The sequence below is a fragment of the Alligator mississippiensis genome, chromosome 14 (genome assembly GCF_030867095.1).
Source record: "Alligator mississippiensis isolate rAllMis1 chromosome 14, rAllMis1, whole genome shotgun sequence".
NCBI lineage: Eukaryota > Metazoa > Chordata > Crocodylia > Alligatoridae > Alligator > Alligator mississippiensis.
Window position 1 is genome coordinate 19,540,369 of NC_081837.1, and position 71,559 is coordinate 19,611,927.

The 71,559-nt window shown below is 52.0% G+C and overlaps 1 non-coding gene across 1 annotated transcript; it reads right to left on the reverse strand.

Moving 5' to 3' along the window:
- Positions 1-27,284: 27,284 nt before the first annotated feature.
- On the reverse strand, positions 27,285-27,372 carry TRNAY-GUA (transfer RNA tyrosine (anticodon GUA)). The gene is given in 2 exon segments: positions 27,285-27,320; positions 27,336-27,372. It is a non-coding gene; the product is annotated as a tRNA-Tyr (tRNA).
- Between the last annotated feature and the right edge of the window lie 44,187 nt (positions 27,373-71,559).

Here is a 71,559-nt window from a genome sequence, read left to right on the forward strand (position 1 = left end):
CCCCCGGGGGCCGTTGCCATCCTTTGAGGGGAGCTGTGCAGGACCCCAGGCCTTACCGAGGGGGCGGTCCTAGAGATCTCAGCAGCAAACTCATTGGGCTGCACTGGTTTGCTCTCCTGAGCCCTACTTCAACACGACCAGTGCTTCACAGCGCAGACGGTACCAGCTCCCTCCCGCCCTGCACTTGGTGCCACAGGCCAGCGGCAGTGACGTGTGGCTGAGCAGCCTGGGCTGTGCCAGGTGTCAAAAGCACTTCTGACATGCAGGTGACACTTCTCTGCTGTGTTAGAGCTACCATAGCTGTGAGGAAAGACTGAGGGGCTAAGCCCTGCAAGGTGCTGGGTGAAGAGGCTGTGCTTCCCCAGTGTTGTCCCATGCGTCGGGTAGTGGGCCAAGCTGGCTCAACTGGCTGGATCCCAGGGAGGATGGAGCCTCCTCTGACCACAGCAAACGGTCTTGCTCTGTCCGGTGGGACAGCTGAGCCCTCTGCTTGTACTGCTGAGAGCCAAGGTTGAAACCCCACGGAGGAGTCGTAACCGGGGCTGCTGAGCAGCACTTGGTGCACAGGCAGCTCCACTGTTTCCTGCCGCACTTGAGCAGCAAAATAGGAAATCCCTGGCTGAGGTGTTACATGGTGTGACTCTGAAATGCTGAGGAGATCAGACTAGCCCGGAGAGAGGGCCCCACACAGCTCACGGGGCAGGAACTTTGTTCTGAGCTACGAGCAGACATGGGACACTTTTTACATATGTTTGTGCTGCAGCGCCAGGCACTTTTAAAAGCACCTGGTGCTGCATTACATACATTTGTATAAACAGTGAAATGCATGTCAGCGCTGAGAAAACAGTGGTGGTGCACTTTCGAAGTAAAACACATCAAAAACGTTTTAATTCAAAACCACACCGCTGCCATTTTCTCAGCACTGATGCACATTTCACTGTTTATATGAATGCAGGCGACGCAGCACCGGACACATCAGCTCGTGTACGGAGAAGAGTCGATTAATTGAGTCTGCTCCAACACACGGGATCTCTGGCCCATTACAGCAGACAAATATATGTGGATAAATGCCCAAGGTGCCTAAGGAGGCGCACAGCATCGCAGTGGTTAAAGGAAGAGATGGTACAGAAGGGCTAATGCACCACACATCGCACAAGGTAGCCCCACATCACCTGCAATGGGAGCAGGAACCTCCTGGCTTGAACTCAGCCCCCTGATTTAGTCAGTTCAGTTCTCAGGTCCAGAAATGCAAACATTTGAAATATCCATATTTAAAACTGCAGGTGGCCACGTACATCTCATTAGGGGATCTGTGTGTGGGGTGATCCCATATCTTGTCTGTCCTGCCTGACCGGTCTGTAAACACAGCCGCCCACCCAGCAGTGGCTGCATCTGTGTGCTGGGAGGGACGTGACTGTGGGAAGAGGCGCACTGTGTCTCCTGTTGGAGCTTGTGCAGTACCGGGGCCAGGTGCCGCAAACCTCCCCCCAAAAGAACGTGTCTCCTCAGCAGCCTGGTGTCTCCCTGCTACCCCTGCACACACGGAGCTGCCAGCAGCTCCTGGCTCTTATTTGACTGAGAAAGTCACAGACCAGGGGAGCAAAAGCCCTTCTGTGAAAACTCAGCACATCACCTCATCCACCACTGTGCTAAACCCCTCCTGCCTCTCCAGCCAGGCACAGCTCTTGTGTCACTCGGCCCTGCTTCCTTTCTTGATGCTGAGAGCAGAACAGACCGCGTCTCTGCGTCCCAGCTCCTGGGGACTCACTGGAAGGAAAAGCCAGGTTTCACTTCGGCCTTGACTACCCCAAAAGCTAAGCACCTCCTGCTCCCCTCACGCTGCAGTCCCCCTGGGCAGCCCAGGCACAGCCCCAGGCAGCAGGGCTGAGCACTGATCCAGTCAGATGACAGGATCCCAGAGCAGTGGGGCTGGGAGGGACCTCCAGAGCTCACATCTAACCCCTGCCTGAGGCAGGACCAGCCCTGGCCAACCCATGCCAGGCACATCCACTGACTGGCCTCTTAGCAACACTACAGTCAACCCTGACACTACACTGGACGTAACACGCAAACCGGCCACAACTAAAGCAGAGGGGTTACCCCAATACCTTGGACTGGGGACCCATGGAGTCTTTGGGAAAAAGAAAGCTCGAGAGACAGGAGTTTCCACTCCACTCACGTAGGTTTTCTCAGCACTCACTGCAGGGGAGCAGCAATCAGCCAGGAAAGAAGCCCTCTCCCAGGCCAGCTCCACAGAGCAGCAGGGAGAGCTGTATGACCTGGCTTTGCTATGCTATGGGGCTCAGCCCCGGTGCTGAGAGATAAGAGGGAGCCAGGGGAGAGAGACAACAGTATGGCGGGTGCTGCAGGGTTAGGAGAGGAGCCTGGCCTCTCGTTGCTGCAGACACTCTCGGGTCTTCCAGGGGGTGCCGTTGTGTGGTCACATAGCTCACAGGCTGGTGGCACTGGTTCCCTGCTGCCCAGATGCCTTGGTCTTCTGAAACTGGGCAGGAATTGAGATCAGACCATGCCAGGGTAGTACCCACTGGGGGCTTTTTTAGGTCTACAAAGCAGGAAAGCAGGGCAGCGTCCTCCCCTGCATGACCATGCACAGGCTGTGCCTCTGGTCTGCTTGTTCCCAGTGTATTTCCCCTCCTGCCTTCCAGAATGTGCCCAGGCCTGAAGGAGCTGTGCACCAGCACTGAGGTGGGACAGGGAATCAAGGCTGGTCCAGTGTAGCTACATGCACTGCACAGCCCAACACAGAGGGAGCAGGATGGAACAACTGCTGCTTTGCACCCAGTTGTCCCAGATGGATGTCAGCACAGTTGCATGTTATGGGCAGGCTACAACAAACAGCTGCTTCTGTCTAAAGAAGCACAGAGGCACATAAATAACCAGCATCTAATATATACTACAAGGCAGTTCACCACAATACCATATAATAGGAAATAAAACAATATAATATAACTTAACCTAGCCTAACCTAACATAATATATAGGGGGAAAGGAGAGGCAGGGAGGGTGGTGAGGGCTGGAGAGGGAAGGGGTAGAACAGAGGGAGTAGCTTTCTGGTGCTGATTTTCTGCCCTACATCGTACAGCCCCCAAATCCACTCCTTCATGCCTCATGTCCTGCAGACCAGGTCCTGAAATACAAAAAGGCAACAGAGAAACTTTCAGCAACTTCCCAGGTGGCAGAGGAGGGAGAAAAAACAAAGGGTGATGTATAGGGGTGTGCAGAGACCACCACACAGCTAGAATCACTTGTCAAGACCCTTAGCAAATACTCTGAGCACAGCCTTGCTGTTCCACAGGGCACCAGCCCATCAGAGCTGTCTTCACCCATCCATCCTGCCCAGCTGCCTAGAAGTTCGTCCTGACTAACATCAGCTGAGTCACAAGAGTAGAAACTTCTACCAAGGAGACAGGGTGGACCCCACAGTGTGCTGGGGTTCCCACAGCACTGACACCTGCTGCCTGCGTGGGACATATGTTGGAAATCCAGTCTCTAGCAGTGGGAACTGTCCCCAGGGGTAGGGCAAACAATGCCCCCATGCAGTGAGGAAGCTTGCCCAAGGTGCCAAGAAGAGGCAGGCACCAAACCCTAGGCTCTCTCCCCACTGAGCTCTACCCAGCAGCCACTGGGGCTCTACTGTTCTCGCATCTTACCAGGAGGGAGCTGGGGGCCGCGGGTCACAGTCCGTGTTCCCAGAGAGGCGTGGGAACTGCCATAGTACAGCCGTAGAATCATCTTTAGTGGCTGCGGTGAAAGGCATCGTGACATGGCATCAGTGAGAGAGAAGAAAACTCATGGGATTAAAACCAATACAAAGCCATGGCCACACCCTGATCCCAACGGGGCGGCACCCCCGGCAATGCCCATGGCTGTGCCTGGGTGAGTGCACTGCTGCCAGTGAAAGCTGCTGTCTGTTGCTAACCCTCACTTCCATCCAGCTATTCGTTCCCGGTCCCTATTCCAGGGTTAGACCCCCTAAACCTCTCACTGCTGCTTTCAATTCCTGCCCAGGGCCCCTTCCCTAGAAGATGTGTCCTAGAAGACTTCCTCGGAGTCCCAGCTGTGGGGCTCCTAGGTGTCAAGAGATATCTCTGGTGAGTAACACAAGACATGTCTGAGGGGAGAGGTGATGGAGCTGCCTCCAAAACTCAGCCATCTTGTGTGAGTGCAGCCACTTCTGCTTTACACAAAGTTCCCATCACTGTAAATAATTTCAGGGCTTGGAAGCCCCCAATGCATGTGCTTCTGGAGATAATCTCTGTACAGGCCAGAGGCTGCACAAAGCAGTTGCTGTAAGGGGATACTGGGAAACTTAAGAGGAGACCAACCATAGAAAGCAGATTTCGGATGCTGCACCAAGCTGCACAGTTCTTGCCTGGAATCTGGAAATAAAATACAAATTATTTCCGATGGACTACCAGTTCTCAAAAGTAAAAAGAAACATTCACTAATAACTTCACGTGAACAACTTAAAACATAAAATCATAGAGAAGTGGGGCTGGAAGAAGGGACCAGCAGAGGTCACAGCCAGTCCAGCCCCTGCCTGAGAGAGGAACATCCCTATCCAAACCATCCCATACAATCCATCATCTAAACTCTACATCAGACTGCCCTCAACCCTGGCATGACGCAAGACGTAACACCCTCACCTGCCACAGGTGAAGCAGGAGAACCATGGCAGCCAACGTCCTGCTTCTATGAAATGTTATCAATATACACTTGAGAGATCTTGCATACAAGTCACACTCCCCACTACAGAGGAAGGAACCCCGCTCCCCGACAGACCATACCAATCTCACCACGGGGTCAAATTCTTTCCTGACCCATAATGTGGCGTTGGTCTGATCCTAGGCAGATGGGTAAGACCCTCTAGCCAGGAGCCTCTGGCTTTGGTCCCAGCAGGAGCATTGGCACAGCACAGTCAAGGTCCCCAGCCATAACACCCTCAAGGCACATATGTCCCAAAACATAACACCTTCACCTGCCTGTCTCCCCTGACTTCATAAAGAGGAAGAACAATCTGAGTGGCCTCAAGCTAATTCAATTCCCTTGCTTGAAGGGGTTTCTCACTTGAAGCTTGGATTCTCACTTGGATTCTCACTTGAAGCTGAGATGACATGTAAACATATTCCAGCCCAGCACATGAAAGGGCAATTTCAGATACATCCTTACCACACGGGCCATTGCTGGAGTGCAGAACTGGAAAATCTGTTACCACTAACAGACATGATACCTTTTGCAATGACTCCAAGACATGCTGGATCCTCCCCTTCCCAGTGGGTCGAAGCTGACCAGGACTCCAAGTTTTTCCTGTCTGGAAAGTTTAACATGATGTTACTGGCAGAACTGTGAAGTCCAAGAGGTGCCCAGGAGGCCCGCTGTGTTAGGACTCGGGCAAGAGAAGACTGTGCACCAACCCAGCACTTCCACTCCCAAGGGATGCAGTTGGGAAAGGTGGAAAAATACAGGAGCTACTGCATGAAGAACATCTCCACAGGAGCTTTAGGATTTCTGTTCCAATTGTATGATAAACAGCTGACAAAAGCCTCCCAGTTGCTCGGCAGTCTCACCTACCCATTAAGGCTGCCATGCTCTGCCACCTGATCTTGCAGGTTCCAGGCTTGGAGACATTGGCCAATAGCTCCTAGGCAGAATGGGGTTTTCTACATGTCTGTACAAAACATGAATTATCTCAGTGGGAACCTCTGAGAAAGGCAAAAGCTGCAAAGGGACATTCATGGACAAAGGTTCCTGCATCATGAGTCTAGAGGAGGCCGGGGCACAAACCTCTGCTTCCAGCAGTACCAAACGTCTGATCTTGCATCACAAGGTTGGCTTCCCTGGCAGTGGGGCCAGGGTGAGTGATAGCACTGGCATGGTGTCATATGGGAATTGGAGGGCACATTGTATTTCCATCACCTTCTCTCTCTGTCCATCCTGTCCATTTGGCTAGAAGTTGATACTTGGGATACTGTAAGCATCCCAAGAATCAGAAACTCCTGTTAGGGAGACAGGATGGGTCCCATGGGTTTCCGTTCCCACAGCACTGATAGGTGCTGCCTGCTAGGGACACTTGTTGGAAATCTAGCTTCAAGCAGTGTGAAGTGTCCCCATGAGTAGTGGCCTGAAGGGATCCTAGCCTGGGTTCAAAGGCACAAGTGGACAGCTGGGAGAAAAACTCACCTCTGCCTGCCCTGGCTTCTTCCCAGACATGGCATCATCCTTGGTTCATGCCCTCTGAAAAGATCAAGGCCATAAACAAAAGGTACTTTCCACCAGCTAAGGTGGTTGCTGATCAAACAAGGGGTCCCTCCACCTCCAGGCCTTCAGCTTTTCCCTGAGGAAAACCCCTTGAGTTTGCAGATTCTGCCCAGGGCCAAGTGATCTTCTGGTTCTGCCTTGGTCTGCACTTGAGCTCAGCCCTGGTCCTCAGCACGGCAGGGGAGCCCCAGCCCTGCCTCTCTCAGCACAAGAGAGGGCTCGCGCACACATGGTGTCTGGGGGGAAACTGGGTGCTCAGGCAGCAGCTGTCCCAGCAGCAGAACAGCAGCACATCTGTGCAAAGGGTTCATTTGCTGGAAGCAGTGCGGCTTCTAAGTACCAAGAGATCTGGCTGGGGAGCAACACAGGCCTAGTCTGAGGGCAGACGCTAGGACCACACCAGCCCTTTCAGGTTGGGGTGGGGGATGAAAAGAACTAACCAGTGCTGGTGTCTCCCGCTGCCACAGCTGCTCACTTTTGAAGGGTGCCAAAGCACCTGTTCCACCCTGCCACCCTCCCCTGCAGCAGGTTGGCCCTGCTGGACGCTGCCAGATGCACCTTGAACATCATATTACTAATTGGACCTTGAGACATTGCAATCTCAAAGTACTGAGACAGAAAGGTATCCAACGTGACAGCAAAGATTTCCCAAGATGCAAAAAGGAGGCACACACCAAGCCCCTAGGTCCTCTCGAACCTGGGCTCTGCCACTAAGCAGCTGTTGATGTTCTACTGTTATTGTGTCTTACCGGGAGGGCACCAGGAGGTCGTCTGTCCAAAATCCTTTTCCTGGGAGGGCTTGGGTACTGCCATGGTACAGCCCCCAGAAGCATCTTAAGTATCTGCAGTGAAAGACATGGTGACATGATGTCAGTGACGGAGAAGATGAAGCATTTGATTAAAACCAATGCAATGCCCAAGCCACAACCCCACTCCCAGTGACAGGCACCCCTAGCAATGCCCCTGGATGTGCCTGGGTGAGCACTGAGACAGCTCTCAAGTAAAACGTAGTCAAAGTTGCTGACTGTTGCTAATGAGCATTTCCATCCAGTCCTTCACTTCCTGGTCCTCCTAAACCTCATGCACCTGCTATCAGTACCTCAAGTACGTCTCCCACCACCTCAAGGTTACTGATGCTCCTGATCCAGGCCACAGCCACCCCAGGCAGGAAGAGCCCTGTGCCCTTTCACTGGGAATAGCTCTGAGGGGATCTTACAAGTCAGATTCAGCAGAGCCCTTGGACAAGGACAACTCCTAACTCCAAAGTGTTTTCCTACCTGCTAGCTGGATGCCGTGGGATGTATTCATGGCACCTTTCCAGCCTGAAGTGGGGGTACTTAGCCTGCAGGGTGCTCAATTGCTGCATTTTGTAACTTCACAAACAAAGCATTTCTGTTTAGACCCTGCAATCCTTGCCACAGGGCTGCGTCCCACTCACCTGAGGAAAAACCATAGATTGGGCCTTGTCACTAACCTGATGCATGGGATTAAAGGAGTAGGACAGAGGGTATTTCAAACCAGTTATGTCTTGTGTGGATTGATAGTATTGCAGAAGGCTGCCCCTGAGACCCAGAGTAAGCCTCAGTCCTCAGCTGTCTAGTGCTCCATGCGCCCAACTGCTACCAGTCTTGTCCTTAGCCACTATATCTCCTGAGAGGCATAAGTGGCTCCATCTGTCCCTGTAGCCATACCCATGCCTTGCAGGTGGTACTTCATATCACTTCAGGGGGTCCCTGGCTCCATCACAACACTTGGACCGCTCAGGCCTCAAATCTTTGTTGGGGCTTCAGCCTTCCTGGCTTTGGTCCCTTTTCTCTGGCTGTGCTCCCTCAGCCAAGGTCCATGGCCTTAGACTTCAGGTTCTGGACTTCAATCCCGTCTTGCCCTTCTCAGCCCCCTTAGGCCCCTGACCCTGGTCTTGCCCATCTTGGGCTACTTGGGCCCCTGGCCCTGCTCTCAACCATCTTGAGCTGCTTGGTCCCCTGGCCCTAGCCCTGGCAAAGCTGCTGCCTTGCATCCCCACCCCCAGGGTCCCTGACCCAGGCTGGGCTGCTCTCATGCTGCTCAGGCCCTTTAAGGTCTCTCCCCTCAGCACAGCTCTATGCTGGGTGCCTCGCAGGTGCCCCCGTGACTTCCATACCACCCCCATAGCCACAACCCAGTCCTCCAGTCTTAGACTTCAGTGTAACACAAGTATAAGCAAGCAGCTTCCCAAGCTAAAATTTATCCTCACTCTGGGTCAATGCCCCACCACAAGGCATACCTCCCTTTAGCTAGGCTGACCATAACAAGATCATGGACATCCGGGACATTGCCCCAAACCTCTCCTCCCGCACTCTCACAAGCTGGCAGGGGGCTGGGTCGCCTTTAGGTGGGCAGCCGTTCCTGGCTGCTGCCTGCTAGCTGCGTTGTGCCACTCAGTGCCGTTCTGACTCCCTACCCTGCACCCCTGCATTTCCGAGGCACCCATTATAATTCTTCTCAACCATCCAGGCTGACCTCTTTAATCTGGGACTGTCTCGGCAAACCAGGCCAGGTGGTCACCCTTCCTTTAGCTGCTCTGTCTAGCACCCCTGGGTAGCTCGGGTGTCCATGGCACTGTTCCATGAGGCCTCTCTCTTCCAGGAGCTCCTTCCCCCCAGCATGCAGGGCAAGACTGTCCCTTTTGCCGCAGGCCCTGGGCTTATATACCTCTAAGCCGCACCGCTTCTGGTCATGTGGCTCACCAGCCACACACAGGGGTTTCCCCTTTTCCCCATGGCCAGCACGTGCTCTCCTGCTGCAGCTGCACACAGCCCACTTGGCCCGCTGCACCCTCATTAAAGTGACAGGAGCCTCTGGCTTCCTGCCACGCCATTGATCCACACAGGAAACGGGTGCCGAGGGCGTTCCCTCTGACCTGATGATTTATTCTCTGACCAGGAAGATGAGCTGGAGAAAGATCCAGTCTGACAATGGAGGAGCAAAATGTTGGGAACACAGAGGAGAGGAGAGGAGAGGAGAGGAGAGGAGAGGAGAGGAGGGCTGGCTGCCTCTCAGCAGAGGGTCACACAGCCCTGGGGTCCAGCACTGCCAGCGATGGGCCCTTCTTATTCCCATACCCAAGCCGAGGAGGTCTCCACTACTACCACGTGAATTCAGCTGCACTCTGCGAAGCAACTGTTTTGCCAGTGGTGGTCTCTCTTCTGTGAATCGTACTGACCAGAAGCCCAGGGGTCCTGGACACGGCTGCCTGGGGCCCCATGGAAAACAGTCCCAGCCGTCCACCTCTAAGGAGAGGCAGCGAAGGTAGGAAAAGCCCCACATTTCTCTCACTGCTCTCTCTGGAAAAATGTAATGTGGTATTTTCCCTAAACATTTCTCTTACCTCAGCAGATGTTTTGGGGGACTCAGCCAGGCTCCCTCTCAGGGCTGATCCAAAACGCCCACAAGGTAGCAAACAAATTGCTCTCCGAGCTCGTCTCCTGTGCCACTGGCAGGCCCTGAGTGGAGAGAGGGGGTTAGCTGTGTGAGACTGGACTCCGGCAGAAGGCAGCGCAGGGGTCTGTATTTCAGACTACTAGAGTTGCAAGTCAATGCTTTCACATGGAGATGGAGTTAATTGTCACGTGCATGTGAAATCAAGGCTGTTACAGGCACGATGGCATGACTGATTTCTTGGCACTAAGCTTTGTTGCCAAACAGTGCCTATTAGGGCTAAGCAAAGCAGTTTGCGATGGCATTTCGAAATCCTCCACTTGCATGGCCTAAGAAACTGGGGAAAAGGAAAAAACAGAAGTAAAGCCTCCCTTTGGTATTTTTGAAGTGAGATGGTTCACACTATACCTGCAAACTATATTTCTGCTTCAGTCTTTACCTGAATGTATTTGTTTTGAAATGCATCTCCCCAAATTCAAATGAAATGCTTCAAGTACACACCAACTGCTGAAACTTCCTTAGCCTGACGAAGGGTTTTTGAACTCGAAAGCTTGCTTAATAACTATTCTCCAACTATTTGGGTTGGTCTAATAAAAGATATCAAATTCACTCAAGGAACCTTGTCTGCCTCCTTCAAGCAAAACATTCGTTGCCTTCTTAGCTTGGCTTGGCTACTGCCTGAAAAACCAAATCCTCAGACACTTGCCATGGTCACAGGGGTGAGATTTCACTTCACAGCTGAACAGAAATGGGATTATTTCCCTCAGAAGAAGTAGCATCTCCTCTAGTTCAAGATCTCCATATCCCCAGACACCTGCTGCTCAGCTTCCTTTCCAGGCAACTTTCCCAGAAGACCAGTCGAAATGCTAAGGAAGAGAACAGTCCAGGTAGGGGCTAAAAATCAGATGATGCCCACAAATAAGGGACTGTGCATCGCACCCTGAAAGGAGGAGGGGCATAATTAAAAAGGGAGCTCGCCACACTATGGATTCTCCTTACGCCTGGAGACAAGGAGTCCCCACGGGCAGAAAGAGATTCTGCCGACTAAGTGAGAGCAGCAGGCAGCTGTCGCCTGAAAGGGCGGCCGGGATACCTGGGAAGGAGTTGATGGAGTGGCCTGGCCATCTTTGGAAGCAGGCTCTTGTTTTGCCAGAGTCTGAAAAAAGGAAACCCAGGTAGTCAGACAGTCTTCCAAGGGTTTTGTGGCTCCAGCAAAACTCAGCATCAGTCAAACACAGAACACAAGTAAATCACACATAATAAACTGAAGCAAAGCCAGAGACAGTCGGTTCTGTTTGCTCTGTAAGGAGAGAAGGAGTAAGCCAGTAGTAAAGAGCGGGCACAGCCAGATGTCAGTCCTTCCTAGGCAACGCCTTTGTGGGCACAACACATTCCCCAGGCTGTTTCCCTCAGGGGGGTTGTAACTGGTCAAGCAGTTTCCAAAACCTGCTCCCACAGGAATGGCTCCATCTCTGCTCCATCAACTCAGGTGAGATTGTGCCATTAAACCAAGGGGATTCACTAGAAACAATTCCAGCCACCGCTACAGCTTTACCCAGCCGACAAAAGCCTCCTCGCTGTTTGGGAGTGTCACCCACTGGGTGCCTATGCACCTGCTCTGACCCGCTCTATTTAGAACCCAGCTCAGTGACTCTGGCCAAGTCCTGGAGTGCCGACCGCCTTGGATCGGCATTAACGGTGGTGCAATGAAGCTGCTTTCTGGCTGGGGCCCTGGATAAGGTCAGAAAAGTTATTTAAAGTTGCGGCCACTTGGCCTGATCTCTCTTCTTGTTCCTGGGGTGCTGAAGTCTGAATGCTGATTTGGGAGCCAGGAAAGCCTGATACCCATGGGTGGGGGGTGGCAGGGGGGGCACCCCTGCTCTTCACTGATGAAGCAAACTGAAACAATGTGCAGGACAAGCCTCAGGGACAGCGAGAGAAAATCTGTCTCAGGGCTTGAGACCTCTGTTCTCTCCCTCTGCTTTCTGGGGTTTTGAGTGGGATGAAGCTGTGTGAGGGACATCAATCCCTGCAGCAAACTGGCCAAGGTTGAAACCTGGCGTGAATCCAAAACACCATAAAACCAGTGGGACGTGTTCTTTTATTAGTATGATGAGATGTCCAAAAGGCGAACAAAATCTCAAACTGAAAGTCTAAAAGACTCTCAAAAAAAATTAAAACAGCAGTTAAAAGCTGTTCGGGAAAAATTGGCTGCTCCCCCAAATTACACACCGGCCACCGCAACAATGTATCCAGCATTGCCCGGGGTGCCCCCACTGCCAAAGCCAGCAAAGAATATCCTTAACTTTTGTTCGAACCCTGCTCTCCTGAAACTCCCACATCAGCAACAACCGGTTCAACATCAGGCTGCAGCCCAGGCTAGTAACCCATTAGCTGAAGCTCCTTTGGTAAACTCATCTACGGAGCTTAATAGTCCGAACTCATCCACCATACCTGCCACTCAATCATCACCAGTGTGGCAATTTACTCCTGGGTCACAACCCACCACAGGTGTATTTAGAAGAATGGGAATAGGCATGCAAAGATCTGCCATTAATCTTAGATCACAGGATGTACAAATTCTCCCCCTAAGACAAATGCCAGGCATTGGCACCAATGGACAAAATATAGTAACCGTGCATGCACCCTGGACTCCAGGTGATCTCTACAATTTAACTCAAAAATTCCCCAAAATCAGGGAAGACCCAGAAAAATTTCAGGAAGAATTGCAGACTGTTATAAATTGTTATAATCCAACATGGGCTGACATTAATCAGCTCATGCGATCCATTTTGCCCAAGGAAACTATGCTGAGTCTGTACGCTGCCAGTACTTGGCCAGATCAAAACCCAGGGATTGGCCAAGACTTTATTGACAAGAGAAATGCTTTGGTTCGGGCAGTTCTCACAATTTGCCCAAAAAAGGCAGACTGAACCAAAATAAATACCTGTAAACAAAACAAAAATGAACACCCCAGTGACTATTTGGAACTCCTCAAACAGGCATTTGAACGATATTCAGGAATGGATGACCCGGTCGAAAATGCTAAACAAGCAATAGTGGCAGCATTCGTCCAGGGACTTAACCCTAAAATTGCTGAGAAAATTCAAACAGTAATTATTGGCTGGGAAACTAAAGATTTGACTGAAGTCCTTGCTGCAGCTAACCATTTTCATAACAAATTGGAACGGTTCAAAGACAATGCTGAGTTTAAGTTAATGGCCTTACAGATTTCTCAGTTGCAGGGTCCAGGTAGAGGAAGGGGACGAGGACAGGGAAGGAGAGGCCCCAGTAGATTCAGGGGAAGAGATAGATCCTCGAGCCCACAAAACCCAGGCTATGGGAACCAATGTCATTATTGCAAGCAAGAAGGACATTGGAAATCAGAATGCCCCAACCGCCCCGGCCAAGGACCCAGCCCCCAGCCCCCACCTCCTCTTCCTGTCAGTTTTCCCAGTGTTGAATAGGACAGCCTGAGGGACAGTGACATCATCGCTCCTTTGCTTGCTACTGACCAATCTGGTCCCTTTGTTGAATGCCTTATTTCTGGTAAACCTGTCTCCTGTCTTGTTGATACTGAAGCTTCCCGCTCCATGCTAAAGGCTACTGAATTTCCTTTCCTACCTCATTCCCCTGAAACTGTAAATGCTGTCGGTATAGGCAGACAGCCTATCCCACATCTCGTCTCTGAACCTGTCTCCATCTCTATTGGCCCTTTGTCTGAAAATCATGCCTTCCTTCTTAGCCCTTGTGCACCTGTCAACCTTCTTGGAAAGGATTTGCTGTGTAAACTGGGATGCGTGATTTATTGTAGCCCAGATGGTGTTTACCTTGAGGTACCGGAACACAGGGAAACCGAGCTTGTGGCTTTGCTAACCCAGGAGTACTCTGATCCTGACACTTCCTACTTGCAAGAGGAACTGTTGGCACGAGTACCTCCACAGCTGTGGTCCACCCATGCGAATGAAGTGGGGCACATGCTAAGTGCTGAACCAGTGCGTATCACCCTGAACCCTACCAAGCCACTTCCTCGTGTCCCACAGTACCTCATCTCAAAGGAAGCTGAGGAAGGGATCAAGCCTGTCGTTTCCTCACTCCTTGAGCAAGGGATTATTGTCCCAACATGCTCCCCTTGTAACACACCTATCCTACCTGTCAAGAAACCTGGTAAAGATACTTATCGCTGTGCGGGCCGGCTGTGATCCGGGCCCTTTTCATGCTGCACGCGGGCTGTGGCCACCAGCCCGGGCACGCCGGGTTGGAGAGGACGGGCGACGAGCTAGAATTAGGCACAGACACGTAATGGTAGATTTGAAGATTGTTTACTTACACCGGAGATGGTCGCGGTGCAGGCTGGAAAACTTGCTTGAGTTGCGGTTACAGACAACACGACACGAAAAATCACGTGGAGTTTGCTAGGCTCCATGTAAACAGAGCTCCGGATGCCTTGAACAAGTGCGCCACCGAAATGGAAACTCGTAGATACGTCTTATAAAATTTTATCGTTCGAAGACGGGAAGAGGTGGGCAGTGGATCAGGCCGCCAGATTCCTCTGAATCTCACACAAGGTTTCTATTGCCCTGCCGTGTACCCAGAGTCCCCACGAGATCGGTGTGGAGTCCTCCTCGGCTTGGGCGGAAACCGCTCAAGCCTCTTATACGGCTAGCGGGCCAATCGCTAGCCGCCACGTGGGAATAATTTTAGAACTAGCCAATAGCGGGGAACAAACTTGCATACGGGTGGCGGGAACTCCTTTGCACCGTGCATTTCTGTTGCAACTTGAGAAATGCACCCCGCAAATAGAGCTGCAAATTGGCGGGAACTTTTCTCTTGCACGTGGGTTCTCTATGCAGCAAAACTCTACCGCGCAATGAAGCTGTAATTTAACGGGGATAATTCTAGTGCCGAAGCACACACAAAATCATACCTTTGGGTTATGACAATCACTTTGTGCAAGACCATCGAGCTGTAAATGCTGCTGTTTTACCCGCTTTCCCCGTGGTCCCTAACCCCACCACTTTTCTTTCCTGTATCCCTTCAGATGCTACATATTTCACAGTAGTGGACCTTTGTTCTCTTTTTTTCTCTATCCCCGTTCATGAGGATAGCCAGTATCTGTTTGCATTTACTTATCAGGAATTTCAATATACCTGGACAAGACTCCCTCAGGGATATGCAGAGTCCCCCACTCTGTTTTCCCAGATCCTGAAGAAGGATTTGGATCCTATCATGTTCAAAGGTGGGGTCCACCCTTGTTCAGTATAATGATGATCTGTTGTTAGCCTCACCCACTTTAGAGGCCTGTAAGCAAGATACTTTGACACTCCTCACAGCCTTAGCTCAAAAAAAAAAAAAAATAAAAAGCCACAAGGCCTCAAAATCTAAACTGCAGCTCTGTAATTCTAAAGTACACTATTTAGGGAAAAACTCAGCACATTTCCAATTCCCGTCTTACTAAATATGAAAACTTCTACTGTCAGCTACAAATGTAACCTTAAATCGCTGTTCAATTCTGAATCCTGCCTCACTTCTGCCAATCGCCTATGATGGTGAGCCTCATGATTGCCTGTCTGTCACAACTCAATTGTTAACCCCTCGAACTGACCTCAAGGACATGCCTATCCCAAACTCTGACCTTGTTTTGTTTGTTGATGGTTCTGGTCTTAAAAATTATGCAGGCAAATTAGTTGCGGGATATGCAGTATGCAATGAGTATGCTGTTTTAGAAGCCTATTCTTTACCCCAAGCTCGTTCTGCTCAAGTTGCTGAACTCATTGCTTTAACACGTACTTGCATTCTTGCAAAAAATCAAACCACAACCATTTATACTGACTCTAAGTATGCTTTTGGTGTTGTTCATGATTTTGGACAAATCTGGAAACAAAGAGGGTTACTCACTTCATCAGGGACCCAAATCAGTCATGGTTGTTATGTAAAAGCGCTCTTAGAAGCTGTTCAACTGCCTTCTGCTATTGCTCTTGTTAAATGTAAAGCTCATGAGAAACTGTTTGATGATGTCACATGAGGAAATGATCTGGCAGACCGTTCTGCCAGAAACGCGGCCCTTTCTGGCCCACAGGCTCCTAACTCTGGTCTTGTTTGTTTTTCAGCAGACCAGTCTCCTTTGGCTAGCCTTTCAAGTCTGGCCCTTCTTCAAAAACAGGCCCTAAAAAAAGGAAAGGATGACTGGCTGCGTGCAGGATGTTCACTGCACCCCGACTCTCTCTGGTGCTCCCCGGACGGCCGCCTGGTGGCGCCTAGAGAGCTTTTGCCACATCTTGCTCGTTTAACCCACTCTGTGGCCCATACGAGCAAAGGGGGAATGATTGCTACAGTACAAAGAGATTGGTTTGCCCCAAATTTTCCTTCCATGGCACAACAGTACTGTAGCTCCTGTCCCATCTGTCTAGCTCCCAACATTGGGCAACGGGTAAAAACAACACCCGCAGCCCATCCCCCTCCATGGGGAACATTTGTAAATCTGCAAATTGATTTTGTGCAGCTACTTAAGTGCTGTTCTTATGAGTACATTCTTGTTGTTATTGATGTGTTCTCTGGATGGGTAGAAGCCTATCCATGCGTACATGCTGATTCCATCACTGTAGCAAAGAAATTGCTCAAAGAATTAATCCCTAGATTTAGATTGCCCCTCACAATAGATAGCGATCGAGGCACCCATTTCACAGGACAGATAGTAAAAAACATCTGCCAAGCACTCAACATACAGCAACACCTACACTGTAGTTATCATCCACAATCAAGTGGTGCTGTAGAACATAAAAACTCTGATTTAAAAATGCGCATTTCGAAAATTTGTGCTGAAACAGGCCTCAAATGGCCTGATGCCCTGCCCATTGCTCTTATGGACATTAGAAACACTTTTAACAGAAAACTTGGCCTAACCCCTTATGAAATACTCATGGCACGACCCATGAGGATGCCAGCCACACCACCTGTTGCCCCACATCAAACAGACCTACAATTAACTGATGAAACTGTACTAAATTATTGCAAGGCATTAATGAAGTATGCCAGGTCAGTTCATTCACAGGTCCAAAAAGCCTTACCTCAACCACCAGATGTTCCCTGTCAGAAGCTCGAACCAGGAGATTGGGTCTATCTAAAGGTCCATCAACGGAAAAACGCACTTCAACCCAGATGGAAGGGACCTTTCCAGGTACTTCTGACAACTAATACTGCTGTTCGTTGCCAAGGTCACCACACGTGGACTCACGCCTCGCACTGCAAGAAGGTATCACCTTCATTGGACCCCAAAGCAGCTGAATTCCAACCAAGGTTGGGGCCTTTCCCTGAGGCCAAGGACAAAGACCCTCAGGACCTCGCTCAGGCAAGTGAGGAGCATCAGGGTACAAGTGCTAGTAACCTCTCCCCTGAACCCAACACCTCAGCCCAGCCGGATTCATCAGTTAAAAAACAAAGATATCATCTCCGGCCTCAGAGAAAGTAAATGCTCCCATTCGGAAGATCACCACCTCGATCAAGACCCAGAGCCAACGTTCTCAGTCCTTTAGGTAACCTGAGCCCAGAGGACGAAGAAAGACTTTGGCTGCCATCCTGAGTTTGGCTGGATAGCAGCCGAACGTGGTCCGTCCTATACAATGCATGTCAACCAAAAGTGTTGACATGCATTGTATAGGTGTTAAAACAAGGAGATGAGACACAGAATCCAAACGCCAGCATGGATCCTATGGGCCTGCTCTCCAGCTTTGAGTGTGGGTCATAGTCGGTGACTTAGCTGGCATTCTGAAAGCGATCCCTCCCATGGAGAAGCACCGTCCTTTGGACGGCTGGGTAAGAATTGTAAACCTCTATCCCTTGGGAGTCTCAAAGCTGCTCAGCTGAGCATGGGGTTAGAGCTGAGTTACCAGGGGAAGACTCAGATATTTGTTATTTTCTTCTAAGACCAGGAAAATAATCCCCAGCATGTAATTCATTTACAGTATTTGGAGCCTTCTGACCATAATGCTCTGTGAGTAGTTCAAAATTACCCTGAGATCTGGCCACTTCAATTTACAAGGGATGGGGAGAAATGAGAGATGGGCTAAAGGTGAGCAACACAAATGATAAAAGGAAGGCAACTTAGATGAGGAGAAGTTGAAAGAAATGGGCATATTTTTCTTGCAGAAAAAGATGAGTAAGGTGGGGGTATGATAACAGTCTTCAAATATTTGAAGTGCTACCCTAAAGAGGAGGGAGAAGAACTTTCTCCCACAGTGCAGAGAGTAGGGAAGGTAGCCATGACTTTAAAGTGCAGCAAATTAGGTTTAGAGTGTGTATCAGGAAAATACTTCCTAGTGGAATAGACTGCCTAGTGATGTTGTGGAATCTCCTTCTTAGGGAGCAGGTTGGGCATTCAGAGCCAGGGCCAGGGCCATAGGATGGTGACAGCCTGGGCCCGGGGTCCAGGTCCCGGGAAAGACCCATGATCCATTCTCTGCACGTGTCTGCAACAGATACCATCTCTTGGGAGGTTGGATCTGGTCCATGGGCCATATTTTGCCCACTCCTGAGTTTGGATGTGTGATATATTGGGGGGGCAGGGGGGGTAGTTGCAGTCTGCAGGTTGCAATGCAGAATGAACTTGTTTGGTTTTCTCATGTTTCTGGCTGCCACATGGAGTTAAGAAGGATTTTTTTTCTTGTCCGGCTACAGGTGTCAGTTTCTTAATTTTTTATGTCACTTTCCTCAGAAGCAATGGGTGTTGTCTACAACCTGGGTTGTGGGTTTTGACTTGGTTGTGCTGATGCTTCTTCTGGAGCTGAAGTTGATGCTCTGAGACTCTTGCTACTGTACTCAGGGTCAGACCAATCATCACAATTAGGATCAGAAAGGACTTCTAGCCCTTGGTCATATTGAATGGAATATGGGGGTTTGGCCTTCTTCTATATCGGGGGAATGATCCTCTTCCTTGGATAACTTAAACATGGTTTAAGAAACTACTTTCTGTCCTCGTAGTAACAAGACACTTACAATACCCTTGCCCTCTGCTTTCCCTAGGATAGGTGAAAGAATGATTATGCCCGACAGTTGTGTGTGAGGGTTGTTTCTTAAGTCTTCAAGAATAGTTTAGGAAAAGACTTACCTAAAATGGCTTAGATAGGGATGATCCTGGTTCAAGCAAGGGGTTGAACTACACGTTCTCTACTTTTCTATGTTTATAAGAACCTGGGAACCCTGCTGTACTGCCTCTGAAGTTTACTATACCAGTTAACAGAGCCATCCCGGGGGGGTGGGGGGTGGGAGGGGGAATCAGGGCAACCATCCCAGGCCCTGCACTTCGGGGGACCCCACAGAGCCGGGTGCAGTGGCCACAGCCCCTCCTAGCCCCACTCTGCGCCGCCACCGCACACCATTTCCCCGCACTGCCAGCTTCGCATCCAGCCACTCAACCCCCTCCCATGCTAAAGATTGTGTGCTGTCCAGGACATGCAGGGCAGTGCTACAGCACTGGATTTACCCCAGGCCCTGCACCCCGCTAGGGTCAGCTCTGCCAGTAAACATCTCCTTTTTAAAGCTGTTGGGGTTATGGTGTTGTATGAAAGAAGCAGAACATCAAGTGCCTGCCATGGAGAAATCTCAAACTGTTACCTCCACAAGGCTTCAGCTCCTAGTCAATAAGGTCTCTGTCATTAAGAAAGGACCCAAGGCTGAGCAGGGAAAGCATTGTCCTGGGAAAAACCTAGGGCATGAACAAACGTAGCATCTGACGTGGTCCAGATTATCCTGGTATTTGTCCTGGATCAAATAAGTTGTGGCACCATTGTGTACACACATCACTCTTCCAAGCATCGTCCCACAGCATTGCTGCTTCTCCATTAGTAGGTAGACAGTGAGAGCACAAATTCCAGCATGCCTCATTCAGGGATCCTGGTTTTCTCAAACTGTTTCAAATTTGCAAATTCTCTGATGAAACTCCCCCAGATCTGTGTTTTTCCATGATTTCAATGAAACACCACTATATATGTAGGTTTCAGTTGAACATAATGTTTTATAGACATAATTACAATTTTAAATATACCTCTGACAACATTCAGGAAAAGATCAACGCCAAAAAGTCCAAAAAAACATCAGATTGGACACCTCACAGTGGACGAAACCCTAACCTTGACCGCTACATTGACTGCTTCAGGGAAAGAATGAACAATGAAATAATCGGCAACACACGCCACCACAACAACCTCTCTCTATCAGAGAAAAAGGCCATAGCAGACTTTCTACGGAAGCTTAAAAACATAGGCTACCTTCCCAGCAACACACTCCTAGCCACCATGGACGTTACCAGCCTATATACCAACATCCCACACCAGGATGGCATCCAAGCCTGCCTTATATATCTACAGGAACAAGATTACAACTCAGAATACAGACCCAAAGATATTACTGACCTTATACACTTCATCCTCATACACAACAATTTCACTTTTAATAATCAACACTTCCTCCAGATGATGGGAACAGCTAAGGGGCACTAAAATGGCCCCACAGTATGCCAACCTTTTTATGAGCCACCTGGAAGAAGACTTCCTCAAAAACTGCCCCATCAAACCCTTGCTATACTTAAGATATATTGATGACATCATCATTTGGACTGAAAACCTGCAATCTCTGATTGAGTTCCATCAGAAATTCAACAATCACCATCCCTCCATCCAACTTTCTCTAGAATACTCCAACACCAGCATCTCCTTTTTAGACACGATGATCAGTATCCAGAATGATAAAATACAGACTTTGGAAGCCTACCAGTGCCTCAACCACTATAAGGAAATAGATTCTAAGTACCTTTACATTTTGGCACTGAATTTCATAGATTTCATAGACATTAGGGCTGGAAGGGACCTTGGAAGATCATCAAGTCCAGCCCCCTGCCCAAAGGGCAGGAAGTCAGCTGGGATCATAGGATCCCAGCAAGATAAGCATCCAGTTTGCTCTTCAAGGTGTTCAATGTAGGCGCCTGAACCACCTCTGGTGGCAGGCTGTTCCAGACCTTGGGGGCTCAGACAGTAAAGAAATTCTTCCTTATGTCCAGCCTGAAACAGTCTTGTAGTAGTTTATGACCGTTTGACCTAGTCGTCATCGCTTGGGGAGCTCTGGTGAACAAACGTTCCCCCAAATACTGGTGGTCACCCCTGATAAACTTTTAGGTGGCCATCAGATCACCCCTGAGCCTGCGCTTTTCCAGGCTAAAGAGCCCCATGGCTCTCAGCCTGTCATCGTAGGGTCTGCTTCCCTGACCTCTGATCATGTGCGTGGCTCTTCTCTGGACTCTCTCAAGCTTTTCCACATCCTTTTTGAGTTGTGGAGCCCAAAACTGGACACAGTGCTCCAGCTGCTGCCTCACCAAGGCCGAGTACAAGGGGAGAATGACGTCCCAGGATTTGCTTGAGAAGCATCTATGGATGCAAGGCAGCATTTTGGTCGTTTGAGGGGTTTTACCATGGAAAAATCAGAGCTCACCCTGTCCCCTTTGCTCACTCGGACATGGGTCCAGCTGTGGCTGTCCCCCCGACCCTTTGTGGTGCTGAGCAGCCCTGCCATTCTGGTGCCCCACCCTGCTGCCTTCCCCCGGGGGCCTCTGTGGTACAGCGGGGAAGACCCAGCATGGGAGGGTAGAGTGGGCTGGGTAGGGAGGCTTAGTGCCACCGTCTGGAGCCCGACGCCTCCTGCTTGCCCCGCAGCAGCGGCGGGCACAACTCCATGCTGCCACCCCACTGCTGCTGGGCAGACTGGGGCACCTTGCTATGGCAGTGCAGAAGTCCCAGTGGAAGCAGAACCTCACTGCCCCACTCTGCCTTGCCACCATGCTGGGTCCCACCTTCTCTCCCATGGAGGCCCCCTGGCGGGGCAGCCCTGAGCCCACAGCAGGCAACTCATATCTACTCCATGCAAAAATATGGGGAGCATGTGCCCCCCATGCCTTCCCTTGGGGGCGTGTGCAGCGGTGAGGGAGTCAGGCTGCCACCTGCAACTCTGTCCCACTTCCTGCCCAGGGTCCTGGGGTTCTGCATTTCCACCCCAAGGCCCAGGCCCCATGTAAACCAACCCGGTTGGGCAGCACCTCCAGGACTGCCCAAATCCCTCCCTCCCTCATGGCAAGGGCATTAATCCTTCCACACCCAAACCTACCTGTGGGGAGCTGTGGGAACTGCTCTCCATGCTGGCTGGCTGCCATGTGCATGTGAGCATGAGCACATACATGTAGCACCCCTTGCTTAATCACATTCCTCCTGCTATTTCCTGTTTTGCACCTTTAAAGAAGAAAATGCACATGTTTCTCCTCAAAATGAGAAAATAGGTGTTTTTCCAGATTTTTCCATGGCAAATAGAAAACTGAATCCCTATTTATAATGGTCCAGTGTCTGGGAATTCCCAGGGATTCCCCATCATGGCAGAAAGCACTGACTGGGTGGTCAGCTGGGTGGGAGTGACTAGGAGTGAATGCCCATCAGTTCCATTGTTACCATAACTTCCTGTTCCTACCACTACTAGTCTGCTCCTACTGCCAAGACTGCAAAACAGACTTGTATGTGATCTCTCTCACCCCGCTCTTATTTAGTTAGTCTGTAGTGATGCATGTTAGTGCTGTGCAGAACAGCAGCGTTCTGCTTCAACTTCCATTTCTATGGAACAGTGTTTTGTTTCGAGTTTCATTTCATTTCAGAAGGACTGTTCCATTCTGTTTCCTTGCAATGGTTTCACTGTTTTGACATTTTGCCATAGGCTATAATGAGGAAGCACAAAACGGCCTATAACTTTGTAATTTCTTGCCTGATTCTGATGAAACTTGCAGGGATGGTAGCCCCTTCTGAGGGCATGAAGCTTGCCAAGCTTCAAGGACATAGGTGCAGGGGTTTCTAGGGAACTGCACCTCAAGCTGCTGACAAGCAGGAGCAGCATCCTGTGATCCAGCAGGCAGATTGGGGGCCTGCACTCTTGGGAGGAGTCTGGCAGAGGCCCCGCAGCCCTCCCGGGGGTGCAGGTGGGCCCCCAATTTGCCTGCTGGATCACAGGAGGCTGCTTCTGCTGCTTGGGACCCAGTGCTGGGGAACCGAGCCCGGCTGGGGGAAGCGCTTCCCACTGCTGGGCACAGTTCCCAGCACTGGGATGCTGACTAGTGGCATCTGGGATGTTACTTTCTGGGGATGGTTGCTGTCCATGTCCAGGAGAGGCAAGGAGTCTTCAACTTGGACGAGCTCCAGCTTGGTCCATTTCTTGGGTCTGTGTGGGGGTGAGTTGGGATAGCTGTGTACAGCCAAACAAGAACCAGTGCCATTAAAGTGGATGATGCAGGTGATGTCCATAATATAGGGGGGCTGCACTATGACATGAACCAGGAAGTTGAGAGAGACATCCTCATACTACTTGACTTCCCTGATGCAGGCATCCTACTGCTGATGGCGACTGCTGACCTGGAAGGATGGATGAGAAGACCACCTGTGCTCCTCTGCTGCATCATCCTCCAGTGCTGCCAGGGCCTTGTTTCTGTTCCCCAGTTGCACTGGGGAAACAGTCACAGCCTCACGCTGCCTAGCTCTGGAGGTGACCGTCCTCCATTCAGCTGTTATAGATGTTAGGGTCGGAAGGGACCTCAATAGATCATCAAGTCCACCCCCCTGCATAGGCAGGAAAGAGTGCTGGGTCTAGATGACCCCAGCTAGCTGCCTATCTAACCTCCTCTTGAAGACCCCCAGGGTAGGGGAGAGCACCACCTCCCTTGGGAGCCCATTCCAGACTTTGGCCACTCTAACTGTAAAGAAGTTCTTCCTAATGTCTAGTCTAAATCTGCTCCCTGCTAGCTTGTGGCCATTATTTCTTGTAATCCCCAGGGGCGCCTTGCTGAGTAAAGCCTCACCAATTCCCTTCTGTGCCCCCATAATGAACTTATAGGCAGCCACAAGGTCGCCTCTCAACCTTCTCTTGCGGAGGCTGAAGAGGTCCAGGTGCCCTAGTCTCTCCTCATAGGGCTTGGCCTGCAAGCCCTTAACCATACGTGTGGCCCTTCTTTGGACCCTCTCCAGGTTATCCACATCCCTCTTGAAGTGCGGCGCCCAAAACTGTACGCAGTACTCCAACTGCGGTCTGACCAGCACCCGCTAGAGGGGAAGTATCACCTCTTTGGTTCTGTTCGTCATGCATCTGCTGATGCACGATAAAGTGCCATTAGCTTTTCTGATAACTTCGTCACACTGACGATTCATGTTCATCTTGGAGTCCACTGGGACTCCAAGATCCTTTCCGCTTCCATGCCACCAAGCAGGTCATTTCCTAGGCAGTAGGTATGCTGGACATTTTTCCTCCCTAGGTGCAGCACTTTGCATTTCTCCTTGTTGAATTGCATTCTGTTGTTTTCTGCCCATATGTCCAACCTGTCCAGGTCTGCTTGTAGTTGTTCCCTGTCTTCCAGTGTGTCCACTTCTCCCCACAGTTTTGTGTCATCCGCAAACTTGGACAGAGTACACTTCAGTCCCTCGTCCAAGTCTCTGATGAAGACATTGAAGAGTATCGGTCCAAGGACCGAGCCATGCAGGACCCCACTGCCCACACCTTTCCAGGTCGATACCAGCCCATCCACTACGACTCTCTGGGTACGACCCTCTAGCCAATTCGCTGTCCTGCGACTCTCCCGTGATGTCTCTGCGTTAGGTGTTTGGTCCTGCTTGCAGAGAATGAAATTATTCATCAATCTCATCATCTGCAGCCTTGATCCCCCGCAGCCTGCTCACCTCTGCCTTAAGTTCCCTCACCTGCCCCTCCATGGCCTCAATCCAGGCACATGTGGGACAGGTGAGGGGACCCCCACCCCCTATGTTACCCCCCAGGCCTCAGAGGTCCTACCAGGCAACCCCCACAGACAGGGGGCTAGGGCACTGCCAACCCATCCAAGAGGTCTGTCTGGGTGGAGGCCTCACAGGAGCTCCGGACCAGAGGCAGCAGCAGGGCAGGGTCCTTGGCTGTGTCACACCCGCCCCCCCCGCCCCCGTAGTAACCCCTCTCCTCATTCACTTAACTGAAGTTTCTGCCAAGCTCCCATTTACTCCTACATGGTGCGTACTACTACCTATGAACTGGCCTGCAAACTGCTCCCCTGTTGGCAGTCCCTGTTCACTAGCTCCCTGGTCACCTGGGGAGTCTGCTTTCATACCCTTCTAGGCCTGGGCTAACTCAGCCCCAGGCAGCAATCACACAGCAATCAACAATGAACAGTCACTCAGCAGTCAGCACTCACTTCCAGCTTTGCAGAGCACCCCCCCGCCGCCCCCACCCCAAACCTCCTTTTGGTTCCAGCTGTGTCTCCACTTGGAAACAACATTAAACATGGATAGTGGGGCCATGGCTTGTGTTTCTGATGTCCCTGATGGATGTCCTGGGAGTGGCTCACTTTCACAATTCAGTTCCAATACTGATTTCAAGGGTGTGGCTGGTGAGCACATCATGACTGGGAAATTGTCAGGGTAGGCCATAAATAGGTGGGGAAAGCCACCTGTGACTTGTTAGCTTGGGGTATTAGATGTCTTCCTCCCATGCTAGACTGGCCACCCCAAGTACAAGAGCGGCTGAGGCTGGGGCAGGAACAGGACACTGTGGGATGCCTGGAGGACTGCAGGGCTGGCTTGCCCTGGGATGCTATGCCAGGACAATTATACAGACACAATTCATAATGGCCTAGGAGAAAGTACTAGCATATCTTATTCCTCACCTACACTGCCTCTTTTCCACTCCTCTGGTCCCTGACCAAACTTCCCCAACTTCATAAAGATCATTGCCAAGGAACCCGAGATCTCCTCTGCCCATTCCTGCAGGGTCCTGAGATTAAATTGATCTGGCCCTGCTGGCTTGATCAGACCCAACAAAAGCTCACTGACAGCCTATTTTTTCTTTATCTCCTCCCTCAGCTTGTTCCCTTCCTTCTCCACATAATCCCTGTTAGTTCTCCAGCAGCTTAATTTTTTGGGAGAAGATTGAGCCAAAGGCCACAGTTGCTCCTTAAGAGAGGATACAAGTATGCTAGCTTGCCCACTGGGAAGGAGCCAATGAGAGTTTTCTCTTTTTCTACCACTGGTTTTTTTGTGGGACACAGACATCCATTGTTCCAAAGGAGAAAGCTTCCTTAAGGGTCTGATACCCGATCACTGTGACCTCCTGTTCTTTGAGATCAATACCCCTTGTCCAATGCAGTTTATTGCCAGTACTCCCCAACCACCAAATTTGGATCCTTGGGGAATCCCATGGTCCAGGACACACAGACTCCAGCAATCCGCATAGCAAAAGCCAAAGCAACCAGATACCTCCGCTCTACCAGCTGAGCTACCAAAGGCAAAACATCCACCCACTCTTGCAGCTTCAGGTAACACACGCCCAAAAGTACCTGGCTCACCCACCCAGGACCCAGCACTCCTGCCACCATCACCGTCCCCTCCCGCTCGGCCCTCTGCTCCTTGCCCTGCCACCCGGTGAGCCCTGAGCTCTTTGGCACTCGCACCTGCCAGCCAGGCGCTGCTCTCGCCCAGCTAACACCCGCCACATGCACCAGCCCCAGGAAGGCCAGGCGAGGGCCCGCCAGGTTGCACATCCCACTGGGCGGCCCACCCCACCCCAACCCAGGGCTGCGGCTGGGCCGCCTACCTCTCCCCTTACATTCCCCATTCGGCTTTCCCCGCAGGCCCCACTCACCGCCAAGACCACACGCCTGTCCCTCTGGGTCAGGCCTCCACAGGTTCCACATGCCTTGCCTTCGACAGCCTGCCTGACACCAGCCCGGCTCCAGAGACGCCTGTCTGAAGAAGGAGACGCACCAGCTGCCGCGTCCCACGGCCTGAGCGCGCAGGGAACGCGCTCGCTGCCCACCCCAAACGGGTCTCGCCCGCAGCCGACCTGGGCAGGGTTTGGCTCGGCTTAGCCGTCTAGGCTTGGTCTCGCCTGCCTGGCACGGCTGCATTGCCTCCAGCCCTGGCCACACAAGGCCAGCCAGTGCCCTCCCAAAGGAGGCCACAGCTGCTGGCCATCAAGCCCAGCCCCTGCCATGTAGCCGGCCCGGAGCCTGGCAGCCGCAGGCTCCCCACGCCGTGCCACTTCTTGGGCCTCCCTTGTCAAGCACGGGCGCTGGCCAAGCAACCGCAGGTCCGGGAGCCAAGCAAGACGCCCAGAGCCCCAAGCCCAGCCTTCCACCTTGGGCTCAGGGCCTGGGGAGATAGGCCCAGCCAGAGCCACCACTCCCCCTCTACCAGCCGCAGTAGCTCAGTTGGGAGAGCGTTAGACTGAAGATCTAAAGGTCCCTGCATCAATCCCGGGTTTCGGCAGCTCTCAGGTCTTCCTTTGGCTGTCGCTGCCTACTCCAGCCTGCCCCTTCTTTGCTTCCTGGCCACCCGTGGGCCAGCCTCACCCCTGCCGCCTAACCCACTTGCGCTCCCAGAGACAGGTTCTTTTTGCCATGGGCAGCGCCTCCCAGGCAGGCAGTAGGCCCTTTTGGTGTGCCCTTGCACAACTCTCCAGTGCTCACCTTGCACACAAGCTGTCCCTGCCACCCCCAGGTGCAGAGCTTTCCTGTACAAGCCCCAAAAGGGAGGCGCTCCTTCGAGCCGGACTCGAACCAGCCACCTAAGGATGTCTTGCCCAACCCTCTACAGTCCTCCGCTCTACCAGCTGAGCTACCGAAGGAAACGCAGCCCCCTTCTTTTGTAGCATCAGGTAACACTCACCCAAAAGCACCTGGCTCACCCACCAGGGACCCAGCACTCCTGCCACCATCACCGTCCCCTCCCGCTCGGCCCTCTGCTCCCTGCCCTGCCTCCCGGCGAGCCCTGGGCTCTTTGGCACTCGCACCTGCCAGCCTCGCGCTGCTCTCGCCCAACTACCACCCGCCACATGCACCAGCCCCAGGAAGGCCAGGTGCAGGGCCCGCCAGGTCGCACATCCCACTGGGCGGCCCACCCCACCCCACCCCACCCCACCCCAGGGCTGCGCCTGGGCCTCCTGCCTCTCCCCTTACACGCCCCACTCGTCTTTCCCCGCAGGCCCCACACACCGCCAAGACCACACGCCTGTCCCTCTGGGTCAGGCCTCCACAGTTTCCACATGTCTTGCCTTCGCCAGCCTGCCTGACACCAGCCCGGCTCCAGGGACGCCTGTCTGAAAAAGGAGACGCACCAGCTGCCGTGTCCCACGGCCTGAGCGCGCAGGGAACGCGCTCGCTGCCCACTCCATACGGGTCTCGCCCGCAGCCGACCTGGGCAGGGTTTGGCTCGGCTTAGCCGTCTAGGCTTGGTCTCGCCTGCCTGGCACGGCTGCATTGCCTCCAGCCCTGGCCACACAAGGCCAGCCAGTGCCCTCCCAAAGGAGGCCACAGCTGCTGGCCATCAAGCCCAGCCCCTGCCATGTAGCCGGCCTGGAGTCTGGCAGCCGCAGGCTCCCCAGGCCGTGTGGCGGGCCAGTAGGGGGCGCTCCTGCCTTGAGCCGCCCTCCTCACTGCGCCCGACCACCTTCCAGGCTCCGAGTGCCTCCCTGGGGTGCCTCACGTCCGGCCGACCCCTTCCCTGCAGCACACCCGCTAGCCTGGACTTCCCGCTGCCACCACCCACCCAAGGCTCTGGACTCAATTCTGGCTCTGTGCACCTTGGAAAACACACGCCCAAAAGTACCTGGCTCACCCACCCAGGACCCAGCACTCCTGCCACCATCACCGTCCCCTCCCGCTCGGCCCTCTGCTCCCTGCCCTGCCTCCCGGTGAGCCCTGGTCTCTTTGGCACTCGCACCTGCCAGCCTTGCGCTGCTCTCCCCCAACTACCACCCGCTACATCCACCAGCTCCAGGAAGGCCATGTGCAGGGCCCACCAGGTCACATGCCCCACTGTGCTGCTCACCGCACCCTACCCCACCCCACTCCACCCCAAACCAGGGCTGCGGCTTGGCGTCCTGCTTCTGCCCTTACACTCCCCTCTTGGCTTTCCCCAGAGGCCCCACTCACCGCCAAGACCTGTCCCGCCGACCGGGCCTCCTCAGTTTCCACCTGGCTTGCCCTCCACATCCTGCCAGAGCCCCGCCCAGCTCGAGTAACGCCTGTCTGAAAAAGGAGACGCACCAGCTGTTTTGTCTCACTGTTGGGGGCATTTTTTCCTGGTTCGTTAGGCGGAGGCTGAAACAGGCCATTCGAATATGAACTTGTAGACTTAGTGTATTGAAGAATGCATTCTGGACAGAGTTATGCACTAGTTTCAAAAATTGTGCAGGAGTCTGACCCTGTACATTGAACAAAGCAGGTTAGTATAAGAAACGTTACATCATAAGCTGAGCAACAGTATATACCAATCAGCACTGGCCACGATACAAGTACATTTGCACATGTCTATAACTTGTTGACTGCCTGATGAGGCTGGTTTGAACTAGTCTGTGACCACAAGGTCATGACCTGGCTACGTGACTCGCTCACTTACAGGTAATGGCAGACTGGAACCATTTACTTTTTCCCCTTTAAACCCTTGTTGACAATGACGGGTAGATGCTGTCGAACAGATCCGTAGTGGGCATTGACACTGCAGCTCCCCAACGTTTCCACGCTCTCTCCATTACAGTCACGCAGGTGACGCTCAGGTTTCATTAACTTGGGGAGAGGTGTCGAAACAACTGGAAGAATGTGTTTTCACCTATAAGGGATACTCCTGAACCCGAGTCCACTTCTATTTTGCTTGCCTTTCCATTCATTTAGTGGGGACAAGTCTAATGTGTGAGTGGTTTTGCAGTGAATACTTTTGCCGCAGTGTTTTTGTCTCCTGGAACTGGCCCTCGAGCAGCAAACCCTCTCTGCGTGGCCCTTCTTCTTGCAGGCACGATACTCCGTCTTCCTGATGCTGGCTCCCTTCGTCTATGTTGGCCGCCACAACTGAAACATGTCTGTGGATTAATCTGCTTACGTGATGCAGTTGGTGAGGGTATGATGCACTGATTTTGCTGGTGGTGATCTGATTCTTGATCTTTTTGGAGGAAGCGGACGTGACTGGAGAACACCTGGCCAATTTCTCTCACATTATGGGATGCTGCTTCAGCTGCCAAGGTTTTTTCTTGTTCAGTAGCCAAAGTCAAATTTGAGCAGGAAATGTTGGATTGCTTTATCTTGAACCCCACAGACAAGACAGTCATGAAGCAGTCATCCAGGAGACCCCCACTCTCCCAAAATTCGGCAAGGGGGTGGAGCTCAGCCATGTGATCTGCTATGCCTTCGCTTGCCCTTTGGTCCCATTTAATAAATGAAATCTCTGCAGGGTAACAGATGATCGTGGGCAAAAATGGGCCTTTAGTGGGGCAGTTAGTTCAGCATAAGACTTAGTGTTTGGTAAGGCAGGTGCTGGGGGGGAACGGACAATGGCAAATATTTTGGCACCGCAGACTCTCCGGAGCATCGTGCGCTTCTGTGCTGGATTTTCCAGTACGTTGGCTTCCAGGTAATCGGATAGCCTTGCCGCTGGACAGCCCCAAGGAGCTGGCTGCTCACATCAATTGTACGGGCCCCAGTGTGACCATTTTAATTAACATCAGCCATAATAGGGAGAAAAGAAGAAGAAGAAGAAAACTTCCCTCTCATCACAAAACACAGCCTGGTCTCAGAACGTCATCCCACAATCTAGGGGGGCCTTTTCAGCAAAGGATCCCATGCTCATTGCCAGATGCTATGTTGTGAGTTCAGCGTCAATGCTCTGGACACTTCTGGGTTGAACTAATAGTAATTTATTATGATAACTATCTTGAATCATATCCAGATGGATCCAACAATTGCCCTCAGTAGATATATGCATAACGTATACTTGCTCTGCCGCTGACATGACCCAGCCCAGTCCTGTGCAGGGAGAGGCACCAAGAAAGCCTCTGGCTCCTCATGGCAGAGAGCAGGGAGTCCCCAGAGCTGCAAAACTGCCCCAAAGTCACTGAATCCTACAGTGCTGAACAGCAGGGCTTTGGCCTTCAAGGGACAGTACAACAAAAACACAAGAAGACACAACAGCACCTGTGCGGCAAACTTCACTGATGGCTTGCTTCATTTTTGCAAAGTGCTCTGGCAGCTTGGCTTTCGCTCCACTGTGTGCACACTTGCTTCTGCAGACATAACTCGGGCCTGAGCACTTGTGAGAGCCTTTGCTCTGCAGATATCCACAGCCAGGGGTAGGGTGATGGAGGGGTTTCCAGCAGCTTTTCTTTGAGTTTGCAGGAAGTTATGCTGAAGATAATTTAGTCCCTCAACGTAACATCCTCAGCAAGTGCAAATTCACAATGCTGTGCTCTGCTTCTGAGCTCTGAAACAAAATCATCTATCCTTCCGCATCCCATTGTACCTAAGTTGCCAGAACTGCTACCTTTCAAAGACAGGGTTTTTCCCAGGTTGGCAGTAGTTCTCGAATGCTGCCATCACCTCTGGAAGGGTTTTGTTATTAGAGTCTGCAAACACGCCCTGTATACTGTCGTAAATACCTAGGACTTTATCCCAATGCAGTGAAGCCTGGCTGCAATTTTATAATCCTCTGCCTCTTCCTCAGCCTTTGTGACTGCAAGGTGTAACCTAAGCTTCTGTTCCCATCTCCTCCAATTCTCCCCAAGATTTCCAGCAAAGGAAAAATCTGGGGGAGGTTTGAAATGCTCCATTTTTTCTCTTTGAACGACAAGCTTAAGCCCCTTAATCAGGCTGCTGATGACTCCTCCAAGAGACAAGTCACTTGTGACACCTTATAGTGTTTGCTCTATGCCACTGGGTCCCCGGGATGGGGGACTGACTCAGACCTCTGTGCAGTGAGTTCCCATCTCCCCATGATGCAGGGCTGGCGGCCCCCCAAGCCCTGGGGCCAGGCAGGGCTCCTAGAGCTGGGCCCTGGGGATCCCAGCGGTTGGTTGTTACCACCTGTCTCAGGTAAGTCCCCACCTCCCAGCTCCAGGTCCCAGGTCTCCTCTGCAAATTTGAACAAGGTGCTTTTCACCCCCTTGTCCAAGTTGCTGATGAAGATGTTGAACAGTGCGGGCCTGAGGACCGAGTCCTGGGGGACCCCACTGCCCACGTCCCTCCAGGTTGAAAATGACCCGTCCTCCACCACTCTCTGGGTGCGGTCCCTCTAGCCAATTTGCGACCCACCTGACTGTGCAGGCATCAATGCCACAGTCGCTTAATTTTTGGATGAGAATGGGGTGAGAGTCAGTGTCGAAGGCCTTCCTAAAGTCCAGAAAGACTATGTCCACTATGACACCTGCGTCCAAGGATTTTGTGACTTGGACATAGAAGGCAACCAGGTTGGTCTGACAGCATCTACCTGTAATGAACCCATGTTGGTTGCCCTTAAGCATAATCTCCCCTACTGGTCCCTCACAGATGTGCTCCTGGATAAGAGCGTCCTGAGGACCAAGGTAAGACTAATGGGCCTCTAGTTTCCTGGGTCCTCCTTCCTTCCTTTTTTGAAAATGGGGACCACATTGGCCCTTTTCCAATCCTCTGGCACCTGGCCAGAGCACCACGAGTGCTCGTAAAGCTGTGCCAGGGCTCCCGCAATGACCCCTGCTAATTCCCTCAGCACTCTGGGGCAGAGATCTTCTGGACCTGCTGCTTTGAACATGTGCAGCCCCTCCAGAAATTCCCTAACTTGGTCCTCCCTGACCCTAGGCCTGGCAGTGCCTCTCCTGAGTCCACCCGGGATCCCAGTGGGGGGATGTCCCAGTCCCTGCTCAGAGAAATGGAGGCAAAGAATTTGTTAAAGAGGTCAGCTTTATCATCTGGTGCAAGCACCAGATTGCCAAGCGTGTCCTGCAGGGGCCCCACGTTACCTGGTACCGTCTTCTACCCAGTATGTATTTAAAAGAGGACTAATTCTTATCTTTGATCTGGGTTTGCTAGTTCTGTCTCCGTCTTGGCCTTCCTAACAGCCCCGCTACAGTATCGAGCAATGGAGGTGTAATCCTCCTTGGTGATGGCCCCTCCCTTCCACTGGGTGTAGCCCTCCTTTTTAGCTTTCAGATGCTCCTGAATGCCTTTGGTGAGCCATGGGGGCTTTTGAGCACTCTTGCCCCCTTTGATTCGCATTGGGGCTGTCACCCTTTGGGCTTGGAGGATCATCTTCTTAAGGAATGACCACTCATTCCCAGTGGTTTGTTATATGCCATTGGCTCCCAGGGATGGGGGACTCACTCAGACCTCCATGCCTTTGGGGTCCTGCTCAAGTAACCATTCAGCAGAGACTGGTGGGGTGGGAAACAGCTTTGTCTTGATTAGCAACAGGAGTCATCAACTCACATGCTTACATCATGTAGGGAGAACTACAACTACCCACCACCACAAACTGCACCCGCAGGGCATCACAGCGAGAGACTGGGTGGTCCCATTGCTGCCCCTTGAAGGTACATGCCATATACCACAAACTGTGCTCACATCCAAAGGAGCGTGATGGCGAATCCAAAAGAACTTGCCCAGGCTTCCCCAGCAGGGACAGGGAGGGTAAGCCCAGGGACAGATAGGTACACGTGCCCTCTCACCTGTCCCAGCCTCCCCTGGCCTGGCCCTGGCACACTCCCTCTAGGAAAATCCCAGTTTGATCCTGCTTAGTTCGATCCTGCCCTAGTGTGGTAAAAATGTTTCATGATCCTTTGTGCAAACTGCACAAGGTCTAATGGTTAAACTGTGAACTGCTTTTTTTCCTACAGTAGAAAAGCAGTGTCATAATAAGGAACAGTCTGGCTAAACGCTCGCTTATGATAAGACTCAAGGCCTCCTGTTGGAACACACAAATTAACTCTTGCTCTGCACATAACTCATGTTACAACCATCATACTTGCTCATTGCCCTAGAGTTACACCAAGATACAAGGTTACTAAAAGGCATTAATTTTGCTGCAGTTCCTCTTTGAACTGCGCATGCGGCAGGCCTTTTTGCCGCAGTTCCGTGTTAGGACTACGCATGTACTAAACTTTGCAGAAAAATGTAACCAATTACAAATTGCCACGCTGGAATCTATCGTTCATGTTAGCTATAAAAATGGAACCTCGGGCACGGCTCGGGGTCGACTTTGCTTTGAGCAGCTGAGCTCCTCTGTCGAACTTGTTTGCAAACAATAAACTCGAGTTGGACCCAGCCTGAGTGTGTGACTCTCTCCTTGAGGTAAATTGGACAAGCCTCCAGGGGCACGAAACTAGCATTTGTGCAACACTAGGGTGCTCAGAACCAGTGCACCATGACCGCCCTGGTCTGGGCCCTGCTCCTCCTGGCCCTGCTCACACATGAGTGCTTGGGGTAGGGCTGGGGCTGGCAGCAGGGGTAGAGTCAGGGCCCTGGTGCCCAGTGCCAGGTGCCCCAGAGCCGGGTTGGCCCTGCCAGCTAGTGCTGCTGTGACTTGGCTCAGTGTGCTGTCATCTGGATGTGCTTGCACACATGCACCCAGGAGTTTTGCCCCCGAAAGGCACGTGTAGACGCTCCCACTGAATCTCCTATGCTGTAGGCAAGACCTTCTGTCCTGGGTCTAGGGGAGCCTTTGGAAGCAGCTCATTCACTTACTATAGCTTGGATATTGCTCTGCCTTACACCAAGGCTAGGGAAAGCACCTGCATGGCTCCATGATACAGGGAACACAGTAAGGGAGGAAATGAGACTCAGGCTGCCTGCCTTCTCTAGGACACAGTTGTCTTAATATTTTTGGTTGGGGGCCTGTCTATATGTGGACAATTCCACAGCACCTTGGCTCCCTGGCCCTAGGCCTAACTTAGGATGTAGATATGGTCCATTTCTTTACAAAGCAGAAAGATCCCAACAAAAATGGCGGGAAGCGTTTAGCATGAGAAAAGCCATTGCAGCGCTGGCTAGCTGTGGCAAAAGGCCATGTCAACAAAACCGCTTTAGCATTCTTTGAGGCACACTTTCTTTTTTAAAGAATGTTTTTATATTCCAAGCCAAATCAGCCAAATGAAGTACAGATCAGCGAGTCAGCCCAGACCCATTAGTGGCCCTACACCGGCAAACATCCTCCACCCTCACCAAGGGCTTCAGATATTTCCAAAGTCTTTTGGCAGTTATCCTACGTGCAGGCCCAAGCCCAGAGGCTTGGGGGTTGGATGCCCCCAAGTTTTGCCTGCCCTCAGCCATATGACCGCAGAAGCATGCAAGGGAGGAGCCTCCCATTTCTATAAAGTGGGCTTTAAGCCCCAACACCTTGGCAGGTACTAAACCGCACCAGAAGAACAGTTTCCCCCTGAAACACTTAAGGAAAACTGCCTTCATGGACCCAGATACATGATGTTTCCCCTGCCAGGAGCAGCCTCTCTGCACCCCTGCTCCCAGCCCTGCCAGCCTGTCCTGCAGCAGGAACGCTGCGTGCGACACCCCCAGTTCCCCCACACACTGACAGTATGAAAAGCACCATACCTCTCCCTGTGTCCTCCCGGAATTGGACAGCGGCGAGCCTCTGTCTGCGTGCCCACGTCACCCAGGCAGAGGGCCCTGGTTTGGGTGCTGGCGTGCACCAGGTGGGGGCCCTCTGCCTGGATGCTGGCTTCTGGTCTTGGGGGCAGGATGGTCTGGGCCCCAGTACTGGTCCCAGGACAGTGCCTTGGGGGCTCCGTTGCCCACATTTCTCCAGGTAGAAACTGACCCGGCCACCACCGCTCTCTGGGGGTGTCCCATAAGCCAATTTTCTACCCACCGAACTGTGTAATAACCTACAGTGCAACTGTTTAGTTTATTTATCAGAATTGGCTGTGACACTGTGTCAAAGGCCTTTTTAAAATCTAAGTAAATAACATCTACCTCTCTTCCTTCAGCCAAGCATTTTGTGACCTGGTCATAAAATGAAACCAGGCTAGTCAGGCAGGATCTCCCTGCTATAAACCCATGCTGATTGCCCCTTACCATTATTTTACCTGCTGGTCCCTCACAAATGGGATTCTTAACAATATTCTCAAAGGTCTTGCCAAGGAGAGAGGTGAGACTAACCAGCCTATAATTACCCCGTTCCTCCTTCTGCTTCCTGAAAGTAAGAACCACATAGGCCCTTTACTTATTACCCCATCAGTGCGGGCCCAAAGACCAAGCCCTGGGGTACCCCACTGCTCACATCTACCAGTTTGAGTACAACTCGTCCACCACTACTCTCTAGGTGCGCCCCATCAGCCAATGTTTTACCCATCCACCTGTGCATGCATCAATGCACAGTCACTTAATTTATAGATGAGAATGGGGTGAGAGAGTGTCAAAGACCTTCTTCAAGTCCAGAAAGACTACGTCCACAATGACACCATCATCCAAGGATTTAGTTACTTGGTCATAAAAGGCAATCAGGGTTGGTCTGGCAGGACCTGCCTTTGGTGAAGCCATGCTGATTGCCCCTGAGCATGATCTCCCCTGCTGGCCCCCACAGATGTGCTCCTTGATGATTCTCTCCAAGAGCTTCCCGAGCACCAAGGTGAGGCTTACTGGCCTATAATTACTTGGGTCCTCCTTCCTCCCCTTCTTAAAAATAGGACAACATTAGCCATTTCCCAATCCCTCGGCACCTGGCCAGATGACCATGAATGCTCAAACAGCCAGGCCAAAGGCTCCGCGATGACAACTCCCTCAACACCGTTGGGTGGAGGGCATCTGGACCTGCAGATTTAAGCCCTTCCAGAAGATCCCTAACTACATCTGCACTGACTGAAGGCTTGATAAAGCTATCCCCAAGATTGTCCCTACATCTGGTAGGTGGGATATCCTGGTCCCTGTTCAGGAAAACAGAGGCAAAGAAACTGTTGAAAATATCTGCTTTCTTGTCTGGCGTGGCCACCAGATTACCTGTTTCTGCCCCCAGGCCCTCCACCAGCCAATAAAACGACACGGGTGCAAATGACATGGCTGCAAACACTTGCAGGAGTTTATTATGGCAGATGTGCAGTGATCATATCAACCAGCTGAGAAGGACCGGATGTGCGGTATATCGGCCCAGCACGTACAAGCAGAGCCACCTGAGCTCTCATGTGCTGATCCAGAACAGCAGGTCTTCCTTCACTTACCTGTGCTGTGCCCAGTGTCTGGCCTTGCAGGTTTTCCCAGCAAGCTGCCCAGCCTGCCCTCACATGCAACAGCGCAGGAAGGCCCAGGTTATCTGCAGGAGGGTTCAGAGACAATCCTGGGCAGGAACTGGAGAAGGGACTGATTTTGTTTGAGGACAAACCCAAAGGTCATGTTTTTACAGAGTCAAAAGAAAATTTCCCATAGAGGTTAGGGGGACCAAGATGCACTCCTATACACTTCACTGACTTTGCCCTTATCCCAGGAGCTTGGAGAGGCAATGACGGGCAGGGTCTGAGGCAGGACTGCAGCCTACTGAAATAAAAACAACTGCCCCATCAGATCCCCTCGACAGCACCACATGTGCCTTTATTTTATTCATCGCATATGTCACGGCGGGGTCCTCCAGGAGGGCTGTGGTCTCCTTAAGGCCCCCTCTCCATGCCTATTTGGCCCAAGGGCACCCTCTATTCTCGCCCACCACGTCTTTCATGTTCAGTATATATTGGGAGGCTGCCTTACATCTCCTAGGCACGGTTAGCTGGGACCTCCGTCCCTGCGTTCTCCTGGACCCACCAGGGGTCTCCGTGTATACTGGGTGCTGTCCAGGCACCCTAGCCTTATGGGCTACGCGTGGCTCCTACCAACCCCTAATACCACGCCCCAAGCCTCGCTGATGGGATAGACGCTGGTATGTCTCTCTCTATATATACTGCCTGTCTCTCGGGCCTCCTCTACGTACTCTCGCCCGCTCTCTGGGGCCTCCTCTGCTGTACTGCCCTCTCTTGGGCTCTCTGAGCCCACTCGGGGCCTCCCTGTAATGTTGCCCCTTTCTGGGGCCTTCTCTATAGTGTTGCCCCCTGTCTGGGGCCTTTACAATAGTGCCCCCTCCTGGGGCTTTCCCCGCAATGTCGCCCGAACTCGGACTTCTAAAATACAGCCCCCTGTCTGGGGCTCTCTGCGCCCACTCTGGGGACTTCTCGGCAACACCCCCTGACTCTCGGGCCCACCGCACTGCTACCCCCTTCTCCCAGGGCTCACCGCGCCACTACCCCCTCTCGCTGGGGGCAACCGCAGCGCACCACCCTGCTCCGGGGTTTATTGCCGCACTAGTCCTTCTTCAGAGGCTCCCTGCGCCCGCACTGGGCTTCCTAATAATATTGCCCCCTCTCTAGGGCTCGCTGGGCCCCTATTGGGCTTCCTAATAACACTGCCCCCCCTCTGGGGCTTGTCGTGCCCGTGCTGGGGCTTCTCAAAGCCGCCCCTCTCTGGGGCTGGGGTCTACGCACCCCGCAAGTTGTGCCCTCACTGGTGCCGGGGTTCCCATACCACTGGGGTTCCCCCTTAGAATACTGCGCCCTCACTGGCGCCAGGGTCCCACCCCCTGTGGGTCCCTATGAAGCCTCCTCCTACTACTATAGCCTCACCCAAACCACCGGTGTAATATCAAAGCCGAACATAAACTCGAGCCTCCTGGCTATAACTCAAACACAAAGCCTCCTGGCAGAACCATGGTGCTCAAACCTCTCCAGGCTGCCATCCTTCACCCAGCTAGAGCGGTTCCTGTAATGCTCGCATCCTAGCTCCAGGAGCCCGAGCCCGAGCCCGAGCCCCAGCCCCAGCCCCAGCCCCAGCCCCAGCCCCAGCCCCTGCCCCTGCCCCTGCCCCTGCCCCTGCCCCTGCCCCTGCCCCTGCCCCTCCGGCTGCTCAGCCTGGCCTCAGCCCTGGGCTTTATAAGGACCAGGCCCTGCCTCCTGCAGACAGCTGGCCCTCCCTAGATGCCCCGGCAACCCACAGCGGTGCTCTATCCCTGACAACCCACAGCTGGGCTCGTTATGTCCTGCCAGGGCTCGCTCTCTCTCTCCCTGGCAGTTTCCACTCTCTAGGAGCAGGCACCGAGGTGCCCTGCGACAGCATATTTTTGCCTTGTCAAATAAAAACCATTCCAAGCCAAAAGTGAAACGTGGCTGCTCAGCTGACCAGCCCGCCTCTCCTGGCCCCCAACTTCTCAAGCCAGCAACCTTCACCTATGCCAAGGACCCTTTACATAAACAAAGGCATAAAAGCATAAAAATAGAGGGAAAACAAGTTAACTTTCTGGGGTGCATTTTTCTAATAAAAATCTATTGGGTTTTCTAGTACAAATCTATTTTTCTAATTCAAATCTACTGGATATCATTTTAAACAGTACTCTTTTTTTTCAGCTGAGTGTGTGACGCATTCCCTGACTAAGGGGACAGTTATCTGTGGTAAAAGGACACAATGCTTGCCTGGATCTTTTTATACTTATAACTGAGCTGAAAAACACAAAAGGGTAAACCTCTTCCATGGCAGTGTCATTATAGGCCTGCAGTTTGTCTCTGACGCGAGATGTGGGTTCTGTGCACGAATCCCAGAGGAAGTCATCTTGAAAACTCGGGGCACTGGGCAGAGCTTTACAATTAAACAGCTGTTGTTCATCCCAAATCATTTTCAGGATGATATGGGCTCACCAACTTCAGACATGAATCGCATCACCTACTGGCGAGCTACCATTGCCCCTGTGGATGCAGCCAACTGCAATGATACAAAGCTCAGCGACAAGGGACAATAAGGGAAAAAGGATGTTGCATCAAACTGAAACTCCTGGGGGACCCAGGTTTCAGACTGTAGTTACCCAAAGCAGAGCCTGGCCATGGCATGGGGGTTACTCTCACGTAAACCGGCAAAAGCTCTTTAATGGCCACACAGGTGGTAGCTCAGCTCCACAATTCACAACAGCAGCTCAATGCCCCCTGGCACCATGAAGGGAACCTAGGTCAACCCTGCTTACTAGGACTGCCGCCGACTGAATTACCAAGACTGCTTCCTACAGTATATAGGCATCCTTGGGCTCCCACCCAAAAAGTGACTGCTCAGCTCACAAGGCCTGACAGAAATTGCAGTATTAGATGAAGGCATATCGCTGAATAGAAACATAGGGTTAGAATATATCTGATGTAATGTGGCGCATCCATGTCTACAACTAGCATGTACAGATCAGATAATAATTGATAGTACAGCTAGCACTTGTGACTTAAACTATGGCAGACCCTTATGGATAATGACATCATCTTTCTACTGGACAGTACTAGCATCTCAGGTGAGAGACAAATAGAGGTGGATTGTAACTGTGAGAAGACACTTGAGCTAAGGAGCTCTACAGACTTCCAGGCTGTACCCATGGGATGCCAGAAGCATACAAGGATTATGAAAACAGAGGCTTGCTCATCCTGTTCTGAACAGCCCTGAGGATTTTACCAACTGCAGAATGATTTCAGGGCCAAAGAATGTCACGCAGGCACACCTGTCCTGGGACGTGATGGTGGTCTTGCACAGCAGCACTAAATTTGGCCTAATGTACTGATGTTATGTCACAACACCATCAGACAAATGGTCTAAAGCTGCAGGCCATCCTCCAAAAACTGGCAAGCCCAGCAAGAAAACAGGCATCTGAAAACAGTGGAAACAGCTATAAATGGGAAAGATGACTAGATCACAATTAGAGACAAGTGACGGGAACTACTCGCACGCATTTGCAGGCAGAGTTTGGCACCGCCGTAACGATGACAGATTAGCTGGGTAGTCTTGTTCTTGGCAGGCTGGTGTTTTGCACAGGTTCCTGAAGGAAAGGCAGCTCCCCAGGAGGAAACCCCACAGCTGGCATGCATCTTAGCATATTTCCCACACCAGCACACTAGGCAAGTAAATCACATCTGGGTTCTCCCTTGTGCATGTCACAAAACCTGCCATTTTCTTGCTCCCTTCACAACCCCAGTCTTCAGGTACTTGTGGTATGCTGCAGTTCATTGCTGGTCTTTCTAGGATCTTACAAGTACCATGGAAGTGCAACACCACATTTCAGACTCATTCATCTGTTGGAAGGCTTGGGGCGATTTTGCATCTTTCTCCCATGGAAGACACTTGGGGCTTGGCTTCGAAAGCGCTCGGAATGTCAAGGGCTATCTGCAGGGACAGAGGCATCCCAACTGATGACTGGACCTTCAAAGCTGCTTGTGAAAGCCAAAGCTGCCCTGGTGCAGTGAGACAACCTATGCAAGTTACTGGAGACTCCAGTCCCTCGCCCTGCTTATTGTGCAGGGAGAGCATACTGTGGAGAGCAGCCATCTCCTCCCAGTCTTGGGTCAGACCCTGCAATGCAGAGGTTTCCTGGAGAGGGGTTCCTCTTGGCAGCAGGAGAAGAGAATCATGTCACAGAACCAATACGTCTCTCTTCCACACGTCAGCCAGTCCAGTTGGGCCCATCCCAGATCAGGCAGGGGACGATGGACGTAGGGAGGGGACAACAGGGGTGGGCGGGGAGGGGAGGAGTGCAGGGCTTCACCTCCGTTGGGTGAAGCAGCAGGGGAGCAGCCAGGTGAGCTGGAACCTGCGGGAGAAGGGCAGAGTCAGGGAAAGTTCAGTGTGCGGCTCCTCCGCTCACCCCCGGGAACAACCACGGGGTAAAGGAGCATCTCCGCAGCAGGGAGCAGGATGTGGCTCTGAACGTGGCTCAGCGGGGTTTCTGTCCCAGCAGGCCTGGCCTGGACCATAGCGCTGAGCTCAAACCTTAGGGCCCAGAGGTGGGCAATGAGGGGTCAACTCAGGAGATAGCCGGTCTGTCCGGGGCACTAGGGCCCTGGCGGAGGCAGGACAGGTCATCCTGAGCGGCCTGGAGGCAGGGGGCACCCGGTCATCATGTGGGCTGGTGGAGGGGCAGCCCCTCAGGCCTGGGGCTGGCTGGGGTGCAGGGGGGACACTCAGCTTCTGGCTGCCCCCGACCTTCCCCTCCTCCCCTCCGCCACAGTGTCAGGCCTGGGGGTGGGAGGCAGAGACACTGGTCACCTCGCATTCACCCCAAACCACCAGGCTCCGGCCACTGCCGCCACCCCATGCCCAGGCCTCCCCTCTCTCCATCACTGCCTCCGCACCAGGGACCAGCCCTGGGCGTCCTATCACATCCATCTCCCTTCCTCCCTATGCTGCCTGCGCCTAGCCCTGGTTCCTGCCTGCCATCTGCATAGACACAACTGGACTAACTCTTGGATCTGGCTCATATGTCTTGGAACAGAAAACATTTTTTAAAAAAGGCAAAACAAACTAGGGAAAGCATCGTACCTTTCACGCTGTCCCGGTTTTTTTGGACCTTGAAATTCAATTGTCTTCACTGACAAGTGTGGCGGGGGGTCACAGCCCACATCTACCAGGCAGAGGGCCCTACACTGGGTGGAGGTGTCCCCGTGTCTAGGGCCCTCTGCCTGGGTGCTGGCCTCCATTGTAGGGGGAAGAGGAGCGGTCTGTGTCCCCTGCTCCATGATCTTGGAGGGGCGTTTCCACCTGATTGCACAAGAAGCAACTGCTCAGAGATGGGTCATGGACTGAATTCAAGACCAACAGGCCCTCCCCGACCTGCAAACACCCTGGATCCCAGCCCCGCCAGCCTGCCCTGCAGTGGAAACACTGTGTGTGACACCCCCAGTGCCCCCATACCCTGACAACATGAAAAGCACCATACCTCTCCCTGTGTCCTCCTGGATTTGGACAGCGAGCCTCTGTGCACCCACATCACCCAGGCAGAGGGCCCTGGTTTGGGTGCTGGTGTGCACCAGGTGGGGGCCCTCTGCCTGGGTGCTGGCTTCTGGTCTTGGGGGAAGGATGGTCTGGGTCCCAGCATGCACTTGGGACCCTGCCCCCTTGTCCTGGTGGGTGCTAATGCTCCTGATTGCACAGAAAGGAACTGGTCAGAAATGGATCCCAGACTGAATTCATCCCCGCCAGCACCCGGGAAGGAACAAGCCCCCAAGATGTGAGAAGCACCACTTGCAGCACTGCAGAGCCTGCCCCACCGCCCATGAGTTACCCATGAGGGCCCCGCACCTCACACTCCCCTCTCTGTGCCCCACTTATGCCTCCCAGGCTGGGCAGCACACCTCCGCTGTCCCCTCCACGGGAGGCTGTTGCAAAGGAGAAAGCATACGGCAGTGAGGACAAAATGCAAGCCCCTGGCCCAGAGCTGGCCCCTGGCAGAGGATGGGGGGCGGCTATGGCAGGGGACAGCCATCCATGAAGCAGGGGAGGTCGGTGCAGCACAGACCTATCACCCCACCAGTCCTACAGTGTGACACCCGCAAGGCTCACATGGTGCCCAGCACTGCACACACAAGACCTCCACCCACAGAGCCAGGGCAGCACCCGGCCCCTCGAGTGCAGGCCTGGTACAGTGGGGCACAGCCTTCCCTGGGCACACACAGGCACACACACACTCCCCCTCTCCCTGGGCAGGGGCATACAGGGCAGGCTCACCTCCATGGGGCGGTCCTCCATGTCATGGCCCTACTTCCTCTGCCCCTGGAGGGCCAGCACCAGGGCGCAATTCTCCCTCCTGAGCTCCTCCACTTGAGTCTGCACCAGAATCGCCCCAGCCCATCACATCATGCCCATGGCTGCACCGAGCATATCAGGCCTCAGCACCCAACAGCGACACAGCCTGAGGCACCAGCCAGGCCCCACCTGTCCCCACATGCAAGGTGCCAGGACTCTGTTCCCTGCTTTCACATCCTCTTGGATTTACCCAGCTGGCCAAGCTCAGCCTCAGCCTGCTCCCTCCCTTGCCCCACGGCCCTGCCGGCCTCAGCCCCACCAAACTCACCAGGAGCTCCTCTTCCCTTTGCCAAGCACCGTGGTGACAAAACACATTTTTGGGCTCAGGGAGACTGACGACGCCGTCCCACAAAACAGCCCTTCCCCAAAGAGAGAGTCGCGCAGAAGCAGGGACGGGCCCTGGGTTCAGCCCCAAGCCCTGCGCCACACCCCGGGAACAGCCCGGTCCCTCCCAGCCCCACACCTACCGGGACAGGAGTACCTCTGTGTCCTGTTCCTGGGCTGCCAGGTGGGCCCGCAGCACCTTCAGCTCCAGCTGCAGCAAAGGAGACCGTGCAGGTTAGAGAGGCCTCACGCCACTGCCCATCTGTCTGCGATGGAGCCACCTCTTGCCCCATCTGTCCCTCTGTCCCTGCCTTTGTCCTCCATCCCCCAACCCCAGGATTGTCCCTCTGGTCCACCCCGCCATGCAGCCATCACCTAGCCCACATGGTCTCCTCACAGCCCCCCGCCCCACTGGAACCCACTCACCTGCTGGTGCCGGTACCCGCAGGGGCCTTTCAGCTCCTGGGGAAAGAAAGTGCGTCTGGGGCGATGGGCTCCCTTGGGCAGTGTAGGGGAAAACTTCGTCCCCTGGTTCGTTGGGTGGAGGCTCAAATGAACCAGCCGATTGAAATTTAAAGACTTAGTTTAATAAAGAAAGCATTCCTGGTCAGTGTCATACACGAATTCAGAATTTTGCCATGAGGTCTGACTCTGAACATAGGCAGTGAGGCGGTAATATAGAAAACGTGACGTCATAAGCATAGCAACAGTATAAACCAATCAACATTAGCCATCACTCAGACAAGTCTGCACATGTCTTCAACTTGTTACTGGAGAAAAAAAAAAAACTAGTTTAAACCAGTCTGTAACAGCAAGGTCATGACCTGGCTACATGACTTGCTCACAAACAAAATGGCAGACTGGAACCATTTTGTTTTTCCCCTTCATTTCACCCATTTGATCCTTCCGAAGGAGGATCACTCTATTTCTATTTGGCACAGGTCTGTCCATAGTTTCTCTTGCTTTATTTGATTATTTCTTAGTTCTAACACCATGTTTTTAACCATTTCTTTAGATAGTTTGTTCAGCCTTTTTAACACACAACTTTGTGCAACATAAAACTAGCTGCACAATCACATACAAACTTAACCCTAAAATTAAAACCATACACAAAGCAGACATTATTTTCCCAAGCAGACCTTTGAATAATCCCCTAGGATCTAACCAAGCAAACCAATCTACTGAAGAAACTTTGGGAACGAAGGCTGCTTCAGCGGCTTTTGCAGCATGAACCATCGCATTATTAACTTGGTTTTCTACTAAGTCAAAGGTACTATTTACATAAGTGCAACACTCTTGGCCTATTACAGCACAGGCACCCCCTTCAGATGCTAAAACATAGTCAAGGGCTAATCGGTTCTGCATAACCATTAGTCGTAAATTATCTTGATTTCGGGCTATGATCTTTATAGCGTTTCCCAGACTGGTTATGGCAGTTTCAGTTTCTAGGGCCAATATTTCAACTACCGCTTGTAGTTGCAGGGTATATCTTCCCAAACAGGAGACAGCTGGACCGGTAACTAGTGGAAATATTCCTGCTACAGAACACCCTATTCATTTTCCCACGGTTGAAGGATTTTTATAAGTTTCAAGGGTAGCTATCGCATCTCGTTCTCAATCTGCTCTCTCGGGGCTTTCTCTTTTATTTCGGTGATGCCCTGGAGGCAGAACTTTTGTAACTCTGACTGGAGGGGTTAGCCAGGCTAGATAACAAGATGCGAACCAATTTGGTGGTAGCTGATGGTAGGCTTTAGTCCCGCATACCCAATAGGTTCCTTGCAGGGCCTGGTTATTACTAAAGGAGCCTTCATACCAGTCTAGGGTAAACCGACCTCCAATAGGAGATGGCCTTCCCAAACTGTCAGGAGATGCTGACTTTATGGTGCCATCTCTATAGCAATGGCCTCCTAAAATAAAACATTCCCATATGGTGATACGTGACCACTTCATTGGTTTGCAGGATATTGCTCCAGTTCCGCTAATCTGGTTATTTGGGCTATACCATCCATTAAAACTTTGGCACCATGTTCTCTCTTTAGTATGATTGTTCATCCACACTCCTTTTCCCATATCATAATGTTTACAACTACTATTTCCCACTGAATAAAAATTTTGTTGGGAGTAGTTGTGTACCCAACACATTTCTCCCTGTAAAGGAATCACCGTAAGGTACCTTGCATCAGTCCAAGTGGCATTATTTGGGTCTGCCCACCGCACAGTTAAACTTTCTAAACTCAAGGGGCGAGGTATCATAAGAAATCCTTCGCTATGAGCCCTAGGACTAAGACCACACACCCAGCAATCTGAGACGTTTAGGGCTATTGATACCTTTTGTAGCAGACCAAGGTATGTGTTAGGGGCACCTAATACGGCTACATTAAGTAGCACTGTAGCCATAATAAACTTAACAGTCATGTTGGCAAGTATTGTTTGGTTTGCCTCTGCAGGCAATTCTTCTGGGTTTCGTTGTCTGAGTTCACCTTGGTGTTAATAACACTGATTAGTTACCTTTTCTTGGCTTGTCTTCTAGGACGAAGGTTATAGTTGTGAGGGGGTGCAACAAGGTGAGGGGTATCTGCACTCGTTTCTTGAAGACCTTCTTCCTCAGTTTCCTTTTGAGTGGGATCTAATTCCAGCTGGGCTGGTTCTGGGTTGATTTGTTCTTCTTTCTTTGGTGTTAATGTCCTTTTGCAATGAGATGTGTGTATCCAGGCAGATCTTCCATCAACCTTTACGGCAGTATGGGTTGCAGGCAGTCTTTTCGGCAAAATTCCTTTACTAGAACCCATTCACCAGGTCTCAAAGCATGGCAGGGAACATCAGTTGGAATGGGTAAAGCTGCACTGACCTGTGGAAATAAAGCTTTGAAAGTCTTCATGAGTCCTTTGCAATAACTTAACACACTTTCATGACCTTCTAACAGATCTACTGCTTTAATCTCTATGATAGGGTTTAAACCCACGTTCATAGGTCTACCAAATAAAATTTCATATGGCGTAAGTCCATGTTTTCTATTAGGCATGTTCCTGAGGTGCATTAGCACAATCAGAAGAATGTCAGGCCAAGAAAGTCCAGTTTGTTTACAAAGTTTGGGTAATTTTGATTTAATATCTTGGTTAATGCGTTCTACCTTCCCTGAGCTTGCTGGATGATAGGGTGTATGAAATTGCCATGAAAATCCTAAAGCTTTACTAAGAACCTTTTGGATTTGAGAAGTAAAATGCGGTCCCTGATCTGAATCTAATGTAAGTGGTATGCCAAATTGTGGAATCAATTCGGTCATTAATTCCTTTGCTACAGAGACTGCATCTGCTCTTCTAGTGGGGTAAGCTTCTGTCCACCCACTGAAGTGACACACGATAACAAGGACATGCTTGAACCCTTTGCTAGGCGGTAAATCAATGAAATCTACTTGTAAGTTTTGAAATGGTCCATAAGACCAGGGAGTGGCACTAGCCTGGACATATGTGGGTTTGCTAATTCCATGTTGCAAGCATATCGCACAAGTTTGTGAGATCCTTTTCGCTACTGCATGTATAGTGGGTGCGTACCAGTATCTTAAAATGTTTTCTGCTACCCCCCTTTTGCACACATGTCCCATTTCATGGGATGCGCGTGCAAGATGAGGGACAAGGGTTTTAGGGGCAATGATGCTCCCGTCAGGAGACTTCCACAAGGTATCAGAATGTAAGATACAGCCGGCGGAAAGCCACGCATGTTTTTCGGATTCTGGAGCTGCATCCTGGAGAAGAGAAATGTTAGAGGTTGAAAGATCAAGGACTAAACAAAAGGGACTGGCAAGTGGGGTACCATCAAGGGCTGCATGCTGCGTATGTTTATCTGCACAAGCATTTCCTTGGCTCACATCATCAGAACCTCCTGTATGAGCTTTACAGTGCATAACGGAAATCTGTTTAGGGAGTAAAATAGCATCCAGCAAGGCATTAATTAAAGGAGCATGAGAAATAGGAGACCCAGAAGAGGTAAGGAATCCACAATGCTTGTTGCGCGCTCCGGATACCAGGAAGACTGTGAGCTTCAATGACTGCATGTGGTGAACATACGGCAAACCCAGCACGAAGTTGCCCAGTCACGTCTCTTTTGCATGAGCCGTCTACAAAAAAAAATACAATCAGGGTTAACTAGAGGTGTATCTCTGGGATGTGGACGCGGGGTAAATACCTGATCTGTCTGAGTAATGCAGTAGTATCTCCATCGTGCGGTAAAGGTAAAAGAGAAGCAGGGTTTAAAACATTACAACGAACAATAGTAACATTATTAGCAGCTAGAATAGTGCGTTCATAAGAAGATAACCTTGGAGAGGACAAGTGTTGAGTTTTCCTGCAATTTAACAAGGCAGAGACAGCATGGGGAACAGCAAGGGTAAGGGGAGACCCTAACACTATAGCTGCTGATTTTTCTAAAAGTGATGCACCAGCAGCTACAGCACGCAAACAAGGTGGAAATCCTAAAGCAACAGGGTCAAGCAAGGAAGAAAAGTAAGCAATTGGTTTGTAAGAAGAACCAAAAGGTTGGGTTAGGACTCCAGTAGCAACACCTTCTCTTTCATGACAGTATAGTGTAAAGGGTTTATCATAGTCAGGGCGTCCCAATGCTGGTGCAGAGGCTAGTGCAGTTTTTAGGTTAACAAAGGCTTGTTCATGGTGCTCAGTCCACGGGAGAGGGTTAGTAGGAGAATCATCCTTTGTAAGCTCATTTAAGGGTTTAGCTAGTAAAGAAAAGTTAGGTATCCATTGCCGACAATAAGATGCAGAGCCTAAAAATCCTTTGAGCTGCTTCTTGGTAGTGGGTCTGGGGAGAGAAAGAACAGCAGAAATACGATCTGCAGTTAGATGTCTATGTCCTTTGGAGATTTCGTGCCCTAGATATATAACTTTTGGCTGACAAAACTGCAACTTAGCTTTAGAAGCTTTATGACCTTGTTGGGCTAAACATTTCAGGAGCTGAATTGTATCTGTAACACAGGCAATTTCAGTTTCCGAGGCAACTATAAGATCATCAATATACTGAATAAGTACTGAGTTACAAGGCAAAATTATAGTATCTAAATCCTTTTTTAACGCTTTAGAAAATATAGAAGGGCTTTCAGTAAACCTTTGAGGCAAACATGTCTACGTATATTGCCTTCCTTTGTAGGTAAATGCAAGAAGAAATTGGGAGTCAGGGTGTACTGGGATGGAGAAAAAAGCAGAACGTAAATCAACAACAGAAAAAAAAAGTAGCAGAGGCGGGAATCATGCTAAGGATGGTAGAGGGATTAGGCACAACAGGATGAGAAGGGACAACAAATTGATTAATTTTTCTTAAATCTTGTACAAAATGATAAACAGGTTTTCCATGCTCATCTGTTTTCCCTGGCTTTTTCACGGGTAGGATAGGAGTGTTACAGGGAGAGCGAGTTGGGATTAAAACACCCTGTTGCAAAAGAGCATCAATGACCGGGGCGATACCTTCTTCAGCTTTGCGGGAAAGGGGATACTGTTCTATTGCAGGAAAAGGTTTGCATGCATTGTATGTTAACTGAACTGGCTCAATGTTCAAGAGTTTCCCCGTTTCATTGAGGTGGGAAGCCCACAAGGACTCTGGAACGTCCAAAAGAGATGGAGAGTTGGAGGAGTCTCCATCTATTTGGTTATTCTCAGGGTCTGTAGAGAACAAGAGCATTAAATTTGGGGTCTGATCAGAAGGCAGATCTAAATATATACCCTCAGGGGAACAGTAGATTGTGGCACCTAATTTACACAGCAAATCTCTTCCTAACAAGTTTACCGGAGCAGTAGGACTTAACAAAAAGGCATGTTCAGCAGACAGAGGTCCTATTTTAACTAGAGCAGGGTTAGCGTATACATGTGGAATGACCTGACCCCCTAGTCCAATTGCATCAACTATTTTAGTTGTAGGCACAAGTTCCTTAGCTTCCTCACACTTTATAGTGGACATAGAGGCTCCCGTATCTACTAAGAAATCATGAGGTTGTTCATTGACCACTATGGTTACACTAGCGTCTTCAGAGGCTTTTACAAGAGAATTTAGCAAGGCACAATCAGGAGATACAGAAGTCTCTGAAAACCGTCATTGGGGGGGGTTTGGAGAGTGGAAAGCTAGAGAGCGGACTGGTTGAGGCCGGTTTGGGCAGTTTGTTTTCCAATGTCCTCTTTGCTTGCAATAATTGCAAATATCATCTGGACACAGTCCATGTTGGGAACGCAGCTGAAAAGGAGGTGCACTTGGTCTGAAGCTAAAATTTGGGTGAGAGCTCTGATTGGACGTTGGGGCCCCAGGATAAAAGTCTTTGTGAGGTTGGGCGTATGGGCGAGGATCAGTACGCCGTTTTTGTTCTAAATTTTGAATTTTCAAAGCCATTAGGTTAGTCTTAAGTTCTTTTCTTTTTTCCTTTTCCGCCTGCTGTTGTTCCCATAAATCGATACATGCCTGAACAATTTCAGTCATTTGTTTTCCTTTCCAGCCTAGAACCAACTGCTGTAATTTTTCTTGTAACTTCGGCTGTAAATTCTTTACATAGGTGGTAACAATCAACCCTCGCATGTTGTCTGCAGCAGGATCAATGCTGGTATGTCTTTGGATTGCTGCACAAAGTCGAGTTTGAAAATCTGCTGGATGCTCGTCAGGATTTTGTTTGCCAATTTCTACTTTTGTCCAATCTACATGAGTCTGAGCTACTCTGGTAATGGCGTTTAGCAAAGTAGCTCTAGCATTTTGCAAATTTTGCAGTCCTTGATTTTCTTCATAATTGTAATCATTTTGTGGCCAAAGGGTGCCATCCGGAATATTCCTAGTTTCTGCAATTCGGAGTCATTTTTGTTCTGGATTTAACAGACTATTTAAGAGCCAGTTTACATCAGACACAGTGGGACTGTGAATACTAAAGACCTGCTGCAATTTATCTCTAAAATCAGTAGGGCTTTCTCTGAGTTTTGGAAAGGTATTACAAAAGGTAGTGATATCACTAGCAGTCCAAGGGACATGAACTACAGTCCATTGGCCTCCTGGTATTTGAGGCGGGTATTGTCGCAATGGGCAGAGAACAGTTGACTTAAAATACTGCGGGTCTCCGAAGGTGGTCACAATCAATCTTCCTCCCTCTTGGGCATATAGGGTTATTACAGTCTGCCCATTTGAACCTCTTTGGATATTCTTCACCTTGTATAAGGGTCTTAATTCAGCCTTTAAATTTTTCTTAACTTCTCACATACTAGGTAGGCCATCATCATCGGAGTCTAAATTAATTGAAGCTGGGGGAGAAAGCAGGCTTGCTGGCGGCTCTGTGGGTGAACAGCTAGCTGCAGCAGCAGGAGGAGCAGGGTTGACTATTTGGGCAGGAGGAGGAGGAACAGGACTAGGTACCTAGGAATCTAGTAGGTCTTCTGTATCTTCTTGGGTGCGGGTAAAGTTGGGCGCCGGCATAATAGGGTAAAGGTTTTTATATGTTGGAGGGCCATTTGGAGCTGGTGGAACACTAGGGTTTTTCTCTTTTATAGGAGGCTGAGCCAATTTTTCCTCCTTTAATGTAGCCAATTGCCTTTTTAATTTATCATTAGAGTCTCTGAGACTAGTCTCAATAGATTTTTCTTTTCTTTTTGAAGCTTCATTATCCCATAGGTACCAATATTTCATCTGCTTTGGCTTAGGTATCTCTAAGAATCCCCTCAGGTAATTTAATTTATCGGGATCAAAGGTTCCTTTATCAGGAAACTGTAACCCAGGGTTTTCATAGGTATAACCATTCCAAGCATGTGCCAATTTAACTAAGCGCTTTTGCTTCTTTGGACCCAATTTAGTTCCATACTCCTTACACATATACCCCAAAGGTGTTTTTGGGTCTGGGCAAGAGGATCTTTGATCCATTGCCAGGATAATATAACAGAACCAGGAGAGATTTACCTGAGACACAAGAGGAAGGGGAAACGGGTTCGTCAGAGCGATGCCCGGTGCCAGAGACACAAAAGGATGCACAAACTGGAACACGAGCCCTTGCTTTCAAGATTGGCTCGCAAGCGGCCAACTTGGGGTGGCTGCCCATGAACCAGACACAAGGGAAGGACACAAGACAATCTCTCAAATATAAATCAGAGTTATCAGGACAGACTGTTAGAGGCCAGTAGCAAAGGGATAAACAGAGAAAAGTCTAGGCGTCCCCAGACAAAATCAGAACAGTCTACCTGTCAGGATCCCAAGTCAGTCAGATTCAAATCTTTAAGTCAGTTTCAAATAAAGTATCTTTCAGTCAGTCAGATAAAATAAACTAAGTCTTATACTTATAAAAGTAACGTAGGGAGCGCTTACCGCCGAGAAGACATTACTTGTCCAGACTAGGGAACACTGAGACCCGTTAAGTGAGATTTTTTTAATTAGGATCTCTTATCTCTGAGTTTTGGTGCCACGGGTGTCAGTTGTATCACCAGACTGTTCAAGCTGCCAACCCGGTGTTCCGCCGCAATCGCACTGCTGACACCAGAAAACTGTAGGGGAAAACTTCGTCCCCGGGTTCGTTGAGCGGAGGCTCAGATGAACAGGCCAACTGAAGTTTTAAGACTTAGTTTAATAAAGAAAGCATTCCTGGTCAGCGTCATACACGAATTCAGAATTTTGCCATGAGGTCTGACTCTGAACATAGGCAGTGAGGGGGTAATATAGAAAATGTGACATCATAAGCATAGCAATAGTATAAACCAATCAACATTAGCCATGACGCAGACAAGTCTGCACATGTCTTCAACTTGTTACTGGAGAAAAAAACTAGTTTAAACCAGTCTGTAACAGCAAGGTCATGACCTGGCTACATGACTCGCTCACAAACAAAATGGCAGACTGGAACCATTTTGTTTTTCCCCTTCACTTTCTTGCACAAGTAGGTGTATCACAGGTAGGTCCCGGGAGGTGATACTTCCGCTCTATGTTACATTGCTCAGGCCCCAGCTGGAGTACTGCATCCAGTTTTGGGCACCGCACTTCAGGAGGGATGTGGATGGCCTGGAGAGGGTTCAGATGAGGGCCACTTGTCTGGTTAAAGGTCTACAGAAAAAACCCTATGTGGACCGATTGGGAGACCTGAATCTCTTCAGCCTTTGCCAGATGAAGCTGAGAGGTGATCTCGTGGCTGCCTACAAACTCATCGGTGAGCGGGGCTGTGGCGGCCCAGTAAGGAGTGCTCCTGCATTGAGCCACCCACCTCCCTTCACCCCACCACCTTCCAGGCTCCGAGTGCCTCCCTGGGAGTGCGTCACGTCTGGCCAACCCCCTTCCTGGAGCACACCCGCTAGCCTGGGGTTTCTGCTGCCACCACCCAGAGCTCTGGACTTAATTCGGGCTCTGCGCACTCTGGGAAACACAGGCCTAGTAGCCCTCAAGGGGACCTGATTCACTTCAAGAAGTTGGGATGCTTCCCTCAGTCAGAAGCACAAGTAGTGGTCTCCCTTAGTCAGCCGAACCAAGGGGACCCAAGGCATAATCTAGACCCACTCCCAATAAGTCTCCCACCCTAGGAATAAAGGAGAACTTTATTGGTTACAGGGGTAGGGTTAGATTAGGGTACAGGGTAGAGCATTGACAGAGAAATCCCATTGAGCAAACTCCTGTGGCTGGGGTAGCCTTTGATCTCGCATCTGAGTTACAGCAAACTATATATCTTGGTGGAGCTCAGGTAGCTTACTCACGAGTGTGCAGGCCGGGAGCAGTCTGAGGCCCTCGGGGGCGCGCGGCGGGCTGTGGCCAGCAGCCCTGGCATGCGGGTTGGGGAATGCAGGCCGGCGGACTAGAATTAGGCACGGATGCATAGCGGTTGATTAAAGATTATTTTACTTACACCGTAGATGGTCACGGTGCAGGCAGGAAAACTTGCTTGAGTTGCAGTTACAAATAGGAAAGAAGAGTGGACAAGAGTTCTAACCTCGTGAACTCTAGCCCAATCCGGCTGAAGGCTCTAAAATCACGAACCCATTGACTCAACCGGAGAAAACAACTCGGAGAAGAGCTCTGGATACACACACACACGAAGTTTGCTAGGCTCCGTGGAATAAGTGCGCAGGGAAGGGGTTCATCGAGGGATCGCGCTCGGCGACGGGGAGAGACCAGAGGTTGATCAGACCCCTATAGCCTTCTTAAGGCACACGCTGGGTCCGTTAGGCTCTGCAGCGCTTAGAGTTCTTCACGAGACGTGAAGTCCTCCTCCTCCACGAGATGGTTGTGGAGTCCTCCAACTTGGGTGGAAACCGCTCAAGCCTCTTATACGGCTAGCAAGCCAATCGCTAGCCACCACGTGGGAATAATTTAGAACTGGCCAATAGTGGGACACAAATTTGCATGCGGGTGGCGGGAACTCCTTTGCACCGTGCACTTCTCTTTGCAACCGAGAAATGCACCCTGCAAAGAAAGCTCCTCATGGTGGGAAATAATTTACCAGTGCCGAAGAGCACACACACAAAATCACACCCTTGGGTTGTGACAACGAGTATCATCCAGGGGCAGTTGGAGAATCCCTCTGGAGGCAGGCGGTTCCTTCATCATGACTATTGAGAGAGAGAGCAAGTTTCAGGTGGTACAGCTCTTCTTTGTTCCTGAGTATCCCTCAGGGCTGCTGCTCTCTTCCTCCCAGGCAGTCCTTAACTTGTGACCTCATTTACCTGGTCCAATGGAGGTCAGCACCTGTTGGCCATCAGCCAACCAATTTGAAATACATCACTAGTTGCCGGGCAGACTCTAGCACACCAGGAGGGAAGCCCCTTACCCAGGTATGTGCTACTAGTCACACAGGCAGAGAGAGGTTCCCCCCTCCCTCAGGAATGTATCCAGCTTGGGTTACCTAAAGAGATAAGGTAAGGATGTGTCTCTCTGCTGGGTCCATCTTAATTAAAATTGTCACAGAGCTGAGTTTCTGGGAGGGAAACAAAGGTGGCTTTCTGCCATAGAGGCCAGCAAGAAATAGTGGATCCAATATTTTCCATGGCACCTATTGGGTTTACTACAAATAATGGCCACAAACTGGAAGACACAAAATTCAGATTGGACATCAGGAAAAAAGTCTTCACCGAGAGGGTTGTCAAAATATGGAATACGCTTCCAAGGGAGGTGGTGCTGTCCCCTTCCTTGGAGGTGTTTAAAAGCAGATTGGACACACACCTGGCTGGGGTCACCTGACCCAGCACTCATTCCTCCCCGGGGAAGGGGGTCGGACTCGATGATCTAATAGGTCCCTTCTGACCCTAACATCAACGAAACATCTATGAAACTATGAGAATCATGAGAAAATGACCTTCTGCCAATTGTCTTTTCCATGACAAAGCTCCACCAATATGTGTGTGGCACCCAGGTACAGGTCCAGGCAGACCACAAATCCCTGGCAGCAATTTCTGCCAAGCCCGTAGGACAGGCTCCGGCACGGCTCCACAGGATGCTGGTGCAGCTCCAAAAATATGACCTCTAGATTCACTGTACCAAAGGCAAAGACATGTTAGTGGCTGACATGCTTTCTAGAGCCACAACACACACTCCTCCTCCTGAACCTGATCTTTTCCACTCAGGAAAGGTGATTCACGGTCTGATGGAAATGGAGCCACTCAGTGAGCAGTGACTCCAGCTCTTACAGGAGCACGCGCAGCCTTGCAAGGACCTCCAAGCCCTTACAGCGCAGCATCTTAATGGATGGCCGAGCAGGCAAAAACGAGTCAAACCTGAACTAAAGCCCTACTGGCCTCTCAGAGACCAAATCCGAGTCAGGATGATTTGCTTAAGATTGGTCCAAATATAATAATTCTAAGTGGTGTGAGGACTCATATGTTAACATTGCTTCACCGGCCCCATCAAGGCATAGAAAGGTCAAAAGCGCGAGCTGAGCAAATCATGTATTGGGCTAAAATGAATGCCCGCATCGAGCAATGGATTGTGAGCTGTGCACCTTGTCACGAGCTCCAACCCAGGAATCAGAAAGAGCCTGGGATCTCACAGCAGACATTTTTGACCTATGGGGAGAGTTTTATTTGATCCTAGTCGACTATTACTCCAACTATCCTGAAGTTTTGCACCTGCCAGACAAACCAGCTGGCATAGTGGTAGGCAAAATAAAGTCTGTTTGCTCGTCATGGCTTAACTAAAGGAATTGTCTGTGATCACCTGCCATTTGCCAGTCACACGATGAAACAATTCGCCTCCGACTGGGGCAGAACCATCGTGCAACAGTCAGAGTCAGGCCAAACGCACAGTTCAGAACATCAAATCAAAGTTTCCAAAGACTTTGTAGGACGGCTCTGATCCATGTGGGGGGCTCCTGTAAGAGTGTAAGGAATGGGAGCTTTTTCTCTCTGACAGAAGCAGGGGTGGAGGGTTCAGAGGCCTTTGTAACTCTGCATTTGCAGATGGGGCAGGGCGCATGTGTTTGTGTGTGCACCTGGGTGTTACTGCTCTGTGTGTGTGCACGCAAGTGTGACTGGAGGGGTGTAGTGGGGCGGTGTGCATGTATGTAAGCTCTATATGTGTCACTGCTATGTACAGCACGGGGTATTGTCCACATTCTCCACTGGGACCAGGCCCAGCAGCGCTGGGCAGGGGAGGCCGCATCAGAGGTAGGTGCATGCTGACCCTTGCTCCGGCCGGCCTGTTCTTCCCGGGATCCTGTCATCCTGCTGTGCATAGAAAGGGGCTCGAGCCAAGCTGGGCCCTGTGTTCCCAGCCCCAGGCACTGCCCTGGTGTGCCCTGACCCCACAGGGCAGTGATCAGAGAGGGGCTGAGATCTGGCACCAGGGGCTACTGTTTAACCACGACCCCCTTGTCCAGGCTGCATTCACCCGCCAGCCAGGGCGGTCACTGCTTGGGCCACACGCACAAGGACGGACAATGCGCCCAAAGAGTTTAGGGGCTCAGGTCATCGCGGGCTGGGAGCACCCCCAGGCCAGGCCAGGCCAAAGGTGCCCACAGCCCTCGCACTCAGCACCTTGCCCAGGGGCCCTCTGGTTGCCATGGCAAAAGAGCTGTTATGCCTCGTGACATCACAATGCCCAGCCTCGCTCTCAGGTACCGGCTCCTCCCAGTGCTCTCCTGCCCTTCGCCCACGCCACTCGCCCGTCCTCGTGCCCTTAGTTCCTGCGTTGTTTAGAGATAGGTCGTTAGTGCAGTGGTAGGTTTATTAGGTAGTTTGTGTTTTCATTAGGTAGTTTGTTAGCTTCTTAGGTGATTAGTTGGTTAGTTTCTTAGGTGATTAGTTTGTTATTTCATTAGGTAGTTAGTTTCTTAGTTTGATAGGTATTTAGTTTCATTAGTTAGTGTGTTATTTCTTTAGTTAGTTCTTAGTTGGTTCAATAGTTCCGTAGTTAGCTAGTAATTTCCTTTATTCATTAGTTAGATTCTTTGTTGTTTAGTTAGTTGATTAGGTTTTTAGATAGTTAGTTATTTAGGTAGCTGTTGTCCAGTTACATCTCCGGGTGTCAGATGCCAGCGCCGGTTGGGGCTGTGAGTGCCCTTTCTCACTCAGCCATGGGGGCAGCACTGGGGACATGGCGCGGGCCCGGTATGGGGACTTTTGGGAGATGTGGCAAGCTGTGAGCAGGGGCTCAGGCTGCGCCAGGGCCCAGCACTCGGCCCCGGGTGTCGTCCCTGCTCTCGGCAGTCCGGCTCCTCTTTCCCTCCAGCTCAGGGCTGTGTTTCTTTGCAGATGCTCCAGCGGGAGAACCTGCCCCTGATACAACGGCGCTCTAGCAACATGTTTGAGACCTGGGGACCGTGCACCCATGGGAGCGACGAGGGCTGGGCAGCGCGAGAGGCTACAGGGCTGTGTGGCCTCCCGTCCCGGCAGGGTTTGGCTTGCAGGCCAAGCCCACGCTGTCCCACCTCCAATCTGGACACCCCTGACCCGTGCCTCCTGCTCCATCTGTCACCCCCTGCTCTTCACCAGCAAGTTCCCTGGGGATGGGCAACAGGACCGTGCCCCATGGGCTCCTCATGCTGGGCCAGGTCCTGGCCCTGCAGCCCCTGCCCATGCCCCAGCCCTGGGAGTCTTCCCCCTGCCAATGGCCCTGCTGCCCTCTGCTCCCTTGCAAGGTGGGGCCCACACGGGCTCTGGGATCCCCATCCTAAAAGTGGTGCTCAGTCCCACCCAGCCTGATGCTCAGCCCTCATGTCTCCTCAGCACCAGATGCCAGCTTGGGTGCAAAATAGGTTCTGCCCCCCATTAAAGGATCCCCACCTTCCCCTCCATTGGGGAGACCCTGCACCCGGTGAGTTTGGGTCCGGCATAAGCTGTGGAGGGACTTGGGCGCTTGCATGGGGAGTGAGTAAGGTCTCTGCATGAAGGCACCTCGCGCTCCCTCCTCACCTCCTTTCCCAGGGCACCGAGCTGATCCAGCCAGCAGACCCCTCCCCAGCCTTACTGCTTTGCATCCCCTTGCCCCCAGCACCCACCCCCTGCCAGGGGCATTTGCATCCCAGGGGACCTGCCACGTCCATGGGGTCTGTCCCCACCCTGCTCCCTGGAGGGACTCCCACCCGACCCCAATGGAGGAAGGCCCTGCCCTTGCAGCGCGCAGGACTCCTGGCAGGTGCCCCCACATGTTACATCGCAGAGGGGCTGGTTGCCCTGCTCCGTGGCTGATGTGTGGCCCCTTGTCTCCCCACAGGGCTGGGAGCTGTGCTGGGGGCAAGCGACGTGAGGGGCCAGACGTGGCCACCGCACCTCCCCGCTGCCGTGAGTCTTTCCCCTGCCTGGGGAGTGGGACGGGTGGGTCTGTGGGTGGGGGTCTCGCCACAGGTGCCCTGTGCCCCTCCCAGCCCCACGCAGCACACAGGACCCTGGGGACAGTCTCCGTCTCCTGCCAACTCCAGGGGCCCTCCAAGGAGAAGGGAGGGTGTTGGGGTCATCCCTCAATCACAGGGACAGTCCTTCTCCAGTCCAAGTGTCTGGGGGGACCTGGGACCTGGAGGTGGGAGGTGGGGACTCCCCTGGGACAGGGGGGAACAACCAAGCCCTGGGATCCCCAGGGCCCAGCTCTAGGAGCCCTGCCCGGCCCCGGGGCTCGGGAGGCCACCAGCCCTGCATCATGGGGAGATGGGACCTCACTGCCCAAGGGAGCTCATCGCCCCAGACGCACTTTCTTTCCCCAGGAGCTGAAAGGCCCCTGCGGGTACCGGCACCAGCAGGTGAGTGGGTTCCAGTGGGGCGGGGGGCTGTGAGGAGACCATGTGGGCTAGGTGATGGCTGCATGGCGGGGTGGACCAGAGGGACAATCCTGGGGTTGGGGGATGGAGGACAAAGGCAGGGACAGAGGGACAGATGGGGCAAGAGGTGGCTCCATCGCAGACAGATGGGCAGTGGCGTGAGGCCTCTCTAACCTGCACGGTCTCCTTTGCTGCAGCTGGAGCTGAAGGTGCTGCGGGCCCACCTGGCAGCCCAGGAACAGGACACAGAGGTACTCCTGTCCCGGTAGGTGTGGGGCTGGGAGGGACCGGGCTGTTCCCGGGGTGTGGCGCAGGGCTTGGGGCTGAACCCAGGGCCCGTCCCTGCTTCTGCGCGACTCTCTCTTTGGGGAAGGGCTGTTTTGTGGGACGGCGTCGTCAGTCTCCCTGAGCCCAAAAATGTGTTTTGTCACCACGGTGCTTGGCAAAGGGAAGAGGAGCTCCTGGTGAGTTTGGTGGGGCTGAGGCCGGCAGGGCCGTGGGGCAAGGGAGGGAGCAGGCTGAGGCTGAGCTTGGCCAGCTGGGTAAATCCAAGAGGATGTGAAAGCAGGGAACAGAGTCCTGGCACCTTGCATGTGGGGACAGGTGGGGCCTGGCTGGTGCCTCAGCCTGTGTCGCTGTTGGGTGCTGAGGCCTGATATGCTCGGTGCAGCCATGGGCATGATGTGATGGGCTGGGGCGATTCTGGTGCAGACTCAAGTGGAGGAGCTCAGGAGGGAGAATTGCGCCCTGGTGCTGGCCCTCCAGGGGCAGAGGAAGTAGGGCCATGACATGGAGGACCGCCCCATGGAGGTGAGCCTGCCCTGTATGCCCCTGCCCAGGGAGAGGGGGAGTGTGTGTGTGCCTGTGTGTGCCCAGGGAAGGCTGTGCCCCACTGTACCAGGCCTGCACTCGAGGGGCCAGGTGCTGCCCTGGCTCTGTGGGTGGAGGTCTTGTGTGTGCAGTGCTGGGCACCATGTGAGCCTTGCGGGTGTCACACTGTAGGACTGGTGGGGTGATAGGTCTGTGCTGCACCGACCTCCCCTGCTTCATGGATGGCTGTCCCCTGCCATAGCCGCCCCCCATCCTCTGCCAGGGGCCAGCTCTGGGCCAGGGGCTTGCATTTTGTCCTCACTGCCGTATGCTTTCTCCTTTGCAACAGCCTCCCGTGGAGGGGACAGCGGAGGTGTGCTGCCCAGCCTGGGAGGCATAAGTGGGGCACAGAGAGGGGAGTGTGAGGTGCGGGGCCCTCATGGGTAACTCATGGGCGGTGGGGCAGGCTCTGCAGTGCTGCAAGTGGTGCTTCTCACATCTTGGGGGCTTGTTCCTTCCCGGGTGCTGGCGGGGATGAATTCAGTCTGGGATCCATTTCTGACCAGTTCCTTTCTGTGCAATCAGGAGCATTAGCGCCCACCAGGACAAGGGGGCAGGGTCCCAAGTGCATGCTGGGACCCAGACCATCCTTCCCCCAAGACCAGAAGCCAGCACCCAGGCAGAGGGCCCCCACCTGGTGCACACCAGCACCCAAACCAGGGCCCTCTGCCTGGGTGATGTGGGTGCACAGAGGCTCGCTGTCCAAATCCAGGAGGACACAGGGAGAGGTATGGTGCTTTTCATGTTGTCAGGGTATGGGGGCACTGGGGGTGTCACACACAGTGTTTCCACTGCAGGGCAGGCTGGCGGGGCTGGGATCCAGGGTGTTTGCAGGTCGGGGAGGGCCTGTTGGTCTTGAATTCAGTCCATGACCCATCTCTGAGCAGTTGCTTCTTGTGCAATCAGGTGGAAACGCCCCTCCAAGAACATGGAGCAGGGGACACAGACCGCTCCTCTTCCCCCTACAATGGAGGCCAGCACCCAGGCAGAGGGCCCTAGACACGGGGACACCTCCACCCAGTGTAGGGCCCTCTGCCTGGTAGATGTGGGCTGTGACCCCCCGCCACACTTGTCAGTGAAGACAATTGAATTTGAAGGTCCAAAAAAACCGGGACAGCGTGAAAGGTACGATGCTTTCCCTAGTTTGTTTTGCCTTTTTTAAAAAATGTTTTCTGTTCCAAGACATATGAGCCAGATCCAAGAGTTAGTCCAGTTGTGTCTATGCAGATGGCAGGCAGGAACCAGGGCTAGGCGCAGGCAGCATAGGGAGGAAGGGAGATGGATGTGATAGGACGCCCAGGGCTGGTCCCTGGTGCGGAGGCAGTGATGGAGAGAGGGGAGGCCTGGGCATGGGGTGGCGGCAGTGGCCGGAGCCTGGTGGTTTGGGGTGAATGCGAGGTGACCAGTGTCTCTGCCTCCCACCCCCAGGCCTGACACTGGCGGAGGGGAGGAGGGGAAGGTCGGGGGCAGCCAGAAGCTGAGTGTCCCCCCTGCACCCCAGCCAGCCCCAGGCCTGAGGGGCTGCCCCTCCACCAGCCCACATGATGACCGGGTGCCCCCTGCCTCCAGGCCGCTCAGGATGACCTGTCCTGCCTCCGCCAGGGCCCTAGTGCCCCGGACAGACCGGCTATCTCCTGAGTTGACCCCTCATTGCCCACCTCTGGGCCCTAAGGTTTGAGCTCAGCGCTATGGTCCAGGCCAGGCCTGCTGGGACAGAAACCCCACTGAGCCATGTTCAGAGCCACATCCTGCTCCCTGCTGCGGAGATGCTCCTTTACCCCGTGGTTGTTCCCGGGGGTGAGCGGAGGAGCCGCACACTGAACTTTCCCTGACTCTGCCCTTCTCCCGCAGGTTCCAGCTCACCTGGCTGCTCCCCTGCTGCTTCACCCAACGGAGGTGAAGCCCTGCACTCCTCCCCTCCCCGCCCACCCCTGTTGTCCCCTCCCTACGTCCATCGTCCCCTGCCTGATCTGGGATGGGCCCAACTGGACTGGCTGACGTGTGGAAGAGAGACGTATTGGTTCTGTGACATGATTCTCTTCTCCTGCTGCCAAGAGGAACCCCTCTCCAGGAAACCTCTGCATTGCAGGGTCTGACCCAAGACTGGGAGGAGATGGCTGCTCTCCACAGTATGCTCTCCCTGCACAATAAGCAGGGCGAGGGACTGGAGTCTCCAGTAACTTGCATAGGTTGTCTCACTGCACCAGGGCAGCTTTGGCTTTCACAAGCAGCTTTGAAGGTCCAGTCATCAGTTGGGATGCCTCTGTCCCTGCAGATAGCCCTTGACATTCCGAGCGCTTTCGAAGCCAAGCCCCAAGTGTCTTCCATGGGAGAAAGATGCAAAATCGCCCCAAGCCTTCCAACAGATGAATGAGTCTGAAATGTGGTGTTGCACTTCCATGGTACTTGTAAGATCCTAGAAAGACCAGCAATGAACTGCAGCATACCACAAGTACCTGAAGACTGGGGTTGTGAAGGGAGCAAGAAAATGGCAGGTTTTGTGACATGCACAAGGGAGAACCCAGATGTGATTTACTTGCCTAGTGTGCTGGTGTGGGAAATATGCTAAGATGCATGCCAGCTGTGGGGTTTCCTCCTGGGGAGCTGCCTTTCCTTCAGGAACCTGTGCAAAACACCAGCCTGCCAAGAACAAGACTACCCAGCTAATCTGTCATCGTTACGGCGGTGCCAAACTCTGCCTGCAAATGCGTGCGAGTAGTTCCCGTCACTTGTCTCTAATTGTGATCTAGTCATCTTTCCCATTTATAGCTGTTTCCACTGTTTTCAGATGCCTGTTTTCTTGCTGGGCTTGCCAGTTTTTGGAGGATGGCCTGCAGCTTTAGACCATTTGTCTGATGGTGTTGTGACATAACATCAGTACATTAGGCCAAATTTAGTGCTGCTGTGCAAGACCACCATCACGTCCCAGGACAGGTGTGCCTGCGTGACATTCTTTGGCCCTGAAATCATTCTGCAGTTGGTAAAATCCTCAGGGCTGTTCAGAACAGGATGAGCAAGCCTCTGTTTTCATAATCCTTGTATGCTTCTGGCATCCCATGGGTACAGCCTGGAAGTCTGTAGAGCTCCTTAGCTCAAGTGTCTTCTCACAGTTACAATCCACCTCTATTTGTCTCTCACCTGAGATGCTAGTACTGTCCAGTAGAAAGATGATGTCATTATCCATAAGGGTCTGCCATAGTTTAAGTCACAAGTGCTAGCTGTACTATCAATTATTATCTGATCTGTACATGCTAGTTGTAGACATGGATGCGCCACATTACATCAGATATATTCTAACCCTATGTTTCTATTCAGCGATATGCCTTCATCTAATACTGCAATTTCTGTCAGGCCTTGTGAGCTGAGCAGTCACTTTTTGGGTGGGAGCCCAAGGATGCCTATATACTGTAGGAAGCAGTCTTGGTAATTCAGTCGGCGGCAGTCCTAGTAAGCAGGGTTGACCTAGGTTCCCTTCATGGTGCCAGGGGGCATTGAGCTGCTGTTGTGAATTGTGGAGCTGAGCTACCACCTGTGTGGCCATTAAAGAGCTTTTGCCGGTTTACGTGAGAGTAACCCCCATGCCATGGCCAGGCTCTGCTTTGGGTAACTACAGTCTGAAACCTGGGTCCCCCAGGAGTTTCAGTTTGATGCAACATCCTTTTTCCCTTATTGTCCCTTGTCGCTGAGCTTTGTATCATTGCAGTTGGCTGCATCCACAGGGGCAATGGTAGCTCGCCAGTAGGTGATGCGATTCATGTCTGAAGTTGGTGAGCCCATATCATCCTGAAAATGATTTGGGATGAACAACAGCTGTTTAATTGTAAAGCTCTGCCCAGTGCCCCGAGTTTTCAAGATGACTTCCTCTGGGATTCGTGCACAGAACCCACATCTCGCGTCAGAGACAAACTGCAGGCCTATAATGACACTGCCATGGAAGAGGTTTACCCTTTTGTGTTTTTCAGCTCAGTTATAAGTATAAAAAGATCCAGGCAAGCATTGTGTCCTTTTACCACAGATAACTGTCCCCTTAGTCAGGGAATGCGTCACACACTCAGCTGAAAAAAAAGAGTACTGTTTAAAATGATATCCAGTAGATTTGAATTAGAAAAATAGATTTGTACTAGAAAACCCAATAGATTTTTATTAGAAAAATGCACCCCAGAAAGTTAACTTGTTTTCCCTCTATTTTTATGCTTTTATGCCTTTGTTTATGTAAAGGGTCCTTGGCATAGGTGAAGGTTGCTGGCTTGAGAAGTTGGGGGCCAGGAGAGGCGGGCTGGTCAGCTGAGCAGCCACGTTTCACTTTTGGCTTGGAATGGTTTTTATTTGACAAGGCAAAAATATGCTGTCGCAGGGCACCTCGGTGCCTGCTCCTAGAGAGTGGAAACTGCCAGGGAGAGAGAGAGCGAGCCCTGGCAGGACATAACGAGCCCAGCTGTGGGTTGTCAGGGATAGAGCACCGCTGTGGGTTGCCGGGGCATCTAGGGAGGGCCAGCTGTCTGCAGGAGGCAGGGCCTGGTCCTTATAAAGCCCAGGGCTGAGGCCAGGCTGAGCAGCCGGAGGGGCAGGGGCAGGGGCAGGGGCAGGGGCAGGGGCAGGGGCAGGGGCAGGGGCAGGGGCAGGGGCTGGGGCTGGGGCTGGGGCTGGGGCTCGGGCTCGGGCTCGGGCTCCTGGAGCTAGGATGCGAGCATTACAGGAACCGCTCTAGCTGGGTGAAGGATGGCAGCCTGGAGAGGTTTGAGCACCATGGTTCTGCCAGGAGGCTTTGTGTTTGAGTTATAGCCAGGAGGCTCGAGTTTATGTTCGGCTTTGATATTACACCGGTGGTTTGGGTGAGGCTATAGTAGTAGGAGGAGGCTTCATAGGGACCCACAGGGGGTGGGACCCTGGCGCCAGTGAGGGCGCAGTATTCTAAGGGGGAACCCCAGTGGTATGGGAACCCCGGCACCAGTGAGGGCACAACTTGCGGGGTGCGTAGACCCCAGCCCCAGAGAGGGGCGGCTTTGAGAAGCCCCAGCACGGGCACGACAAGCCCCAGAGGGGGGGCAGTGTTATTAGGAAGCCCAATAGGGGCCCAGCGAGCCCTAGAGAGGGGGCAATATTATTAGGAAGCCCAGTGCGGGCGCAGGGAGCCTCTGAAGAAGGACTAGTGCGGCAATAAACCCCGGAGCAGGGTGGTGCGCTGCGGTTGCCCCCAGCGAGAGGGGGTAGTGGCGCGGTGAGCCCTGGGAGAAGGGGGTAGCAGTGCGGTGGGCCCGAGAGTCAGGGGGTGTTGCCGAGAAGTCCCCAGAGTGGGCGCAGAGAGCCCCAGACAGGGGGCTGTATTTTAGAAGTCCGAGTTCGGGCGACATTGCGGGGAAAGCCCCAGGAGGGGGCACTATTGTAAAGGCCCCAGACAGGGGGCAACACTATAGAGAAGGCCCCAGAAAGGGGCAACATTACAGGGAGGCCCCGAGTGGGCTCAGAGAGCCCAAGAGAGGGCAGTACAGCAGAGGAGGCCCCAGAGAGCGGGCGAGAGTACGTAGAGGAGGCCCGAGAGACAGGCAGTATATATAGAGAGAGACATACCAGCGTCTATCCCATCAGCGAGGCTTGGGGCGTGGTATTAGGGGTTGGTAGGAGCCACGCGTAGCCCATAAGGCTAGGGTGCCTGGACAGCACCCAGTATACACGGAGACCCCTGGTGGGTCCAGGAGAACGCAGGGACGGAGGTCCCAGCTAACCGTGCCTAGGAGATGTAAGGCAGCCTCCCAATATATATTGAACATGAAAGACGTGGTGGGCGAGAATAGAGGGTGCCCTTGGGCCAAATAGGCATGGAGAGGGGGCCTTAAGGAGACCACAGCCCTCCTGGAGGACCCCGCCGTGACATATGCGATGAATAAAATAAAGGCACATGTGGTGCTGTCGAGGGGATCTGATGGGGCAGTTGTTTTTATTTCAGTAGGCTGCAGTCCTGCCTCAGACCCTGCCCGTCATTGCCTCTCCAAGCTCCTGGGATAAGGGCAAAGTCAGTGAAGTGTATAGGAGTGCATCTTGGTCCCCCTAACCTCTATGGGAAATTTTCTTTTGACTCTGTAAAAACATGACCTTTGGGTTTGTCCTCAAACAAAATCAGTCCCTTCTCCAGTTCCTGCCCAGGATTGTCTCTGAACCCTCCTGCAGATAACCTGGGCCTTCCTGCGCTGTTGCATGTGAGGGCAGGCTGGGCAGCTTGCTGGGAAAACCTGCAAGGCCAGACACTGGGCACAGCACAGGTAAGTGAAGGAAGACCTGCTGTTCTGGATCAGCACATGAGAGCTCAGGTGGCTCTGCTTGTACGTGCTGGGCCGATATACCGCACATCCGGTCCTTCTCAGCTGGTTGATATGATCACTGCACATCTGCCATAATAAACTCCTGCAAGTGTTTGCAGCCATGTCATTTGCACCCGTGTCGTTTTATTGGCTGGTGGAGGGCCTGGGGGCAGAAACAGGTAATCTGGTGGCCACGCCAGACAAGAAAGCAGATATTTTCAACAGTTTCTTTGCCTCTGTTTTCCTGAACAGGGACCAGGATATCCCACCTACCAGATGTAGGGACAATCTTGGGGATAGCTTTATCAAGCCTTCAGTCAGTGCAGATGTAGTTAGGGATCTTCTGGAAGGGCTTAAATCTGCAGGTCCAGATGCCCTCCACCCAACGGTGTTGAGGGAGTTGTCATCGCGGAGCCTTTGGCCTGGCTGTTTGAGCATTCATGGTCATCTGGCCAGGTGCCGAGGGATTGGGAAATGGCTAATGTTGTCCTATTTTTAAGAAGGGGAGGAAGGAGGACCCAAGTAATTATAGGCCAGTAAGCCTCACCTTGGTGCTCGGGAAGCTCTTGGAGAGAATCATCAAGGAGCACATCTGTGGGGGCCAGCAGGGGAGATCATGCTCAGGGGCAATCAGCATGGCTTCACCAAAGGCAGGTCCTGCCAGACCAACCCTGATTGCCTTTTATGACCAAGTAACTAAATCCTTGGATGATGGTGTCATTGTGGACGTAGTCTTTCTGGACTTGAAGAAGGTCTTTGACACTCTCTCACCCCATTCTCATCTATAAATTAAGTGACTGTGCATTGATGCATGCACAGGTGGATGGGTAAAACATTGGCTGATGGGGCGCACCTAGAGAGTAGTGGTGGACGAGTTGTACTCAAACTGGTAGATGTGAGCAGTGGGGTACCCCAGGGCTTGGTCTTTGGGCCCGCACTGATGGGGTAATAAGTAAAGGGCCTATGTGGTTCTTACTTTCAGGAAGCAGAAGGAGGAACGGGGTAATTATAGGCTGGTTAGTCTCACCTCTCTCCTTGGCAAGACCTTTGAGAATATTGTTAAGAATCCCATTTGTGAGGGACCAGCAGGTAAAATAATGGTAAGGGGCAATCAGCATGGGTTTATAGCAGGGAGATCCTGCCTGACTAGCCTGGTTTCATTTTATGACCAGGTCACAAAATGCTTGGCTGAAGGAAGAGAGGTAGATGTTATTTACTTAGATTTTAAAAAGGCCTTTGACACAGTGTCACAGCCAATTCTGATAAATAAACTAAACAGTTGCACTGTAGGTTATTACACAGTTCGGTGGGTAGAAAATTGGCTTATGGGACACCCCCAGAGAGCGGTGGTGGCCGGGTCAGTTTCTACCTGGAGAAATGTGGGCAACGGAGCCCCCAAGGCACTGTCCTGGGACCAGTACTGGGGCCCAGACCATCCTGCCCCCAAGACCAGAAGCCAGCATCCAGGCAGAGGGCCCCCACCTGGTGCACGCCAGCACCCAAACCAGGGCCCTCTGCCTGGGTGACGTGGGCACGCAGACAGAGGCTCGCCGCTGTCCAATTCCGGGAGGACACAGGGAGAGGTATGGTGCTTTTCATACTGTCAGTGTGTGGGGGAACTGGGGGTGTCGCACGCAGCGTTCCTGCTGCAGGACAGGCTGGCAGGGCTGGGAGCAGGGGTGCAGAGAGGCTGCTCCTGGCAGGGGAAACATCATGTATCTGGGTCCATGAAGGCAGTTTTCCTTAAGTGTTTCAGGGGGAAACTGTTCTTCTGGTGTGGTTTAGTACCTGCCAAGGTGTTGGGGCTTAAAGCCCACTTTATAGAAATGGGAGGCTCCTCCCTTGCATGCTTCTGCGGTCATATGGCTGAGGGCAGGCAAAACTTGGGGGCATCCAACCCCCAAGCCTCTGGGCTTGGGCCTGCACGTAGGATAACTGCCAAAAGACTTTGGAAATATCTGAAGCCCTTGGTGAGGGTGGAGGATGTTTGCCGGTGTAGGGCCACTAATGGGTCTGGGCTGACTCGCTGATCTGTACTTCATTTGGCTGATTTGGCTTGGAATATAAAAACATTCTTTAAAAAAGAAAGTGTGCCTCAAAGAATGCTAAAGCGGTTTTGTTGACATGGCCTTTTGCCACAGCTAGCCAGCGCTGCAATGGCTTTTCTCATGCTAAACGCTTCCTGCCATTTTTGTTGGGATCTTTCTGCTTTGTAAAGAAATGGACCATATCTACATCCTAAGTTAGGCCTAGGGCCAGGGAGCCAAGGTGCTGTGGAATTGTCCACATATAGACAGGCCCCCAACCAAAAATATTAAGACAACTGTGTCCTAGAGAAGGCAGGCAGCCTGAGTCTCATTTCCTCCCTTACTGTGTTCCCTGTATCATGGAGCCATGCAGGTGCTTTCCCTAGCCTTGGTGTAAGGCAGAGCAATATCCAAGCTATAGTAAGTGAATGAGCTGCTTCCAAAGGCTCCCCTAGACCCAGGACAGAAGGTCTTGCCTACAGCATAGGAGATTCAGTGGGAGCGTCTACACGTGCCTTTCGGGGGCAAAACTCCTGGGTGCATGTGTGCAAGCACATCCAGATGACAGCACACTGAGCCAAGTCACAGCAGCACTAGCTGGCAGGGCCAACCCGGCTCTGGGGCACCTGGCACTGGGCACCAGGGCCCTGACTCTACCCCTGCTGCCAGCCCCAGCCCTACCCCAAGCACTCATGTGTGAGCAGGGCCAGGAGGAGCAGGGCCCAGACCAGGGCGGTCATGGTGCACTGGTTCTGAGCACCCTAGTGTTGCACAAATGCTAGTTTCGTGCCCCTGGAGGCTTGTCCAATTTACCTCAAGGAGAGAGTCACACACTCAGGCTGGGTCCAACTCGAGTTTATTGTTTGCAAACAAGTTCGACAGAGGAGCTCAGCTGCTCAAAGCAAAGTCGACCCCGAGCCGTGCCCGAGGTTCCATTTTTATAGCTAACATGAACGATAGATTCCAGCGTGGCAATTTGTAATTGGTTACATTTTTCTGCAAAGTTTAGTACATGCGTAGTCCTAACACGGAACTGCGGCAAAAAGGCCTGCCGCATGCGCAGTTCAAAGAGGAACTGCAGCAAAATTAATGCCTTTTAGTAACCTTGTATCTTGGTGTAACTCTAGGGCAATGAGCAAGTATGATGGTTGTAACATGAGTTATGTGCAGAGCAAGAGTTAATTTGTGTGTTCCAACAGGAGGCCTTGAGTCTTATCATAAGCGAGCGTTTAGCCAGACTGTTCCTTATTATGACACTGCTTTTCTACTGTAGGAAAAAAAGCAGTTCACAGTTTAACCATTAGACCTTGTGCAGTTTGCACAAAGGATCATGAAACATTTTTACCACACTAGGGCAGGATCGAACTAAGCAGGATCAAACTGGGATTTTCCTAGAGGGAGTGTGCCAGGGCCAGGCCAGGGGAGGCTGGGACAGGTGAGAGGGCACGTGTACCTATCTGTCCCTGGGCTTACCCTCCCTGTCCCTGCTGGGGAAGCCTGGGCAAGTTCTTTTGGATTCGCCATCACGCTCCTTTGGATGTGAGCACAGTTTGTGGTATATGGCATGTACCTTCAAGGGGCAGCAATGGGACCACCCAGTCTCTCGCTGTGATGCCCTGCGGGTGCAGTTTGTGGTGGTGGGTAGTTGTAGTTCTCCCTACATGATGTAAGCATGTGAGTTGATGACTCCTGTTGCTAATCAAGACAAAGCTGTTTCCCACCCCACCAGTCTCTGCTGAATGGTTACTTGAGCAGGACCCCAAAGGCATGGAGGTCTGAGTGAGTCCCCCATCCCTGGGAGCCAATGGCATATAACAAACCACTGGGAATGAGTGGTCATTCCTTAAGAAGATGATCCTCCAAGCCCAAAGGGTGACAGCCCCAATGCGAATCAAAGGGGGCAAGAGTGCTCAAAAGCCCCCATGGCTCACCAAAGGCATTCAGGAGCATCTGAAAGCTAAAAAGGAGGGCTACACCCAGTGGAAGGGAGGGGCCATCACCAAGGAGGATTACACCTCCATTGCTCGATACTGTAGCGGGGCTGTTAGGAAGGCCAAGACGGAGACAGAACTAGCAAACCCAGATCAAAGATAAGAATTAGTCCTCTTTTAAATACATACTGGGTAGAAGACGGTACCAGGTAACGTGGGGCCCCTGCAGGACACGCTTGGCAATCTGGTGCTTGCACCAGATGATAAAGCTGACCTCTTTAACAAATTCTTTGCCTCCATTTCTCTGAGCAGGGACTGGGACATCCCCCCACTGGGATCCCGGGTGGACTCAGGAGAGGCACTGCCAGGCCTAGGGTCAGGGAGGACCAAGTTAGGGAATTTCTGGAGGGGCTGCACATGTTCAAAGCAGCAGGTCCAGAAGATCTCTGCCCCAGAGTGCTGAGGGAATTAGCAGGGGTCATTGCGGGAGCCCTGGCACAGCTTTACGAGCACTCGTGGTGCTCTGGCCAGGTGCCAGAGGATTGGAAAAGGGCCAATGTGGTCCCCATTTTCAAAAAAGGAAGGAAGGAGGACCCAGGAAACTAGAGGCCCATTAGTCTTACCTTGGTCCTCAGGACGCTCTTATCCAGGAGCACATCTGTGAGGGACCAGTAGGGGAGATTATGCTTAAGGGCAACCAACATGGGTTCATTACAGGTAGATGCTGTCAGACCAACCTGGTTGCCTTCTATGTCCAAGTCACAAAATCCTTGGACGCAGGTGTCATAGTGGACATAGTCTTTCTGGACTTTAGGAAGGCCTTCGACACTGACTCTCACCCCATTCTCATCCAAAAATTAAGCGACTGTGGCATTGATGCCTGCACAGTCAGGTGGGTCGCAAATTGGCTAGAGGGACCGCACCCAGAGAGTGGTGGAGGACGGGTCATTTTCAACCTGGAGGGACGTGGGCAGTGGGGTCCCCCAGGACTCGGTCCTCAGGCCCGCACTGTTCAACATCTTCATCAGCAACTTGGACAAGGGGGTGAAAAGCACCTTGTTCAAATTTGCAGAGGAGACCTGGGACCTGGAGCTGGGAGGTGGGGACTTACCTGAGACAGGTGGTAACAACCAACCGCTGGGATCCCCAGGGCCCAGCTCTAGGAGCCCTGCCTGGCCCCAGGGCTTGGGGGGCCGCCAGCCCTGCATCATGGGGAGATGGGAACTCACTGCACAGAGGTCTGAGTCAGTCCCCCATCCCGGGGACCCAGTGGCATAGAGCAAACACTATAAGGTGTCACAAGTGACTTGTCTCTTGGAGGAGTCATCAGCAGCCTGATTAAGGGGCTTAAGCTTGTCGTTCAAAGAGAAAAAATGGAGCATTTCAAACCTCCCCCAGATTTTTCCTTTGCTGGAAATCTTGGGGAGAATTGGAGGAGATGGGAACAGAAGCTTAGGTTACACCTTGCAGTCACAAAGGCTGAGGAAGAGGCAGAGGATTATAAAATTGCAGCCAGGCTTCACTGCATTGGGATAAAGTCCTAGGTATTTACGACAGTATACAGGGCGTGTTTGCAGACTCTAATAACAAAACCCTTCCAGAGGTGATGGCAGCATTCGAGAACTACTGCCAACCTGGGAAAAACCCTGTCTTTGAAAGGTAGCAGTTCTGGCAACTTAGGTACAATGGGATGCGGAAGGATAGATGATTTTGTTTCAGAGCTCAGAAGCAGAGCACAGCATTGTGAATTTGCACTTGCTGAGGATGTTACGTTGAGGGACTAAATTATCTTCAGCATAACTTCCTGCAAACTCAAAGAAAA